Source organism: Monodelphis domestica, chromosome 1 (genome assembly GCF_027887165.1).
Source record: "Monodelphis domestica isolate mMonDom1 chromosome 1, mMonDom1.pri, whole genome shotgun sequence".
NCBI classification, from domain to species: domain Eukaryota; kingdom Metazoa; phylum Chordata; class Mammalia; order Didelphimorphia; family Didelphidae; genus Monodelphis; species Monodelphis domestica.
This window is the reverse complement of record NC_077227.1, coordinates 739,629,367-739,700,508: the sequence shown is the minus strand read 5'-3', so window position 1 is coordinate 739,700,508 and position 71,142 is coordinate 739,629,367. Positions and strand designations below refer to the sequence as shown.

The 71,142-nt window shown below is 46.5% G+C and overlaps 1 protein-coding gene across 2 annotated transcripts; it reads left to right on the top strand.

Moving 5' to 3' along the window:
* The first annotated feature begins 18,044 nt into the window (after positions 1–18,044).
* On the top strand, positions 18,045–48,696 carry LOC100021277 (ectonucleoside triphosphate diphosphohydrolase 4). Of its 2 annotated transcripts, none has more exons than XM_007477831.3 (13): positions 18,045–18,278; positions 26,553–26,685; positions 29,556–29,753; positions 30,232–30,437; positions 34,836–34,986; positions 35,737–35,840; positions 38,923–38,982; positions 39,186–39,340; positions 40,352–40,518; positions 43,037–43,361; positions 43,787–43,872; positions 44,375–44,536; positions 45,497–48,696. In XM_007477831.3, the coding sequence occupies exons 2-13, from the start codon at positions 26,678–26,680 to the stop codon at positions 45,723–45,725; spliced, it is 1,851 nt and encodes a 616-aa protein (XP_007477893.1). In that variant the 5' UTR covers positions 18,045–18,278; positions 26,553–26,677; the 3' UTR covers positions 45,726–48,696. The 2 variants fall into 2 exon arrangements, with proteins under 2 accessions (XP_007477893.1, XP_007477894.1); XM_007477832.3 differs by having other exon boundaries at positions 18,056–18,278; positions 39,186–39,316.
* Positions 48,697–71,142: the final 22,446 nt, after the last annotated feature.

Genomic DNA, 71,142 nt, shown 5'->3' with positions numbered 1-71,142 from the left:
CCAATTTTGGCAATGTGGGGCAGAGGTGAGAGTTTGACTTGGGGGTCAAAGTTCTAGATTCAGATTCTGTTTTGATGCTCCCTAGCTGGCATGACTTTAGTAGGGTCACTTCCCCTCTCTTGGTTCTGGGCTCCTCATGTGTCAAAGGAGGGTTCTAAAGTCCTGGGTTCTACAGTTTCTTCCCATGATTCTGCCTCAAGGGATGAATGGAGGATTTCTAAGCTTTGTTGCCATCTAGCGTGAAGTCCTGTGCTCTCAGGAAAAGAGGACCCAAAGCCAAGAATGAGAGAATTCTTGGAAAACGAAACTTAAGGATCATCAGGGCCTGAAACCCACTGCCGAAACCTAGAAATAGAAACTGTCCTGCCCCTGCGCCTGCCTCAAAGATCCACAAAATCTCTTGTCTTCCTTCCATTCTGCCTTTATTACAACCTGGATAAAAGGCTGGCATTGAAGGCAGAAAGGAGGAAGATCTGAGTTCAAGTACTGCCCCCTGGCGTATCTGGTGGCTGTGTGACCCTGAGCAGGCTCACATTTCAAGGCTGGAGAGGCCTTGGACTCTAAGTTACAGAGGAATTGGAGATACCAAGCCAGGAGAGAGCTTCCCCTCCAATTGTGAAATCACACAAGTCTGAGTCAAAAATCATTGTTCAGTCATCATGCCCGATCCTTCGTGACCCCATTTGGGGGGTCCTTGGCAAAGATACTGGAATCCTTTTCTAGTTCATTTATTGATGAAGAAACTGAGTCAGACAAGTCAAGGTGCCTTGCCTAGGGCCTAAAGTCAAATTTGAACTCAGGTCTTCCTGACTCCCAGCCTGGCACTCTAGCTATCCACTGTGCCATCTCGCTGCCCAGTCAAAAATTACTTTTTGTCAAATGAAGTCTAGACTCAGTTTCCTGACAAGTTCTAAGGTTCCTTCCAGTTTTGACATTTGTTGTTCCAAGGTCCCTCTAAGCTACTGATATTCCAAATCCGAAAGCCTTCCCAACAATGACATTCTCTCTTCTTAGTTGTGACATTCCATGTTCCAGATTGGTTCCCAGCTGGAACATTCTGTGTTCTAAGGTCTGTCCCAGGTCTGACACATTATATATTCACAGCCCTAGCACTTAGAGCATTCTATGTTCTCAAATCTATCCCAACTCCAGCATTCTGTGGAAAGATGGAACTCACCAAGGTGCTTCCTTAGGCCACCAACACACCTACCCTTAGGAACAAGTTAGCACACTCTGAGGACTGATCATTGGGCAACCCAGTCTAAACACTGGTTTAGATTCTTCCCAACTGCCTCAGCATCCTCTCACAGAGGCAGTATTGGGGAAAGCCTCAGTTTAAGAGAGGAGTTAAGAGAAGCCCCAAACTTCCCTTTGCCTCTTTTCTCCAGGTTCCCAGCACTGCCTCTGTCCCCCTACATGCTCATCCTCTAGCTTTATGTCCTCAGCCTAAAGTCAATAATGGACTGGGGCACTGCTGCTCCTGGACCCTCCAGGCCCTCTGCTCTGCCCCTCTTTCCCATTAAAAGTGTAGACACCCCTCCTGCTCAGCATGGCTTCTCAGAAGCAGTGCCCACCTGGCCTTGGTCTCCAGGACTCTGAGTCCTGACTGACATTCTCTAGTCATGTGACTTCAGGAAGGCCATTGACCTCAATGTGTTCTAGTTCTCTATGGCTCAAGGAGGAAAATACTTAGAGCCAAAAAACATGAGAATGAAGGCAGCATGAGAGGGGCTGAATCCAGAGTCAGAGATGTGGGGCTGGAATCTTGGCTCTATCAAGCCTCTGTGCCTTAGTTTCCTTATCTGTAAATGAGAGGATTGGGCTCTAAGGGAACCTCTAAGATTCCATCAAAAAATCTAGGATCCTCTGGCATGGATTCTTCTCTTTGTGCTTCTGGTCCCCTTTGGCATTCTGGGATCCTTCTCAGAAAAATGTTTTTAAGTGAATAAAACAAAATACAAAGGAAAGGAAACCGATGGCACTAAAATACAGCTATCAAGATATTTCAAAAAACAGACAAACAAGCTTACAGACCCTGGTTAAGAACCCCACCCTATAATCTCTGGCCTGGACATTTAGCAAAATGATGGTTTCCTCCTCATGATACCTCTGTGCTTCTTCCAGTGTGTTGGATAGAATGCACTTTGTAAATTATAAAGGGGATTAATAGTGTGGGCCATTATTATAGAGACCAGGTTAGAATTTTTCAAAAGGTGCTTTTGCTTAGAAACTATGGGGGAAACCAAACTAAATGGAAAGAGAGAGAGAGAGAGAGAGAGAGAGAGAGAGAGAGAGAGAGAGAGAGAGAGAGAGAGAGAGAGAGAGAGAGAGAAGGAGAGAGAGAGGAGAGGAGAGGAGAGGAGAGAGAGAGGAGAGAGAGATGAGAGAGAGAGAGAGAGAGAGAGAGAGAGAGGAGAGGAGAGAGGAGAGGAGAGAGAGAGAGAGGAGAGATGAGAGAGAGAGAGAGAGAGAGAGAGAGAGAGAGAGAGGAGAGAGTTTCCAAGCTTACATTAAAAAAAGACAGAGTACATACATTTCCTCCATGTTTCATTGACATCTCTCTCTATCCATGTTGTCTCCCCCAATAGAATGCAAGTGCCTTGAGGACAGGGACCATTTTTTGTTGTTGGTTTTTTTGTTTTGTTTGTTTGTTTTTTGTCTGTCTTTGTATCCTCAGAGTTTAGCTTCTGTGCCTGGCACAAAGGGGTTTAGAAAACATTTATTGAGTGACTCACTCTTAGCAAGACCCGCTATGTATCTCATCTATCTCTGTTTCCCCTTATACCAGCTCTCCAAGACACTCTCTGAGATCCTTTCCAGTTCTTTCTTTATTTTTAAGCCCTTACCTTCTGTCTTAGAATCAATACTGTATATTGGTTCCAAGGCAGAAGAGTGGTAAGGGCTGGGCAATAGGGGTTAAGTGACTTGCCAAGATCACACATCTAGGAAATGTCTGAGGTCAGATTTGAACCTAAGACCTCCCATTTCTAGCCTGTCTCTCAATCCACTGAGCTACCCAGCTGCTCTCCCTTTCCAGTTCTAGTGACTTCTAGACTCTATCTTTGATGTCTCTTCTTATATCCAAGTCATCACTGGACAGAGGCAGCAGCCAGTGTTCATCCGCCATATTTGTTTCCATCACCCTTTGGGCCTCAACTAGGTTGGCTTCTCCGAAGTTAGCTCTGTTTGATTTAGCATATAGCATTTCTGGAAGAAGCTGGAGTTAAGAGGAGGGCCTTCTTTTTTTAGGGGTTAGGTGGAAGCAAGATGGCGGCAGGCTTTGGTAAAATGATCACTGACTCTCAAGTCCAATGGCCTGAGTTCCAATTCCACTTCAGACCCAAAGGTCATTGTTGCTTTTTTACTACACCTCATTGTCCCAGCTCTTCTTGTCAGTCAACAAATATTTATTACCTTCTACCCACTTCTAACCTACTGAGGGGAGAAACCATTGTAGAAAGATGCAACAACTGCTGTGACCATTGTTGCCAACAAGCAGACGGGCATAGAAGCCCTGGGACTGGGCAGCCAAGAGCAGACAATATCTTGCCTCCAACCCAGTCTTTGGGGTCTTCATTCTCTGAAGCAACCCCTGTAACCTACATCCTTGGATGCTGGAGACCCAGAAAGGAAAGTCTTTGCCCCCAAAGTCCTTGGCACCATCAAACGGTTCATCATCAGAAACTGGTCAGATCTGTCATTAGCCATGCATTAAAGGAGAGCCAGCAGAACCTTTCCGAGGTGCTGTCTTCCCCCATTAGAATGGGAGCTCCTTGAGGGCAGGGGCCATGACTTACTTATGTGGACCCCCATTGCTTAGCATAGTGCTTTGGACATAGGGAGCTTTGAATAAATGCTTCATTCCTTCCTTCATGTTTGAGATACCATGCTGGATGCTGGCGATATGAATCAGAAGCGATGCAGTGTCTCCCCTCAGGGAGCCTACACTCCACAGTCCTGACTTGGAGCTTATCCTGACATCCACTTTCAGCTCAGTTCTTGAGAGTCAAAGTGGAAAGAGTTCTGGACTCGGAGTCAAAAAGACCAGGGTTCGAATCCTCCCTCAAATGGTTAGCTGTGTGACCTTGGGCACTTACTCTACCTTGACCTTATTTTCCTTACCTGGGAAAAGGGATGTACTTGAGGTTTCTAAGATCTTTTCCTATTCTAAGTTCTATGATTTAGACACTACTACGTACTGCAGAGGACTGACGTTAAAATGACTCCACAGAAAGTATTAAAGAAATAAATAGAAAGACCTCTGAATGTGGAGTCAGAATATATGGGCTCGGTGCCCTTCTCTAGCCACCAGAGCAGTGTGGCTGTCTAAACATGCCCTGCTAGGACACTGCCTGGCTTCAATAACCCAGCATCAGAGAACTGGGCCTTGGGTGCCATTTGTCCAGCCCATTCACTTTACAGATGAGGAAACTGAGTCCCATTCCTCATTTTTCTCCAGTGGAGAAAAATGAGGAATGGGACTCAGCCTAGATAGTTTCAAGAAGTAAAGGCTGGACAGTCCCTCGTTAGAGAGGAGAATCCTTTCTGGCTTGAGTTAGACTAGACTGGCCATCAAGTTCCCTTCTGTCTCTCGGATTCTGGAATTCTGAGGTACCCCAGCCTTAAAGGACGGAAGGGCATTAAGGCAACACCAATAAGGGCAGCGAGGTAGCTCAGTGTATAGAAAGCCAAACCAGGCCTGGAAATAAGAGGTCCTGGGTTCAAATGTGGCCTCAGATACTTCCTAGCTGTGTGACCTTGGCCAAGTCACTTCACCCTCACTATCTAACTTTTATCACTCTTCTGTCTTGGAACCAATACCTGGTATTGACTCTAAAATGTCAGGAAAGGATTTCAAAAGAAAAAGAATTCCAGGATGAGGAAATTCTTACCTGGAGGTCCACGAATTCCTTTTCTCAAAAATAGTTGGTGATTGTATTTGAATAATACGGCTGGGTTTTATTTTCTAGGATTCTGAGAAGCCTCCAGAGGTTTTGCCAGACTGCCAAAAGGGTCCATAAATAACGTGCACACACACCGCAAGGCTAAGAGCCCCTGCCTCAGAGGTGTCCTCAGCCCCAGGTGTCAGAGGTGGAGCTCCCAGGAGGCTCAGGGGCAGCTCCCACAATGCCTTGCTGCCTTGGTAGTAACAATGACCATTCCCATTTCTACACGCTCTGAGGTTTGCAGTCTCCTCCTCGCCCTAGCCCTACATAAGTGCCATGTTTGGGCTAAGTGAAGGAGCAGCTTGAGGGGAGGAGGAGAGGGCTGGCCCCCAATGTGATGTTTGGAGACACAACAAACACCCCCCTTCCCTGGGGCGCTTCTTCTGCCCCAGCAGGGAGGTCAGAAACCAGCTGTTTCCACAGATGCTCCTCCAGCAGGGCTGGGTCCTCCGAGGTCACACTGGAGCCCCAAGCTGACCTCCCACAGGATGGGGGGTGTTGGAAGACTTTCCTGGGGCCAAGGGTGCCCCTAGGGAGGATGACCACCTCCAGGGACTTCTGGGAGGACGTCCTCAAGCCAGCAATCTAAAATCCAAATCCAAGTCTGTGATGTCCAACAGTCGAGTCCACTTTTCCTCCCCCTAATGCAGATGGCAGCCCGTCTCCCTCTTAGCTGATGTGCAAAAAGTTCCTCTCTGTGTCCAACAGGAATCTAGCTAATCCCCCACTAAACTCCCCCTTTGATGCAATTGGGACCCTCCAGAGCTTGTTCCCCTGGCCTGGCCTTTGAGAGTCCAAGCAAGTTCCCCTCCATTCCACCAATGTCCAACCCCATGATTTCACCAACAAGGAAATGGCGGCATAGAAGTGAAGGGACTTGCTCAAGGTCACCAAGAGAGCCAGGACCAAAGATGATGATTTGAACTCAGGTCCTTTGACTCTAGAGCTAGATGATTTTTTTTTAAACCTACCTTCATTCTTAGAATCAAAACTGCATCTTAGCTCCAAGGCAGTAAGGGTTAGGCAATGGGTGTTAAGCAAGGCAGCTAGACAGTGTTGTAATGTGTCCTAGAGGGAGGTAAGACGCTGTAAGCCACCGAGGCACGCCACAGGGCCAGTGAAGCGCCCAACCCTTTGGTTATGAAACAAGGCTCAGGTTAACAGAAAGGGATAAGGGGACCTGGTAGGGATGACCCTGGCTGGCACTCTTCGAGCTACCTCCACCCGGCTCCTGAGTCTCCTGCTCGGGGAGGGTCTTCTGTTCTTCTTTAGGCCTTCCCTACACCTCCCTATGCAACCTAAAACCCTTTCCCAGGCTATCCGACGGACCCGATTCTATAATTAATTAGTTATTCTATTTATTAATTAATCTATAATTAATAAAGAAAGAGAGGGAACAACCTTTGGGTTGGCTGCTGTACTAAGTAACCCAAGTTAGAGGCGGAAAGCTTTGAGTGACCTTAGCCAGCAGGAATCCTGGTGGATGGACCACTGTTGGAGGATGACTGACTCGGGGGAATCGGGTTTCTCCACGTAAACCCTTGGAGTTTTTCTCCAAAGCTTTTCTCCATGAAAATCCTGACTGTCCGAGGAGAATCTCCTAGAGCAAAACTCTTAGGTTAGCTTGGAATGGGAGGCAGAGACAAAACCCACTCCCAGCTCGGGTAAAATCCAAGAAGGAAAACTTACTCAAATGGGAAAAAAAATCCAAGAAGGAAGTGAAGTTCAGTTGTTGTTCCATTTTGGACTCCCACAATGCCTTGTTACCCAGAATCCTTTGCCGGGGCTTATCTTAAAATTCCCTTCATTCCACTAACCCTAGAAAACCAGGCCATCCCTAACTATATTCCTACAGGGTCTGAGGCTGGATTTGAACCGAAGACCTTCAGTCTCTAGGCCTGGCTCTCAATCCACCGAGCCACCCAGGTGCCCTCCCAAGACAGACACTCTTTGTACTCTCCTCCTCCTTGGAGAAGGATACAGGAGCAGAGCATCGTGCCTCCTGGGCGGTCTCTCGTACTCGTGACTTCAGCCCTGACGTGGCTCTCTCAAGGTGTCTTTGCCCCGTTGTACCCAGCGAGCCTGAGGGGGTGGGTGCTTGCCTGGGTCAGGGCAGCCCATCTAAGTAGCACGTTCTCACCTCTTCGTGTCAGGCCTTCTCAAGCCTCCCTTGCCCAGGCCTCCTCCATCCGCCCATGGCCCGAAGCTCTCTCTTTGGCCAGAGCCACCTCCCGGACTTCTAGAAGCACAGAGGCTGCTTAGACATGGAGACACCACAGTATTCCAGACAGGATCCTTCCCCGCCCTAAAACCTGCGAATCTGTTCACATTTTACATCAGGTAGAAATGCATCGAGGCTTCCCATTTCTGGAAGCATCTCAGGTCAGCGGTGGGCTCTGAAGCGCGCCAGCAACCATCCCGGCCGAGATAAGGGCCGTCACTAAGGTAGGAAGTCTGCTGCAAACGCTCAAGAAAGGGTTTCCAGTGTGGACCAGCAGGGTTTACCTCCTGTATGCCGCCTAGGCAGCGAGAGCAGCGAGGTGCAGAACGCTTGGGATGGATCACGTAATATAGGACCAGGGAAGGACAAAGCTGGAAATCCCGGCCTCCTGGGTTCCTCCAGGGAAGGGCACGGCTGCTGCGGGGAGGGAGGACGGACCGGCTTGTCACTGAAGGGAATGAGACAAGCAGCGGCACTGACTCACGTATGAAGAGGAGAACTACCCGGAGGTAAACCGCATCGCAGTGTCCCAAAGGCAGCCCCAGAGTCGTTTTTCAATGATTCTCACAACAGTTTGTTCTATGACTGCAGATGCTTTTTTAAAAGTGATCTGATACGTTTGGGCTTCCCTAAATTAAGTCTACATATTGCTGAAGATGCCATCAATGGGGAAAAGATCAAATATACGCGCTAGCACCTGAAACAAGACTTCTCACAGCTACGGTTCATGTATGCCGAAATAAGGACCGGGAAATGCAGCCCAAGATCTCATGATCAGTCTGTTCAATAGGGCTGTAGTCGTGTTTGTGCCAATTTCTACAATACGGATACGTATTTGTGGCTTCCTGTTGGCAGATGGGACCTGCCAGAGTGTTGAGAAAAGCTTGATTCAGGGCTTTAAAAAACCATAAAGTTCGTTTTTCTAAAATGTTTTCATTAGATTGAGAAATGATAAACTAAAATAAGTTGTCATTTTTATTTATTTTTTATTTATTTTATTTTTTAATAAATTCTTACCTTCTGACTTGAATCAATCCTGTGTATTGGTTCCAAGGCAGAAGAGTGGTAAGGGCTAGGCAATAGAGGTTAAGTGACTTGCCCAGGGTCACACAGCTAGGAAGTATCTGAGGCCACATTTGAACCCAGGACCTCCTGTCTCTAGCCTGGCTCTCAATCCACTGAGCTATCCAGCTGCCCCCTAAGTTGTCATTTTTAACAGAATATTTATTTTTTAATCTGAATTAAACCTCTCTTTGCATTCCAAAGATGCTATTTATTCATTTGCTGTGAATGGATTGCACATATAAACTTTTTTTTTACTTTACTTGAAACTTTATATTTCTTAGAATAACTAATAAACATTTGAGAAGATAAATATTTTGATTCAAGGTGAAAAATGGAAATCAACAGAAGAGGAAAAGTTAAAAAAGAAAAGAAAAGGGGGCAGTTAGGTGGCTCAATGGATTGAGAGTCAGGCCTAGAGACAGGTGGTCATGGCATCAAATGTGGCCCCAGATACTTCCTAGCAATATGATCCTGGGGAAGTCATTTTACTCCCATTACCTAGCCATTATCTTCTTCTGCCTTGGAAATAATACACAATATTGATTCTAAGGTGAAAGGTAAGGGGAAAGGGAAGGGAAGGGAAGGGAAGGGAAGGGAAGGAAGGGAAGGGCAGGGAAGGGCAGGGAAGGGCAGGGAAGGAGAGAGAGAGGAGAGGAGAGGAGAGGAGAGGAGAGGAGAGGAGAGGAGAGGAGAGGAGAGGAGAGGAGAGGAGAGGAGAGGAGAGGAGAGGAGAGGAGAGGAGAGGAGAAGAGAGGAGAGGAAAGGAAAGGAAAGAAAGGAGAGGAAAGGAGAGGAGAGGAGAGGAGAGGAGAGGAGAGGAGAGGAAAGGAGAGGAAAGGAGAGGAAAGGAGAGGAAAGGAGAGGAAAGGAGAGGAAAGGAAGGAAAGGAAGGAAAGGAAAGGAAAGGAAAGGAAAGGAAAGGAAAGGAAAGGAAAGGAAAGGAAAGGAAAGGAAAGGAAAGGAAAGGAAGGAAAGGAAAGGAAAGGAAAGGAAAGGAAAGGAAAGGAAAGGAAAGGAGAAAGGAAAGGAAAGGAAAGGAAAGGAAAGGAAAGGAAAGGAAAGGAAAGGAAAGGAAAGGAAAGGAAAGGAAAGGAAAGGAAAGGAAAGGAAAGGAAAGGAAAGGTGCTTATGCTATCATTACCAGATGTGGCCCTCTTAGGTCCTTTTTTTCAAGAGAGAAAACGATATACCCTCTAGAAGAAGATTCTTAACCTTCCCCCCCCCTCTCCCCCTGCATCATGGATTTCCTGGGTAGTCGGTCTGGGAAAGCCTGGGGAGTCTTCAGAATTTGCAAGAAATAAAATACAGAGGATTACAAAGGGAACCAAATATGCTGAAATATAGGTATTAAAATATTTGAAAAGCAAATTCACAGAGCCCACATTCAGAACCCTTGCTCTAGTCTAACCCCCTTAAGGTCTAACTATGTCATTCTGCTGCTCAAGAACCTTCAATGGCTCCCTTTTGTCATTAGGATGAAATCCAAACTCCTCTGCTTCGAGTTTAAACGCCCTTCCCAATGTGGCTGCCTTGCCAGTTTCATGGTCACTTAGCTCTGCCTCATCTTCAGTGCCCCCAGACAGACTGGTCTACTCACTGTTCCCTGTCTCCAGGGTGTGCTGGAAGAGGTTTAAAACAACTTTGAGGGGAAATGTGCGCATGACGCACTTTTAATAATAATCTACATTATTAGCATTGCCCATCTCATTCTTATGGGCTAGAAACCAACACAAGGAGTAAGCAAGGCTTGATTTGTAGCACTTGCCAATTTGCAAGGAGAAAATGATCACACTGAAAATTTAACAATTGGCTCTTCCGAGCCAAGACAAAACTGGCTCCAGCCCTCTCCCTTCCCCCATGATGGACATTCTTTCTTCTTCCTCTTTGCCTTAATCCACAGAGAAAGAAGAGACTGCCCCTATGCCAGGCTGCTCTCCCTCTTCACCTCTGCCTCCTTTTCCCTTCCAGGTCCTGCTCAAGGATCAGGTCCCTCACAAGGGCTTTATTGCCACTCTGGGGTTATTAACCTCCTCTCTGTGAAGGATCAGGACCAGCTCCTCTGGCCCCAACCCTCTTGTTTTACATTTGAGGAAACTGAGACCCAGCCTTCATCCCTGGCCTTAGCCCTCCTTCTCACCCCTCTAAAATGGGCACACTTCTCTGGGAGTCCTCAGCAATGCTATGCCCCCAGTTGGGGCCAATTGTATGTAAAGTGTTAGGAGCTGCTTTACACAGACCCATAAGTTGGGTAAGCTTTGTTAGCAAAACAATCCCCGTCCCCACAAACTTGCACACCAAGACTGGGAAAGGTCATCGGGCAAACAGATTCCCCTTTTTGGGTGGTCAGGGTAGACCTCTGTTGTCCTGGCTCCTGATGCCTCCCAGGCAGCCCTCAGAGTCAGGACAGATGGTTCATGGTGCCCAGGTCCAGGGTTGACCAGTTTGGGCTTCCAGAACCCAGAAGTTCAAACCCTGAGAAAGCAAAATGAGCATTCCCAAGAACTATGGGAATGGGGTAGACATAGAAAGTTAGATGTGGAGGTCTGATACCTGCAGCCTCTCCTGATGGGACCACTTCGGTCCCTGTAGATGCTGTTCAGGCAAAGGAAATGAAAATGGTCCTGAAATCACTCCTAGAGTGTGAGATGGAAAACCATCACACCCCTGCAATGATCACTCCTTCAAATGTTTGCTTCCTGCAATTGATCAATGTCTATTGATCAGTTACTATGCGTCAGGCACTATGCCAAGTTAAAAAAAAAAAAGCAAAAGATATCCCTGCCCTCCAAAAGTTTGCAATCTAGTGGATTCAGAGTTCAGAGACATCTTCCTTGATTCCTCCAATTGCTAAGATCTTCCTGCTCTTCTTTATTTTCCCACCCCCACCCCATTACCTTCTGTATATATACTCACCACCAAGCCACCACACCTGCCTCTGCTTTTATCACAGAACTTTGCCATAATCGACAATGTTTGAATCACAAAACTATATGTACTACACATATAAATACTACAGAATCTGTATCCTTTTGATGTGAAACTGCATGTGAAACATATACATCAAATGAAAAAAGTATCTTAAAATTTATATATATATATATATATATATATATATATATATATATATATATATATATATATAGTATAGATTTGTATATGTACACACTGACTCCTCTAAGAGAAGCCTCGAGAAGGCAGGGACTGTTTCATGTTCATCTTTGTACCCCCAATATTAGGCACTCAATAAATGTTTGTGGACTGATTGAACAGCTCTGATAAGTTCTTATGCCCCCGTGAAAGGGGGACTCCTCCCCAAGATGACTCATTATATTTTTGGAAGACTCAGATGATTGGAAAGTGTTTAGCCTAGGGACTGGCACATAGTAGTGAAATACAAATCCTTCCTAGATGATTGGAAGATGATAACCACCCACCTAGGGACCTCTTCAGGGCCAGTAAAGCACAAATCCCTTGGACTCTAGAAACAAAGTTTATTTTTAATAATAAGAGTAAAGGGAAAATGATAGGTAGGTTCCTAAACTATAGATTTAATCTCCACCAGCCACCTACATCTTACCGTGAATTATTTCTTCTTCTTGAGAATTTACTCAAGCTACTCTAAACTCCTTATCTCTAAGACCCAGAAAACCCAGCTACCTGACTATAAACTAACCTAATTAGTATGGATTATCAAAAAAGATAAAGAGGAAGGACTCTTTATTTGTATTTGAGTCCTTACCTAAACCCTGGGGTTGTCCCTAGGTATTTCCAGAGTCCCAGATGATCAAACCCTGGAGTTTACTGTCACCAAGTGGATTTCTGACAGATGAATCTCAGGCAGATGGTCTCTGTACTTCAGAGAAAAAGCAGTCCACTCCAAGGCAAATTCTCAAGCCCAGGAATCACTAATCTTTCCACAAGATTAGGATTCCAAGAGAAAATTGCCAGAGCAAAGATCCTCCTTCCAGCTCAGTCAAAGCCAGATCCAGAGAGAGATTGACAATTAAAAACAGTCAAACCCCAAGATCCTCTTTTTCCTTCCAGAATCTTTCCCCTCAAGGCTTGTATCCAAATTCTCCTATTTTCCTCTTAAAGCTAATCCATGAAATTTACTCTATCCCTTACTTACTTCCTACAGTAGGTATTTAATAAATGTTTATTGATTAATTGATTCGAATGTCTTTCTTCCTCCATAGCTTCATGAACTCATCAATGTGGATTTGCCATCCAAAAATAGTGACAAAAATCCATCCACACCAGCCTATCCTGTGCAAGTCTTCTCTATGTCCTCACATGAGGATGTCACATGGGATCTGTCCACTAGCAGGAGACCTTTCCCAAGTTCTCTTGGCATTTCAAGGGAAGCAACGGAACAGTCGTAAGCCACCCCTGGCTCTTTCTGCGTGAATAGCCCATCTTCTTTGTTGATCATACATTTCTTAGATGACATTCTTTCCCCTGATTTTTCTTCTTTGTAGTTCCTTATTTTTTGTCTTGTAGCCTAGCTCTACCCATACCTTTAACACCAAGACCATCTTTCTCTCTGATACATCTGCCTGCTTCTTTTGAATTCTTCCCTCAAATGTCAAGTAGAACAAGTTTCCTCAGTCATCTATATGCCAGTCCTTCACATTCTTGAAGTCAGCCTTTACTTCTTCTTTTTTCAAGCCCCAATTCTGATGCATTTCTGCATGGCATGACCTCCAGACTCCAACACACACATAGCACCTTCCCTGACTAAGGAGACTTCTACAATTCTTTATTTTAAATGATGACTCGTTGATTATTGGCAAGCCATAGCTAGGAGCAATTCCAGTGCCCAGATCAAGCAGCATAAGGAACTCCTGGGCAGTATTATATGATCTTGGACAAACTGCCTAACCTTCCTGGGCCTCAGTTGCCTCATCTGTAAGTTAGGGGCAAAGGGGTGCACTTGATGGCCTTTGAGGTCATTTCCAGCTCCAGATCTATGATCTTGTGTTTCTATAACCTTATGATGCTATGATTCTATAAAATCAGGCTTTGGAATTTGGAACGCTTCTAGATGTCTTTCTAGGACACCACTTGGTAGGATGAGACAGATAGCCAGAGAAACCTGAAGGCTATTGTAGGGAAGGCTCCTCTTGGAGAAGGAAACGGGGTGGCCCTGGCTCGGAAGGAGCTCATTGAGGGCACAGCTGCCCAGAGGATCACAAGATACTATGAGCTAAAAGGGTCCTCCAAGACCATCTGGTTGAAGCCCTCTCCCACCCATTATGCAGATGAGGAAACTGAGGCCTTAGGGAAGTTTAGTGACTTGCTCAAAGTCACACTGGTAAAGTGTAAACTGCAAGATTTAACCATGCCTGGCATTAGTCATCTCCAGAGAGAGAACTTACGAATTTTAAGTGCAGACCAAAATGTACCTTTTTCACATTCTTTTTCCTGCTTTTTTTGTTTTTGCAATATGGCTAATATGAAACTGTTTTATGCATGACTTCACACATGTATAATTCATATCAGATTGCTTGCCTTCTCTATGGGTTGGGGAGGGTCTGGAGGAAGAAAATTTGAAACTCAAATTTCTTTTTTTGTCAGACTTTATTTTTTTCCAATTACATGTAAAAATGTTCATATTTGTCTTTTAAATTTTTGAGTTCTAAATTCTCTCCCTCCCTCTCTGCTCCCTCATTAGAAAGGCAAGCAATTTGATATCACTTATACATGCGCAATCATGCAAAATATATTTCCATATTAGTCATGTTGTGGAAGAAGACACAAACAAAAAGAATACCCAGAAAAAAGAAATAAAGTATTTTTTAAAAATGCTTCAATCTGCATTCAGGCTCCATCAGTTCTTTCTTTGGAAGTAGATAGCATTTTTCATCCTAAGACCTTTGAAATTGGCTTAGATGATTGTATTGCTGAGAATAGCTGTCATTCCCAGTTGATCATTATACTTATTATTATACTTTCTTATTGCATACAATGATCACCTGGTTCTGTTCATTTGATTTTGCTTCAGTTCTTGTAAGTCTTTCCAAGTTTTTCTGAAGCCATCATTTATAGCATAATGGTATTCTGTTATAATCATAGACCACCATTTTGCTCAGTCATTCTCCAATTGCTGGGTATCCCCTCAAATTCCATTTCTTTGCCACCACAAAAAGAACTGCTGTAAATCTTTTGGGACAAGTAGGTCCTTTTCCTTTTTTTTCCCCTTTAACTTTTGTGATATAGACCTAGTAGCAGTATTGCTAGGTCAGAGATTGTGTACAGTTTTTACAGTCCTTTGGGTATAGGTCCAAATTGCTTTTCAGAATGGTTGGATCGATTTACAATTCCATCAATAGTGCATTAGTGTCTCAATTTTCCCACATCCCCCCTAATATATGACATTATCCTTTTCTGACAAATTAGCCAATAGGACTTATTTTTTCATATGCCTATAGATACCTTTGGTTTCTTTGCCTGAAAACTGCCTGCTCATATCCTTTGACCATTTATCAGTTGGAGAATGACTTGTGTTTTTATAGATTTGACTTAGTTCTCTATACATTTGATAAAAGAGGCCTTTATCAGTGAACTTGCTTAAAGAATTTGTTTTTCCGGGTTCCTGCTTTCCTTCTAATCTTGGTTGCATTGATTTTGTTTGTGCAAAAAAACCTTTTTAACTTAATGTAGTTGATATTATCCATTTTATATCTCACAATACTCCCTATCTCTTGTCTGGTCATAAATTCCTCCCTTATCCATAGATGGGACAGGTGAACTTTCCATACCTCCCTAATTTGCTTTGTATTACCTTTTAATGTATATCTAAATCATGTAATTCACTCTGCTATCCACTTCTGTTTTCTGGGTGAAGAACTCAAATTTTCTAAAAAATGAATGCTAAAAATAAAGTCTAAAAAATAGCACTTTTAAGTTTTGCAAAGAATTTTGCAAACATCTCATTTGATCATCAGAAGAGACCAGTATAATGATTCTTCCCAATTTACAATTGAGGCAGAGATAGAGGCTAAATCACCTGCCCTGAGACACACAGCTAGTACCCTGTCTGAAGCAGAATTTGAACTCACGACTTTCTGAATCTGGGTCTAGGGCTCTATGCACTGAGATACTCCTACTCTAGAACCAGTACCTTGCCTCTGTCCTATGCTCAGGAACAACAGACTCCAGCTAAGTCCAGATTAGTGTGAACAATGACTCCTCAGAGGTGGTTCCAAGCATCTTAATTCACAGAGTTGAAGTTATAATTATGTGAAATCTAATCACTGGTTCCAGTCCAATGGAAACCTTCAGGGCATATTTGAATAATATTGGTACTTCCTGGGGATTCAGGAATTGTATTTAGTTACTTTCTATTTTAACTAATTATTCTTGCCCAGCAAGTCCTCAGCTCAGTTGTTTCTACTTGATGAAGAAGTCCAAGAGTTTTCCATCCTGGCCACCCTGCTCTCTGGTCATGTCCCTGGCAGGCTCCAGGTGACCCCTCCCCGATTATCCATCCATAAGTGGTACCGGTCTATTCTTTGCCCCTTGCCCTGCTCTCCAAAATCAGTACACACAAGAGTTTCCCTTTGGGTGGTTTTAAGTCTTACCCCCATGCTGAGGGATGGGGGACGGTAATATTAGTCTAGTCTGTGGGCTTTCCCAGCAGTGCCATAAGCTCTGGCAAGTTCTATCATGATGGAATTGCTTCCGGTTATGTGCCTGGCGACAGACTGTCTGGCTGTAGGCACAAAGGTCCAGCCCCAGAACCCCAACCTCTAAGATGAATTCCCAGTCTGGAGGTGACCCATGGCTGAGCAGTCCTCTGGGGAAGTCCACAGGGAAATTGTAATAACAAATAAGGAAACTGTTTTCAAATTTCAGAAAATCGGCTCATCTTAGTCTTGGTCTTTTAAAAAGTTTTATTGATTGATGCCTTCTGTTTTTTTAGGCAAACGCCCTGAAGTTAGAAGTAGGAGAACAGGTACCAAACTTATACTGCTCGGGGATGTTTCAGCACCCAGGAATGCCCTGATCCAATGAAATCCAGATCCAGTTCCTTTTTGTTCCACAGCCATTTCATCAAAGCAGCCAGAACCAACTCAAAACCAACCGTGCCTGGCAGCGTGTACAAAATTCTTCTCCCCTAGCTCCCAACCTAAGAAGAGAAGATGCTTCATTATTTGTTCTCTGTAACTGAGATGGGCCCATAAAATTCTTTGGAGTTTGTGAGCATCGCTTTCCTTTAAAGTTTGGAAGTCATTGTCCCTAGTGTTCTCCTGGTTCTACCACTTCGCTTTGCATTTGTTCATACAAGTCTTCCCAGGTTTCTCTGAGTTCTTCCTCCTCCTTTCTAATGGTGTGATATTTACGCACTTTCATGGGCTACAGTGGTTTAGCCATTCCCTTGTTGATGGGAACCCACAGCTTCTTGGAAGGAGAGTTGAATCCCTGACTCAAAGTTATTTGTCTAATGCTCTTCTTATTGGTGGAGTCGATGACGCGTCCACACCTGCGCGTGGGGCGGAGTCAAGGAGGTCTAGGGAGAAAAGAGGTCCCACCAGGTCTTCCCGTTTTCCGGAATCAGGAAAGAATGGTTCCAGACTCTCCTTAGGACCCCAGAGGGAAATATTCTGAGAAGCCATCATGTGGATCACCTCGATTCCATCTCTGTCCTCTTCTTGCTTCAATATTGACTTATGGACTTCAGTGAATTTCTTCATGGGTGAGATCTGAGCCTCTTGCTTGGTTGAACGAAGATATTTCACTCCCAATGGGAGATCGCCTTCATTCTCCGTATTGTCGGGTGTATTCTCATTTGTTTAACTTCTCTGGTTTCTGTTTACTATTGGAATGGACAAAAGGGTTTATTTGCTCATCTCTGTGAGGTCTTTGTGGACTTTGGTGAGGCAAGTTTTGGGTCTATAGCTTGGGATGCTCTGTCCCAGCTACACGAAGGATCGATGTCTGGATCTCCTTTTGAACAACCAGACTAACAATTTTAGGTGAGTTGGACTGATAGAATTCAATCTCTCTGGCCCCAACCTTCTGTTTGGGGAGGTTGCAGTCAGAGGCTGCGCAAACCAGCAGGAATCATTCTCCTTTTGGAGAAGGGTGGACAGATGAGAACGTGATGTACACACTTCTTACAGTATTCAGTTAAGTGCTGGGGGTCCACTTAAAGACCTTAGAGGATTTGGATTCAAATCCTGCCTCTAATGCTCTGACTTTGGGCAAGTGGACTTCCTTTAACCTCCCTCTTCAGTCAAACAAAGGGTTTAAAGAGCTCTATGTATTCCAGGCCATGCTGGGGGCTCTTATTTTTTTTTTTAGGCCATCAGTTCCTTGTCTTGTGTTGAAAAGTTCCAGGCAGGAGAGTTCCTCCTCTAATGCAGATCGAAGGTCCTCTGGTAACCGCCAGGTCTCTTCAAATCAGGACTCTTAATACCCTTTAATTTGAAAGGGACCAAGACTGTGGGGTTTGGGGATGGGGAACCCCCAGCAGGTGGACAGCTTTCTCTACTGAAGATTATATGCGGCTCCTCTGCTTAGGCACTAGTGACTAGCCCAAGGTCACCTTGCTAGCCTCGGTCCCCACCTGCCACGCTGGCTCTCCCGGGAGCCAGTCATTCTAGGACAAGGCTCGCCGCAGGGAAATTGGAGCTGAGTCCACGTAGCAGAAGGAGCCCGAGGCCCGCCCCTATCGCCCGTAGGCCCCGCCCACCAGAAAAGGTCACGCCCCCTCTGCGCAGGCCCCACCCCTACAGCGTCCCGAGTCGTTTCAGTCTCCTCCCAATCCCGCGGCTGTTCGCCGCCTTGCTCCCGCCTCCTTTCGTGCGTTCGTCGTTCGTGCGTGTGCTGCGCCGTGACGTGACGCTGATGCGGTTGCTGTGGGCCGCGGCTGTCTCTGAAGGAACTGAGGGTTGCTGCGCCGGCTCCGGAAGCGCGGCCGCTGGAAAGAGGCGGGTCCCGGGCGCTGCGTTCGGAACCGCCCGGGGCCGAGATGCGCCGGGCCCGCTGTGCCCTGTTCCCCGGGGCCCTGCCGCGGAGGCGGAGGCGGGGCGACCGTGCAGGTAAGACCAGGTGGGCGGGGGTTAACGTCCATCCACCTGTCGGGCGTCCTCGGGGCCTTCGGGGCGCTGGACTGCCCGGCCCGAGATATCTTGGTAGTTGTCACGCTTATCTCTCCCCCTAACCCGCCCTTCCCCTCCCCCCCCCCCCCCGCCTGGCTTTGGAGCCTCGGTTTTCCCTGCTCCCCGGCCCAGCGCCGCTGGATACCAAGGGCCTGAGAGGGGCGCAGGGTCTCCGGGAGCCGCAGAACTCGAACTCGGCTCTTCGACTCTGGGCTGGCACTCTCTGCACGGTGCTCCCGCTCTCTGACCCGTCTGCGCTTTTCCCCAACCACCCTGGGCAGGGGTTGTCACCTCCATCCTACGGATGAGGAAACTGAGGCCCAGCAAGGCCCTTGGCATTACCAGAGTCTGAGCTACAGATTAAGGATGGAAGGGACAGATCTGGGGGGGTGGGGGTGGGGGAGGTAGGGAACAGCTGACCAGCAGCTCTCCGGGACTAGGACCTGAACCTAGCCGGGCTGTGGCACAGGCACAATTCGAACTCAGGGCTTTGAAACTCCTAGGCTTCTGGACCTTACTGTTCCTCCAGAGGAACCCCTAGACAAGGAAAAACCCCAAGCGGTTGTAGAGGCGATTGAATCCTATGGCCTCATAGAGAGTGCAGATCAGGTCAAGTCACTGAGCATTCGGGCCCCCCCTCTCCCCCAGCCACGATATAAAATAAAGGGAGGGGGGCAGCTGTATGGTTCAGTGCATAGAGAGCCAGGTCAGGAGACGGGAGGTCCTGAGTTCAAATCAGACCTCAGACTTTCTAGCTGGGTGATCCTGGTTAAGTCAGTTAACCCTTCCTGTTCTTCTGCCTTGGAACTGATGGATTCTAGAGCAGAAGGTAAAGGCTTTGAAAATAAAACAAAGGGAAAGGTATATGCCTTAATGAAAGACTTCCTTTGCCAGAGGAAATTTCGTATCCAGCAGTGATTAAACAGAGATACACTGGAGAGGCATCACAATAGAGTAATAATAATAACTTCTATTTTTTGAACTCTTTAAGAGGGAAAAAGCATTCCCTCCCCAGCAGTCCATGGCCCAGTAGTGTAGGGATTTGTCTAGTTTTCAGCCTTGGCATAACTTGAAGGAATCCGTTTCACTTGGCTTTTCTAAATCCACTTGAAGAGCCCACATGTGTTGACTGGACCCTTCCTTCCAGCTTCCCAGTGGATAGCACCTAGGATCGCTGTTTCATAAAGGAAGACATGCCAACAGCAGTAGTAATCGTAGCAGTCCTGAGGCTCGGGGGTGGAATGACACCCAGGTAGGCACGCAGCCTCCGATCCAGATCTTTTGGTGACTCTTCCAGTGCCCAGGCTTCTATTTCAGAGACTTCATAAGTAGTAGAGAGGAAAATGAGAGCTGGGAACAGAATTAAAATTCCACTCCAGACCCCTCATGGTACCCCTGAGGAAGCGTCCGTGTGAGGCTGCCAAGTTAGTGGTGAAGCAGGGCTTAGACTACTCTCCCCAAGTGACCAACCGCATCTTACCAGTTTGGGCAGTCTGACACTGGTGACCACTCCTTCTTCCTGGTTTCTGTGTCCTCTTGGGACTTCTGTGACATGGCTCTGTCTTGGCCTCCCCCCCTCCTTGCTCAGTTAAGCTTGGCTCTCCCCCAAGACTGTTCCCCGGACTTTGATCCCTCTCTGTCCCATCTCTCTAGGTGGTCCCATCAGCCCCTGTGGATCTGATTATTATCTTTATGCAGATGCCTCCCTAATCTCCATCCCTAGCCCTGCTCTCCCTTGGGCACTCATCTCCTATTGCCACCTGCCCATTCATTATCCCCCACTTAAATGCCCCAAAATGTCAGAAACAGACCTCACGCTTCCCTGAAAAGCCTCCCCCGCTCTGCACTTCCCTGCCTCTGGGGCCGGCCCCCTCACCTTTCCAGTTGCCATGGCTGACAGCCTGGGCGCCATCTTTGACCCCCCCATTCCTCTGCCCTTCACATCCGTTTAGTCGCCCAGTCTGGTTGATGACAGTCTCTGGTATCCATCCCTTTTCTCTGTTGGCACAGCCTCTGGTCTATCTGGGCTTTTAATGGCCTCCCAGCAGGTTTCCTGACGCCCTGCTGCTCAGAAATCTTCCCTAGCTCCCAAGTGCTTCTGTTCTCAAGTTCCAGATCCTCAGTGTATTGTCTCAGCTGCTTCATAGGCTGCCTCCCACCTCTCTTTACAGTTATTCATTGATGCTACTTCATCGCATTGCCTCACTGTCGAAGATGCAATCTTCAGATCGAGTTTGGAAAGACAAGGATTTCATAGGCTTAGCATTCCCGCTAAACTGATTTAGAGTACCTGGCATTCCCTCTGCTATTTTCTTGCCTGGGTCCAGGCTGGTGGTGGTCATATGTAGAATGTAGCTCCCACCTTGCTGCCCCTCATTTTGCTTTCAAGGCCCAGCTCATTGGATGGCTCCTACTGGAAGCCCCTGGATCCCCTTCCTTGTCCTCCTGAGGTATTTTGTTTATGTGCTTTCTCTTGTCCCCAGGTTGCTCTAACTACACCAGTCCTGGCATCATTTTACAGTTATTCAGAGCTCCACGCAGATGGCTTTAAAAAGTGTGCCTCGTTGCCTCGTGGGCCAGCGCTTTTCCCATTACTCCACACTGCTTCTTCTGAAGGGAACCCCACAGTCATATCTTCCATGCCATCTTCATTTTCTGACTTAGGAAACTATTACCTAGAACAGGAGAGGGAGGTTGCCAAAGGCAGGTGAATTCAATGACAAAGCTGGAACTAGAACCCTGATCTCCTGACGTCCAGTCCAGGCCTCATCCTTATACCAGGATGACCTTGCTCTCTGCACTGCCACAAGCCAGACAATCCAGGCTGGCTCGCCAGACCAAGATCCTCATGGTAGGAAAAGCCTTTGACTCTTAGCCTTCCTTGGCTACTGGCTTTGTACCGGAGCCAGCCAGATGACGTCACCACAGCCTGGATGATTCCCCCCCTCTCTTACACGTTGGCATGCCTGCTGTAGGGAGAACCCACAGAGGGGAAAATGATGGCTGGAAATGTCCCCAGCACAGCTTAGCAGCCTGACGACTTTAGCCTAACAATGCCTGATCTTTTGCAGGAACTAAGGAGGTAGGATATTTGTTATAAATTCACATAAAAATCATTTTAAAAAAAGAAAACTATGCATAGAAATTGAGAATTTGAGGGATATTTTTGCTATGCTCAATGGCCAAAGTTTCCTTTTTGGCAAATTGAGACTGACTGAAATTGCAGGGTACAGAATATTGTCCAGTGAAAGTGTTTTAAAAGGGAAAGTTTTGTCATTAAGAAATGCCCATGTTAGCAGATAACCTGAAGGTTATTAACGTGGTCCTTTTTCAAGAATCTCAATTTTCATTTAATCTCACATTGCAGCCTTCGATTTTGCTCGGTTTCATGAAAGTAAAATTTTTTTCAGTCTTGGAAAACTTTCAAAGGATTATACCTCTTGTTCTCTCCTGAATTATTGTCATTTGGGCTATTTTCTGGTTGTTGAATTGCTGGAATTATAAAATGAAATGGGATTTTCTGAAGCGGCCTGATTTTATATTCATATGCCTATGTAGGTAGTTAACCACCTGCAGAGTAACGTATAGGAAATCATGTGCTGATATTTAATTTAGCCAGAAGTTATCAAGCACCTGTTCTAGAAAAGTGTAGCCCTGGGGGGCCCTGATGAGAGTTATAAAATGAATGAAATAATCCTGTCCTTCAAGTCAGGCCCAAGAGCTGGAATGGGACACTGGCCCCACCCTAAGCAGTTCCCAATAAGCTGTGGCTTTGGACAAGTCTTTATTTTTTACATAAAATATTCCCAGGTATCGCACCCCTTTCTCTCCTCCTCACACTGTAGAAGGCATCAAGTGTGTGTGAGTGTGTGTGTGTGTGTGTGTGTGTGTGTGTGTGTGAGAGATATTCTGTCTTTTATGTTTCTGTTTATCAGTTCTTTCTCTGGAGGTAGACATTCACAAGTTATCCTTCAAACATTAATTCTGTAGCTGTATATAATTTTCTATGGATTCTACTCATTTTGGTTTTTGTTATTTCACGTATGTAGGTCTTTCCAATTTTTTTAAATTCACTTATTTATCATTTCTTACAGTGCAGTAGTATTTCATCACAACTGTCTGGCACACCTTGTTAGCTGTTCCCCAATTGATGAGTATTGCTGGGTCTGAGGGTTTATACAGATTTATAATTTTCTGGGCACAATTCCAGATTGTTCTCAAAATGGTTGCATCCATTCACAGTTCCACCAAGAGCATATTAGTGTCTCCATTTTTCCACTTTCCTTCCAACATTTGTCATTTTGCCCATTTATCATTTTAGCCAATTTGATAGTTTTGAGATAATATCTGAGATGTTATGATTTGCATTTCTCTAATCAGTAGAGATTTAGAGCATTCTTTCACACGACTTTGGACAAGTCTTTAAATCTCTTTGAACCTCAGGCTTGAATCCCTAAAGTGCCTCATGATTGTGAATTAGTAGGAAAAGGCATGACATTGGCAGTATTGTTTAATTGGTAAAAGAATGTCACCAGACAACCTTTATAAGGGCCAGAGAGATTCAAGTATACGAACTTGCAGCATAAACAAAGCAAAAAGAGCGGAAAAATCCAAAATTATAAGACAGAATTGTTCAGAAATTATTTCTTGGGGGGAGATGTGTGTTGGCCTGGACCTTGAAGGAAGTGGGGGATTGGGGCTGGCAGAAGAAAAGGAGGAGGCAGAGGGATGGTGGCATTTTAGATTCCAGAGAATGGTGTTTACAAAAGAGAGAAGGACATGCACGGGAGGTGGCAAGGAATTTGGTCTCCTTACTAGCGGAGAAGGGTTTGGATACCAAGTGGATAAACTTGACTCTGCCTAATAAAGTGGATAAACTTGACTAAGCATTGGGGAGTCACTGTAGGTTCTCCAACTGGTGAATGGTGGGATGACGGCAGCATTTTAGGAAGATGCACTTAGCTGTGCTGATAGGAGATAGAGTGACCAGCAGCTAGGAAGCTCTTACTGTGACCTGGCACAAGATAATAATGTCCTGCACTTCTTTGGGGGCTGTAGAAATGGAGAATGTAAAGAGGAAGAAATGGCAATATTTGGTTAGTGATTGATTGTGAGGTTAGGAGAAGCGGAAAAACCACACCAAAATGGAACCCTCCTCTTTTGGGAGGTGGAGGAGTGGCCTACTTTCCTCATGGCATCTCATAGCAGAAGGTCCAAGAAGAGCTGGGTTTGGCTCTCCTGCCTTTGAAGTGAACTGGGCCTGTTTTTTGCATTTTACTCTGTATTGGTTCCCAGACAGAAGAGTGCTAAGGACTAGGCCATGGGGGTCTAGTGACTGGCCCAGGGTCACCCAGCTGGGAAGTGTCTGAGGTCACATTTGAACCCAGGACCTCCTGTCTCTAGGCCAACTCTCAATCCACTGAGTTACCCAGCTGCCCCTGGACCTGTTTTCTTAAGAGAAATGGGAGATGCAGGATTGACCTTGGGTATGGGTTAGTCCTGGAGCTGCCATACCTGGTTAGGAGTCACATGGATAGAAGAGACTGAGGAATTACAAGGCCACATGCTTTCTTCATAGGGATCTGACCCACCAGTGGTGGTTTTAGAGGTTTAGTCATTATGCCTGTGCTCTGCCTGTAGAGGCCACGGCACTATCCTACTAAACTCCCCGTCCAGCCTCAGCCTAGCTTTTCAGTCTCACTCTACATGGCACACTTTTCTACACACTATGGCCCAGCCAAATTGGCCTTCTCGAAGTTACTCCCCTACAGTCCTCCCATCTCTTTGCCTTGGGGGGAGTGACTCTCCCCAAGGACCACCTTCTCCAGGAAGCCGCGATTCTCCACAGCTGCTCTCTTTCCCTCTAGTGAGGAGCGGAGCTGTAATCTGTATGGATTGAGGCATCCACTCATCTCTGTCAATCCCTAATCGAGGGATCACACTGCCATCACACTGTCACCCAATGCCTAGCACTCGGTATGTGCTTGATAATTGCTTGGGTTTGGCCTTACATAGATCGCCCCCATGAGCATGGATCGACCCTAGTCTGGACTGAGCACACATAGACAATCCAAAGTGGCCTTTGCTTTCTCCAAGGAGTGATTTAATGGTGACTTTTTTTTTAACCCTTGCCTTCCATCTTGGAGTCAATACCATGTATTGGTTCCAAAGCAGAAGAGCGATAAGGGCTAGGCAACAGGGGTGAAGTGACTTGCCAAGGGTAACAAAGCTAGGAAGTGTCAGATCAGATTTGAACCCAAGACCTCCCATCTTTGGGCCTGGCTCTCCATCCACTGAGCCACCCAGCTGCCCCCTAATTGTGACTTTCATCTGTGCTTCCTCCCAAGCATGTGTTTTGTGGTTGGTGCAGTACAGCTCTTGCCCAGTAATCTTGAGTTGCTGATTGAGGAGTGCCACCTGCCTTGTTTGTGGCAGGGCTGTTAGGAGCAGTGCTCTCTTTGTAGTATTTTTACAGATCGCCTTTCTCTGCCATGCCTGAAGGACATGTTGGGCATCAGGGACTGGCATTGACATCACTCAGTCACATGTGGTTGTCATCAGAAGCACTCTCAGGTGCGGTTAAATAAGATAATCAGCAAACATTTTCTCTGAGCTGAGAACTGCCCCTGGATCCTAGACATCAAGTTTCATGGTATATCTCAGTCATTTGCTTACTAGAATGCAAAATTACCAGTCAATGAGAATGTTTTTTATCTGTCATGAGAGCCTAAGACCAAAATAATGACCCTTAATTTTTTGTTCTGAATTCCTTTAAAGTAAATAGTCTTCCTCCCTAAACTCTCCCTTTAGTAACATAAGATATTTTTATGCTTTGAATGATATCCTTGTCCAACTTTCTAAAAAACTTCTAATAATAATAATAAAATGAACATTTACATGACACTTATATACCAGCTTCTGTGGTAAAGTCCATTACAATTATTATCTCATTTGATCACAATAACTCTGTGTTAAATTTATTGGTTTTATGGTTGGATCAAATATTAAATTGGTAGTCGCCAGGGATTTAATTTCTAAATCCCAAATGAATTACTAAAGTAAATAGAATTTATGGTAGTTTATTTTTACAATAGAGGGAAGATATTAAGGAAGAGAGAAAAGGGAGAGATAGAGAGAAAAAAAAAGCACCAGCTTCCTCTGAACCAGTTAGGAATTCTAAGGCACTAGTCAATGGTAAGGAGTCTCAAGTTGATGGGCCTTTCGTGGAGGTTCATACCTCCAGAAAGGGCAAGAAAGGAAGTCAGCCTTTTCACTCACCACAGTGACGGTCTAAGAGGAAAGCAGTCTGAGATCTCCTGCACAAACTCCTCAAGGGGTCTGGTTCCACAGCCAAGTGTCTTCACTCCAAGTCTGAGTGTTTGTCTTCCAGTCTCTCCTCAAGTGACTGTCCACTCCAACTCCTAGTGCTCATGAAGATCTGTGTCTCTGTTTCCACTATTTAAAGACCTTTTTCTCTTGTGTCACCTCCCCTAAATTTTACATCAAAAAACAGCAGACCTCCTTTTCAGGCCTGCCCACTCTTTCACACAGGGGTCACAGACCTCCAACTCAATGTATGAAATGGATGTTCATACCTTTTGTGGTTAGTTCACACTTTTTGTAGTTAGTTCATACCTTTTTCATGGTTAAAATGGGTAGATCTACTTTAAGTACTGGTTTTACACTTTTGGGGATTAAAATCTAAAAATAGCAAGGGGATTATAATTTAATCTTCACAATAAAGGAAGAGCCAAGTACCTTCATTGTTACAATCAGGGAAGAGCTAGATCCAATCTTCACACCTGGGAGGTAGAGGCTATTATTATTCCCATTTTACAAATGAGGAAACTGAGGCAGTCAGTGGGTAAGTGATTTGCCCAGTGCCACACAGCCTCCAAGTGTGAGGCTGAGTCTTCCAACTCCAGACCCAGCCCTGTATGTACTGTGGGGCCCCCTTAATCATTTTCTGATTATCTGCCATCTTCACCAACGTTCTTTGGGCCAGGACACACTAAACTAGTGCCCAACAGCTTCCTTCTTCCAGTCCATCTCTGAAGGTTGCACCTCTGTTGGCCATACGATATAGTCAGCAGTGGGCTGCTCCAGACACAATCCCCTAGAGCTGGAGTGCATTTTCAGCAGTGGTAACCAGTACATGACAAGGAGTGTGTGTGGAAGATCACTTTAACTGCGTCATCTCTCTCTCATTTCCAGGAACAGGGAGATTTTGGCTCTGCGGGTGCCCAACTGATTTTGAACCCGTGCATTGAAACAACTGAGACCGAGAACCGTGGTTTGCTTTCAACTACTGATCATCCTCGGTTCCAAAGTATCTCAGCATGGGGAGGTAAGTGGCACCAGGCCAGTAGAACCAAAGGCTTTGGCATCACCTCCATTGGAGCAGGTCACAAGTCTGTAGCCTGAGATACCCCAGCGATGGGTAAAGAGAGGCGTGAGATTGCATGGGAATGGTCCTGCCTTTTGCCTTGTCCCCCAAGGGTGTGACAGAACAGGAATGAGAAAGCCGTCCGGGCAGGCCATAAGTTCTGACGTCTCCAGCTGTCTGAAGTTTGGCCAAGAGGAGAGACCCCGAAAGAAAGAGAAGGGAAGAAAGAAGGGGATGGCTCCTGCGTGGCCCAAGCCCTTCCCTTCCTGCAGCCCCTCCTGGTGCTTTGAATTATAAAAGCATTGGCCTGAGGTCCTAGAAAGTTGTCAGAACCACTTTCCTAATTAGGAAGGGTGACTCATGTTGATATCTTCGTTACTCTTGTATCCTCTGCCCCTAAATTCCAGTTACTGAAGTCCTGTGAAGTGTGCTTTTGTGCTTCACACGTGCCTGCTGTATTGTCAGCCTAAAAATGAAAACCTTGAACCTGTTGGACAGCCAGCTCCAGTCCAGTCCAGTCCAGCTCCGGCGTGGCCTCCTCAGGTTTATTCTGACGCCACTGCATGCTAAGTCCTGTGTTTGGTGTTGAGGGTGCCGAGTCAAAATGAAGAACGGACTCGCGGCGCTACTGTTTGACTTGATAGTAGTTATACGGTTACCATGTGTCTAGAGGAAGATACTTGTTGCCTCCAAAGTCACTCTAAGGGTGGGGCTGATGGATTGACTCAGTCAGAGCCAGCTCCCTTCTTCCCCATAGTACCCCCCTCCCCCACTTTGGGGGGGAGAGCGTGCCCAGACTTTGGGGCAGTGGTCGATATCAGATGTTCTCCCTTCGTGTCCTTCCCAGAGCTACTTACAGCTGCCTGTAAGTATCAATTGATTCTCAAGTGATAATATTGAGGAAAACCCATTAGGGAGGGCTTGAATTGCTTGTCTTAGAGGAACACGCCTGGGACTCCCAGGAGGAGATGGAGCCGTGCTCTGAGGCCTGAGACCTATCTGGGAGAATGACGTTGGGCAGTGGATCCATTGAGCAGTGCTTTTAGGCAGTGCCCAGTAGTAATCACACCCCCATCTCTCTAATGGTGCTCCTCAGCACACCCCTTCGGAGAGGTGCTGGGCCTAGACTTGGGAAGACCCAAGTTCAAATCTGGCCTTTAGGCACTAGCTGGGTGGCAACTGGGTGAGGGCCAGATGGCCTTACCTCTTCCTGTTTTCTCACCTATAAAATGGGACTAATGATAGCACCAGCCCAATGAGTTTGTTGTGAAAGCTCAAATGAGATATTTGTAAAGCATGTGGCCCCGTGCCCAGCACCCAAGTGGGTGCTTAATAAATTCTTATATCCTTCCTATATATGAGGTATGTATATGTAATAGGACACAGGTTCGTTATTGTACTGACAGTAATGGAGCTATCGGGATGTGGATGTTGATTTCTTAACTTTCAGGGATACTGGAAAATGGCTTTTTTAATTAAAAATGGCCTCCTTGCCTAAGTCAGTGTTCTCTCCTGAGCTAACTACTAACTAGAATTTATTCTATCTGTTCATTCGTGGTTTGGTCCTGAGTAATTATACTTTTTTCTTTGCCTCAACATCCTCATATAAGGATGGGACAGAAATGTTTAAATCGAAGGTTGTCTTAGTCTTTAAAAAAACAAATGGGAGCCCATGTGTGCAATAATATTCATGGCATCGTTTTTGTTGTCACCAAAAACTATAAACTAAGGGAAAAACCATCACTTGAGATAATTTAAGAAATTGTGATATTGAATATAATGAAATATTATTATGCTATGAGAAATGATAGATGATATGGATTCAGAGACTGGAGAAAATTTGTATAAACTGTTGCAGAGAAAGTGAGCAGAACCAAGGGAATAGTTTATACAATGGCTACACCATTATGCAGGAAAAAGAACTTTGAACATCTTAAGGTCCCTTATGAAAGCCATCAGCCACCATGATTCCAGAGGGCCAGGAATGAGACATCCTCCCCACCTCCCGGCAGAGAGGGGATGGCTTAGAGATGTGGTCAGAATGTTGTCATGTCTTCCTTGATGACGCTTCCTTTATACAGGGGAGGAGTTTTGGGTTATTTGGATTCTTTGGGGAGGGGAGGGTTGAGACTAAGGCAGAGAGGGTGGTTAGTGAGAATGATGACAACAAAAGAAGACAAGAAATAAGAATGTCCCAGGTGGATTTTTTTAAATGCACAAAAGACAACAGAAGGATTTTCATAGAGAAGCATAGACAGTCAGGACAACTTTGAAACGAATGTGTTGAATCTATTACATTCTTTTAAAAATTAAAACTATGGGGGGCAGCTGGGTAGCTCAGTGGATTGAGAGCCAGGCCTAGAGACAGGAGGTCCTAGGTTCAAATCTGGTCTCAGACCCTGGGCAGTTGTGTGACCCTGGGCAAGTCACTTGACCCCCATTGCCTAGCCCTTACCACTCTTCTGCCTTGGAGCCAATACACAGTATTGACTCCAAGATGGAAGGTGAGGGTTTAAAAAAAAAAATTAAAACTATGTGTGACAGAAATGAGCATTTTCAGAGACAGTCTTTTTGTTTCTTTTATGGGAATATTCTTGTTGGCTGGCATTTGTTAAATTTAGAATATCCTAAAACATCTGGTAAACATGATGTTGTCCTAGTGAAGTAGCTTTTAATACCAAGGGTATTACATTGAACAAAACGAATACTCCAGAAAATGCTTTTGCACAGACACATGGGTGGGAAATAGAAGCAGCTTAGAAAGAAACCTCACTGGGTCCCTCTGGGTACTAGGAGAGACTGCTTTGAATTGTGCACTCTCTGAATTTCAGGATCAGCGTCTCCTGCCTGTTTCCTGCTTCCTGGCATTTTAGCATCTCTCCAGTGGGATGCCCTCGAATTCTGAACACCAATCTGCGCCAAATTGTTGTTGTTGGCATCCTGGCTGCCACTGTTTCTTTGCTGTATTTCTCTGTCATCATAATACGACATAAGTATGGGCGTTTGTCCCGGGATAAGAAGTTTCACAGGTAAGAGCCTTTATGGTGGGATATAAAGATCTCACTTCATGGCCGAAAAGGGCTTTGGGTTCAGGATACGACATGACTTGGATTCCTTACTAAGACAGCTTGGCCCAGGAAAGTAGGATGACCCCAAGCAGCTTATTATGCTATCTGCATCCCCTAGTTATGCCCAAGAGATCATTTAAACCAGACTTCAGTTGTGGCCCACAGCTGTGTTTTTTATTGAAGTTGACATTTTACTGAATTTGAAAGCAGGTTTCATCCTGTGGAACTTCAAGTGGTCAAGACCAATTTTTTTTTTTTAGTAGTGACATGTCTGGTTTTCTGTTGACTCTTGAATTATTTGACTATGTAAGAATTTTGTAGTGATATTACTGCACAGCTTAGAAGTTCGTTGGGACTTTGCTATTTCTAGAACATTCTTTACGAGATTTAAGATACACCGTTTGAGATCCAAAGTATCGGGTGATTTTTCTCCTGCTAGGTACCTGGCCCGAGTGACTGACATTGAAGCTACTGACACCAACAACCCCCACATCAATTATGGCGTCGTCGTGGACTGTGGGAGCAGCGGATCCCGGATTTTTGTCTATTGCTGGCCTCGGCACAATGGCAATCCACACGATCTGTTAGATATCAGACAAATGAGGGACAAAAACCGAAAGCCAGTCGTCATGAAAATAAAACCAGGTATGTGGGTGGTAAACCGTCTCCTCACATCTTTTGGAAGGTCTTGGTCTTTCTTCATCTCCACTAATACCTCTCAGTGCCTCTGGTCCGGGCTTCTGTAATCTCATCCCAGCCGAGGGTTCTTGCTCACTGGTGTGAGCCTCGTCTTCCTCAAGCCCTTTTTTCATGAGACGTTTTTAAAATTACTTTATGTGAGGTACCAGACACTTCTTCCCACTGTAACTTTCCAGACTTAGCCCCTGCTTCTCCTCTGCGTAACCCCGGCCTTCCGAAAGGCTAGCCTGTCTTTTAAACCTGCTCTTCATGCCTGCATTTCCCTTGGATTTGGGGGTCCTGCTGCTGCTTCTCTCTGGGGGCGGACAAGGCCATCTTGCCAGACCCGTCTCCAGCTTCCCTCTTTGCCAAGGGGCCCTTCTGACCTCCCAGCTTTGCAATGCCTGGACATTCCTAAGCAGTAACAGCCACAAGGACAACCTCTTGGGCCTCTCGCAGCTCTCATCGAGGGTCTGCTCGTCCCACCTTAGCTCAGGTTCTCAGCCTTCCTCTCATGTCTGCCTCATTCCCAGCTGAATTAGAAGGTCACAGAGAACAAGGGCTCTGGCTTGTGCCGGCTTGTTTTCACACTGCCTCAGAACCTGGCACACAGGAGCTATCCAGTCACAGAGGATTTGGCTGTTTGTTATCCATCCCTCTATTGTTAAGGACAAACGGAAATTTCAAACACTTGAAAAAATCTGGTCTGATCCTAGGAAATGTAAGATTAAGATGAATGGCCAGTAACTCCCAAGTATTATATTTTGTAAGATTTATTAATAATCAATCACCTGAAGTAGAAAGAAAATAAACTAAAAAAAATAGAAGTTCAAAAAATGTGTGTGGTTCTCTTGCCTGGCATAAAGCCAGCTTTCCCAGTCGTGATCAGGGGAAAAGAGAACGAGAGGCGGGGCTACATCACAATGTATCCTTCCTGTGTTAGCACGTAGGTAAACACATAAAAAGTCCTGGGAAGCAAAACTGGAATTATACAGAAGCATTGGTCATTTCCCAGCTTGCTTCTGCTTTCAGTACTTCAAGAGGTGTCTTCGTGTTCAGTTAGATGGTTAATGATATGATAGGGTCGGCCGTCGAGCCTAGGAGAGGGACCTGCATGTTTCTGTTTTGCGAAAAAGTTGATCCTCTCCAAGCCGGATGGTCCATGAGAGTTAAAATGGGCTTCATCTACTGGATGGCGTAAAGTCATCATTTATTTTGTTTTGACTATAGGCTGGTTCTTGAAAGGGGAAAGCAATTTTATATTATCCTTCTGCGTCACAAACTTAAAACTGTCCAAGCAAGTTTAGCAGCCAGCATACTCCCTCCCCCACCCCCAATTTGCTATCTGCTATTGATTGCATAATAAGCTGGGCCCTGGACCTGTGATTTCATTACCCTAGGGAACTTCCATTGGAGAAACTCCCTCCAGCAACCACTGTGTGCCAGGGCCCAAGGGTACAGACAAAACCAAAGCCTGCCCTCAGTGTTTATAGTCTATCCGGTAGACAAAATGTCCCTATGTAGAGTAGACACAAAAGCAATAACAGATCGTTTTGTGCTGAGGCCCCAGCAGCAGGGCTTGTCTCAAGAAAGGTGACACAAAACTGAAGGAAGCCAGGGACCCTTCAGCGGAGAAGGAATGTTGTGTGGGAATGCGAAGAATGTATGATAAGGTTGAAAAGGTATGTTAAAAACCAGAATTTCTCCCCATTCCTCCCCCCTACTTTTAATTTCCTGGTATTGTGTTACAGTGTTCAAGGACTTCAGTTGAGGCAACAAATATTCTTTTCTTTAAAATTGTATTTATTTATTTAGAATATTTATCCATGGTTACATGATTTTACCCACCCCTCTTCCCTCCTGGAGCTGACAAGCAATTCCACTTGGCTGTATGTGACAAATATTCTTTACCCCATGTAACAGATGTGACCTGTGATGCTCAGTGCTTCTGGAGAAGGCCTGTCCAATGAGTCCAAGGTGGTAACAGACCTCCCCATTGCCTCCTGTTCCTGATGGAACATGGATTTCAAAGTTATTGTGTATGTGTGTGTGAAAATCACAGTAACAGTCTGTGTATTAAAGACAACAAGGCCTTTCCCTTATCTTGACTTTAAGAAAAAAACAGAAGAAATACTTAATACCTAAAATACTTAAATACTTGTACAAAATACCTAAAATACTTGTACAAAAATATTCATGGCTGCCTTCTTTGTGGTGGCAAAAAAATGGAAAATAAAGAGGTGCCTTTCGATTGGGGAATGGCTGAACACGTTGTGGAATCTGTTGGTGATGGAATACTATTGCATCCAAAGGAATAATGAACTGGAGGGATTCCATGTGAACTGAAACGACCTCCAGGAATTGATGCAGAGTGAAAGGAGCAGAACCAGGAGAACATTGTACACAGAGACGGATACACTGTGGTACAATTGAATGCAATAGACTTTTCTACTAGCAACAATGCAGTGATCTAGGACAATACTGGGGAACTTATGAGAAAGAACATTATCCACATCCAGAGAAAGAACTATGAGAGCAGAAACACAGAAGAAAAACATAAGATCGATCTCATGGTTGGATGGGGATATGATTGGGGTTTGGGCATTAAAAGATCACTATTGCAAATATGAATAATCTGGAAATGGGTTTTGAACAATGAAACATGTGTAACATAATGGAATTGCTTATCAGCCCCAGGAGGCAGAAGGGAAGAAGAGTGGGAAAAATCATGAATCATGTAACCATGGAAAATATTCTAATTGGGGGGAAAAAAAGAAAGAAAAGAAAAGGTTCCCCTGGCTTCTAAACATGTCTGAGTTTTCATCCCTTCTCCTCCTCTTTCTTCTCTTTTATTGCTCTTTGGTCCAGAGATCCAGATCTGCCTTAATTTTGCATCCTGGCTTGAATTAATCTTCAGATCTTTCATATCAGGATTCAAATGTTTTGAGAACCAAGTAGAATTTAATCGAATTGTCTTCACAAAGAATAGAGGAGGAGGAAATGTTAAAGCAGTAAAAACATTGGTAAAATGGCTGTGCCTTTAGATAGGCATCATTGTCAGGGTTTTTTTTTATTTTAATTTTTGATTTCAAACATTGTTCCTTGGTTACAAAAATCCTTTTCTTTTCCTCCCTCCCCTTGGCAGCTGTGGAAAATAGATTGGAAAGGGAGGGTGAGTGGAAATTGGTAGATTGATTAGAAGACTATTGCAATAATCCAGGCTAAAAGCAATGATAACTTATGTTAGTGGGGAGAAAGGGATGGATGGAAGAGATGTTGTTGAGTGAGAAATAACAAAGTTTGGCACCTGATGTGTTATATGAGACTCAGGGAGACACATGCACACACAAAGGCACTCAAGTTGGTGTATGGATCTCGGAATCCTATACATAGAGATTATAAGTGAGCCCGTGGGAGCTGGTGTGATCACTCCGTTAAGAGTGCAGAAAGAGCTTTGGGTTCCTTCCATAGTCAGGGTATGACAGAAATGAATGGTGAATCCAAAACAAGATCTCAAATGCCCTTCATCCAACTTGTGCTGAGAATCCATTCTACAAGATGCCCCTCAAGGGGACCTTCCAGCTTTGGTTAAAGACTTCAAGTATGGGGGAAGCCATGTGTTCCTAAGACGTCTTTTGTCTCGTTCCCTTTTGGAAGAGCTTAAGTTGTTGGGGAACTTTTTCCTAGCGGCATTTCACCTACAGCAGTGTCCTGGAGCCCGAGCCTCCACCCAGAGCATCCTGATGCGGTTTGGGGGTTCTTGGCTCTGACGGCACCTGCTGCCCGTGGAGGTAGTGTGGTCTTCTGGATAAGACAGCAGCCTACAAGTGGAGGCTGTGCTTGCAGTGCCCGTTCTGGATAACTAGCTGTGACCACGGGCAAGTCACATAAGCCCTCCTTGCTCGTCTGTGCATGAGGGCATTGGGAACAATGATGTCTCAGATCCCTTCTGGTTTGGACACCGTGATTCGATTGTGGTTGTCCAACTCTTAGTGATCCCATTTGGAGTTTCCTTGGCAGAGATATAGGGGTGGCTTAACATTTTCTGCTCCAGCTCATTTTCTAGATGAGGAAACTGAGACCAGCAGGGTGATCTAACTTGTCCAGGGGCCTGTAGCTAGGAGGTGTCTGAGGCCCAATTTGAACTCCAGAGTAGGAGTCTTCCTGACTCCAGGCCTAATAATATCCACTGTGCCATTGAGCTGCCCACTGTGATTTTAAGTGACTCTTGTAAAGAAATGGATTTTTGCAAGCAGACTGTTAGGAGATAAGCCTGTCTACTGGAAAGCTTGCAGAATGGCCATACCAAAAGAGAAGATCCTCTCAGCTGGGATTTCCGCTGCTCACTGTTTCCCGTTTTTCCAGGCATATCAGAGTTTGCTACCTCACCAGAAAAAGTCAGCGATTATATTTCTCCACTTCTGAGTTTTGCTGCAGAACACGTGCCTCGGGCAAAACACAAAGAGACCCCTCTCTATATCCTCTGTACAGCTGGGATGAGAATCCTGCCAGAAAGGTAACGCTTGGTGTCAGAGTGTGTGCTGGGGATGAGCAGAAGGGAGGGGAGGGGATGTAAAAATGTATTTTTTAAACATTCGTGGGAAATGTTTGCATTCTCATATAGAAAAAGAGGGACGGAAGTTTAATAAGGGATGGGGGCAGAAAGTTTGTTTTGGTTAATGGAAAGTGAAATTAAAAAAAATATGCCTCTTACCCTGTTTTGCTTTGGGAAATTTGGATACTGAACATCTGTCTGTCACTGTAGTACAATGAAGGTCTACCTAAAAATTCTAATCTCAAAGAGCATTCAATTGGATTATTTTTATCTATCAGTATTTACTTTTAGAACCTTTGGTCTAGATTGTTCTGTTCTGGATTTTAATTTAATAGAGAATCACCAGAACTGTTGAAAGTTCTGAATATATTTGTGTTGGCAGACTTGAGGGTGGTCTTGACAACCATCTCGAGGGGAAATGTTAGCAGTCTTCAGGTGTTTGAAGGGGGGGATGCATTGGAAGGGGTTTAGATTGGTTTTGTTGGGCCTCAGAACCGGCCCTAGGAGTCCCCGAGCAGCAATGTCAGAGTAAAGGACAAAGTTGGTAGTGACAGGAGCTGCCCTTCATCAGGTGGGCAGGGAACTCTTCCCTTGGGGCCTCGGATGAAGGCAGGGGCTGGCCTCAGTGGCCTTCCTGAGACATTGTGGGTGTCTGGTGTGGGCTGTGCCCTGAGCCTGACTCTTACCACATTTTCTGGGTTCTCTTTTCAGTCAGCAAAAAGCCATATTGGAAGATCTTCTGACAGACGTCCCACTACACTTTGACTTTCTGTTCTCCAGCTCTCACGCTGAGGTTATTTCAGGGAAGCAAGAAGGTCAGTGCTGGACCGCTTCATGATCTCTTTGTTCCTGTCTGAGCTCATTTACTGCTTCATTGTAGGCCCTGAATGTCGCCTGGGAGCCAGATTTACTTGGTGACTCTCAGTCATGGGAAATGTTTCATTTCTTTCCACACAGGAATCATTTAAGAAATAGATTTCAAGTTGATTTGAACAAAAGTATGAGCTGCAGCTTCCCAGACTGATGATGGACAATTATCCCAGGTTTTCTGGAGCCTCCCAGAATGGCAGCTTTTGAGGGAGAGGCTGGATCATTGGAACAGAAACAACCACTCTCAGCTTTTTGGAGAAATAGGAAAAATGTTATCTTAGAATGAAATGGAGTGGTGAACAGTGGGAATACGATATTTTATAGACCTCTTGACTGAACCCAGAGGGGATAGCAGATGGGTTGCTAGAAACTGAGGTTGAAGGGTTGGCTTGTGGCTGTCATAGATTATGTCTACAATTATAATTTGTTCTATTAATCCCTCTTAGTATGTCCCACATTGACATTTAGGCCCATCATTACTATATTTTCCTCTTAAGAACCAGAGTTCCCAAGTCCATGTTCCTGAATTGAACAAACACTAAAAAAACAGAATGTTCTTTTCCATGTAAAAAATTAGACTAGAAAAAGAATGATGGTAAAACTGCAGATCTCTATTTTGAACCTTTTGCTTTGAAGAAAACTTAATAGCTTTACCCCTTAATTTTTATAGCTATCTTGCTTGTCAATATTTCCTTTGATCTTCCTTCTCTTCTCTTCTATGCCCTTTCTTAGTAACAAATCTAAAACAGAAGGGCAAGGGCTAGGCAAATGCAATTAGGTGACTTGCTTAGGGTCACACAACTAGGAAGCATCTGAGGCCAGATTTGAACCCAAGTCATCCCAACTCCAGGCCTATCCCTCTATCCATTGTGTGACCTTGTTGTCCCTTAAAGATTTTTGGGGGGTGGTGAATTAGTCATGCTCAACTCTTTGCAACTCCATTTGGGGTTTTCTTGACAAAGATCTTGGCGTGGTTTGCCATTTCCTTCTCCAGCTCATTTTATAGATGAGGAAACTGAGGCATACAAGGTTAAGTTACCTCTCTAGGTCCACTTAGCTAGTAAATGTCTGAATCAGGATTTGAACTCAGGTCCTCCTAACTCCAGGACTCACTATCCACTGTGCCACCTTGCCTGGGCTTTCAATGCATTTTTTTTAAAGCTTCAATGACCCTTTTTTTCTTCTTTTAACAACACTGTGGCTAGTGCCTTCCCTCCCTTCCCCACTCATGTTACTTTTGAAGGGAAATATAATTTTTATCATAAAGAACTTCTTTTTCCAAATTCATATGTGAAGGAATTAATGCCCTTAAAAGGAAAGAATGTGATTAAAAACAGGAGCCTCTTAATATTAAAAAAAAAACCACAACTTAATTTTGGTTATTCTTAGTTCTCTTAATGTCATGCTACACCAATACTTCATGGTGGTGTGGAGGGAACCCTGCATTCACAAGGCTAGTCAAGGTCCTGAGAGGTTGGGGTCAGGCCCAGGGACAGATGACAACAGGAGCTGTTGGCCCCCGGCATGAGGGATGCCCATTCCCAGCCTGCATCTGAGGAGGAAGGGGGAAGCACACACTCCCCAAAGCCCCTGTCCTTTGAGTCCTGAGGTCATGGCACCCCATCAGGACTAAGCAGGCTTGCCTGAAATGGCTGAAATCCTCTCTTGAAGACTTGTGGGATAAGGGGGTTCTCAGGTATTTGATCACAGACTTCCAGGTCACTGCCACTCATCTGTCAATTAATCACAAACTACCACAAGGAGTGTTCGGTGCTATTTGCACATTTTGCTTTACTCTTCATTTGTTTAGTTCCTAACTCCTGACCAATAAGAGATGACTGGTGTTAAATTTTAATTGTGGTTGGACTCTGAATATTTATATAGGTGGTCGCCAGGGATTTAATTTCTAAATCCCAAAATGAATTACTAAAGAAAATGGAATTTATGGTAGTTTATTTACAATAGAGGGAAGATATTAAGGAATGAGAGAGAGAGAGAGACAACTCTGGCTTCCTCTAAGCCAAGTAGAAATTCTAAGGCCCTAATCAGGGAAAAAAAGTCTCAAGATGATTACTAAGTCAGCCTTTCACTCACTAAAGCAGTCTGAGGTCTCCTGCACGAGCTCCTCCAGGGTCAAGTTCTTTTCCAGTCTCTCCTCAAGTGTCTGTCCTCCAGTCCAACTCCGAGTCAGAGTTCTTCCATCTAACTCGAATCTTGATTCGAATATCTTCTTCTGGCCTCTGATCCTCTTTTTAAAGACCTTTTTCTCTTGTGTCACCTCCCCTACATTTCACGTTTACCAATCACAGCAGACACCCCTCTCCAGGACTGCCCACTCTTTAGTTCACACCTTTGGTTAGATTATACCTTTTTGTGTTACTTAATACCTTTTTGTAGTTAAAATGGGCAGATCTACATAAAATATTGAGTTATCACCTTTTGGAGATTAAAACCTAAAAATAGATTGTGGATTACAATTTTATCTTCACAATAAAGGAAGAGCTAAGTATCTTCATTGTTATAATCAGGAGATAGCTAAATCCAATCTTCACACTGGAATTTGCATGAGGCTTTAAAACTTGCAAAATATTCTTACTTACATTACCTTGTTTGAGCACTACTGCTGGAGAGGCTACCAGTATCATTGTCCCCATTTTATGGATGAGGAAACTGAGGCTTGAAGAACTTAAGAAATTTGCCCATGGTCACACTCTAGTAAGTGTTGGAGGCAGGTGTCCTTGGTCCCGAAGCCAGCAGTATCCCTTGTGCTGTGGAACTGCTCTAGCTTTTTTGGCCTCTTCCTGGAGGCCACCCAGATAACTTCATACATAACATACATCAGTAACTATTTGATCCATTAACAAAATCGAGTTTTCATCCTGAAAGTGCTTCTAAGATGATTATTCGTTCACATTAAGACAGGATAAAACATCAGCACTGCAAATAGAACTTGACCTTGATTTACATTTGCACATCAGATTTAAAATTTGGTCATTGTCTTTTTCTTGCTCTTTGAAATGTCCCTAGGCGTCTACGCTTGGATTGGCATCAACTTTGTGCTTGGGCGGTTTGAGCATATCGAAGATGGTAAGTGTGGTCGCGAAAACCCAAATCATAGGGCTGCTTGGGTGGAAATGAGAATGGTTTCTATTGAGTAAAAAGCTTTTTAAAAATTGGGAGTTGGTCCAAATCCACTCTGAATTAATCATGACTACAAAATGGGTCTCTTGAGAAGATCCCACCTCCAGGGGATAGTGTGTCCCCAGGAAGGTCTCCTGCATGTTTTCCAGATGACGAGGCAGTGGTGGAGGTGAACATTCCTGGTGCTGAAAGCCAAGCAGCCATTGTCCGCAAAAGGACAGCAGGCATTCTGGACATGGGCGGAGTGTCTACCCAGATAGCGTATGAAGTCCCCCAAAGTGTAAGCTTTGCCTCCTCACAGCAGGTTATTATCTGTACACATTTCCTTCTTTTTGGTTTGCTTTTTCATTTCATGTGTCTCCGTCCACTTTTGTTTTCTGAGTCTTAAAGCATCGTTCCTGGCATGATTGGGAGCGCGTGGCACAGCTCGGCTAAGTTGGGGGCTTTGGGTCAGTGAGGGAAGTTGCTGTTTTGTTAACATTTGTTAAAGTCTTTGTTTGGATATTTTGTTGTCGTAGCCTTCGATTAATTTTATTCAACGGGTACTTAAAGCTTTTTTCTTAAACGCCACAATAAAACAAGTCATGACGAATTTAATCCAATAACAGGAATAGGAAAAGATTAGTATTCGTTGTGCCGTAGACAACTTCTTGCTTCTCAGAAGAGGCTTAGGGTGTCCGTCAGGGCTCGAGAAGGTCTTAATGTTTGGTTTGCAGCCGCTTTCCACTCTGTTCCCATCTCTTGTGGCTCTCTGGGTCGCTGCTGGCTGCTTTCCCATCGAGCAGCAAAATAGCAGGGGGCTGAGCCCTGGCCAGGCAGGAGGAAACCTGCTTCTGTTTTCAGATGGGGACTGAAGAGCTGCCCAGTGTGGCAGCTGAACGTGTCTGACTATAAATGAGGAGGATAACATAGACGGTCTTTTCTTAGTGGTTAACCCGTCATACGTTTGAGCTTCTGAGTGAAAAATGCCAGAGAAATCCAGGTGGCATCGGGCGGCCCTTCCCTCCGTCCCTAGCCGAGCCTTCCTTGTTTTGAGACTGCAGATTTCTGAATGTGCGTGTGTACACGCGTGTGCCCACGGACCAGGCCACCGACTCTCCCAGCAGCGTTGGGCTGCGGTTCCCCAGATCCTGCTTCGTCCGTTGGATGCGGGGGGCTGCAATGTCGCCCCGGGAAGGCAGAAAGCCCAGGAGCCATTTGTTCTGACGGAGAGGCCTCTAGAGCCAGCCAACAACAAGACAAAGCGCTCTGTGCTGTTCGCTTGGCTTCGGCGGTGCCGTGGGGGTAAGACTTTCTCTAATCCTTGTGCTTCCAGGAAGAAGTGGCCAAAAATTTACTTGCTGAATTCAACCTGGGCTGTGACGTCCATCGGACTGAGCACGTGTACAGAGTGTACGTGGCCACGTTCCTTGGCTTTGGTGGCAATGCAGCTCGGCAGAGATATGAAGACAGTCTGTTTACCCACACCATGCAGAAGAACAGGTATGAGACCCCGGGCTCAGCAGTCACGTCAGACCCACGAACCCGGCCCTTTGGTCATTAAGAAATAGCAGCAGGGCTGCTCAGGGAATTAGGAGCCAGACCTAGAAACGGGAGGTCCTGGATTCAAATCCGGCCTCAGACACTTCCTACCTGTGTGGCCCTGGGCAAGTCACTTGACCCCCATTGCCTGGCCCTTACTGCTCTTTTGCCTTGGAACTAGCACAGAGTGTTGATTCTAAGAGGGAAGTTTAAGGATTTAAAAAATAAAATACCCGGCCAAAGAGGAAGCCTCACTGAACAGAATGGAGCACTGTGATCTCATTTCTAGGGACGCGCCATCCACCTGCATCCTTTCTTGTGGGCACGCTGAGAGCCTGAAGTAGTCCCCAGGATGAGGTTCTACTGAACTGTTTGTCTCCTGGTTGTCCGTGTGCTCCAGGCTCGGTCTGCCTCCCCCCCCCGGCCCCTCCCCCCCCCATATGGATCTGTAAGCCCAGAGCAGATGGGTGACTGCGCCCGCCCTGTAGGCACTGGTCCCTCGGGCACCCCAGAGTAGCACCCTCATGGATCCCCAGCTGTTCTCTGCCACGAACACGCTTTAGCCTCATTCTCTGGGAAAGCTCCATCGGAGCACGGAGGCGGCATTTGGTTCCGAGGCGGTGCCAGCTGGGCTGAAGGAGCTTCAAGGAAGGGTCTGAGGTCTTCCCTCTGCTTTCTCAGGGCCAGCCCAGCTAAGGCTGTTGGGGGCCTGGCCGTGAGGCAGCGAGCTCTTCGCCACCCTCAGCCACGTCGTGGGCCGCCCCCTTCTGAGCCTGTGCTGGTTCTGCGCCGGGATGGTAAAAAGGACCATTTCTATAAACGCTATAGCATCTGCCCCAACTTTGGCATTCTAAACCAGGTGGAATCCTGGCCAAAGAGCTGTCCGCCCTGCCCTTACCACTGACTAGAGGCCAAGAGGGGAGGGAGCTTGACCCGGTTCTGACTCTATTTATCTTGGTAAGATCAGTCCAGTTTGGCGATCAGAGGCCTCATCTGCTAGACTTGAACACGAGCCCTTTAAAGACGCCTCTTTTGCCTTGGAAGTGTGCTTGGTCTCTGTTCTGTGTCTTCTGAAGCAAACTGGGGGATCCAGGAGGCTTCTTTAGCGTCCTCGGTTTCTCCCGTGTGTGCCTGAGATGAACGTGAGCCCTCCCAGGCGTGTGGCAGCCGGGTTTGGTTTCCTCATTATTGACCAGCAGGCACGTTGGCTGGGGAAGTTGTAACGAGGGGCTTCTGGAAGCCCCTCAGCGACAGGGACTTTTTCCGAGTGTTTGGTGAGAGCTGAGCCCCTCGGTGCCCCCTGGCCTCCTTTTTGTAGATGTGACCCAGTGTAGACGCTCCAGCTGAGGTCCTCCGTGCCCCCAAGTGATGGGAGGAGGCCCCAGGGTGTCATTCGTGATAGAGGGGTCCTTCCCTTTTTCTTATCACCCCTTCTTCCAGCATCATTCTTAAATGCTCCAGGCGGTATGATAGAATCAGTGTTAGACTTGGAGTCAGGAAAACCTGAGTTCAAATCCCACTCAAACACTTTTGACAGTAAACATGTATGAAGCACCTACGACATGCCGAGCACTGAGAATGAGGCAAAAGACAGTTTCTACCGTCTAGCTTTGTGATCCTGGGAAAGTTACTTTACCTCTGAGTTTCCTCATCTGTAAATGGAGCATCAAGTGAGAGAGCCGACACGTAAAGCGCTTTCTGACCTGTTTACATGCCAGCTGTCCGGCTCTAAGAGGGTCACTCAGTAAGATTTTTGTAAACTTGATGTGCTTCCCCTCCCTCTCTGTTATGAGGTGGTGACGCTCAGAATCTCCCACCGTCCTCCGTAAGATTTCACAAATGAGTTTATACCCATAACCGGGGTTGCCAGCAGCTGCCTTATCTGTCTCTTGGGCAAAGAGATCCAGTATCTTGTGGCTGAGGCCCGTGGCAGGCCAGAGGGAGATGCAGGAGAGGGCGGGAATGGTGGCAGAGCGAGGTTCTAGATTTGGGAGGGAGACGGCTGGGGTCCGTGGCCCCAGGGGCCGGGCTGAGCAGGCCAAGAAGTGGAGCCCCCTCTTCCTCGGAGCCTAAGGGGGAAGGAGGAGAAGATGCCTTTTCTTTTTCCCTTTAGTGGGGTCTTTTCTGGATCTCCAGTTTGTCCTTGACGACACAGGTGTCCGAACCGTGTTAGTTGGACAGAGCTTGAAGTCTCGCAGAGATTTGATTGCTTGGCTATAGACCAGATGCTGCTGCTCCAGAAGGCGGTTTTCGCATCAGCTGGGGGGAGGGAAGCGCTGGGCTCTTGGATGGGAAGCGAGCACCCCTCTTTACTCGCTGGGGAGTGCCTGGCCCGTAGCCACTAGGAAGACATGCTGTTTTATTCATCTATTCCAGAATCATTTCTGGGACAGCTTGTAAAAGCAGCGCTGCGTCCATGTGAGTTTTCGTTCTTGGTCACAATTGTGCAGATTTCATCGTGCCGTGTTCCCTGTTACAGGCTCCTGAGTAAGCAGACGGGTCTCACTTCTGACACTCCATATCTGGACCCTTGCCTACCCTTAGACATTCAGGACGAAATTCAGCAGAATGGGCAAACCATGTACCTGCGCGGAACTGGAGACTTCACGCTGTGCCGGAAGACTCTCCAGCCTTTCATGAACAAGACAAACGAGACTCAGACTTCCCTCAATGGGGTCTATCAGCCTCCGGTTCATTTCCAGAACAGCGAATTCTATGGCTTTTCGGAATTCTACTATTGCACTGAGGACGTGTTAAGAATGGGGGGAGATTACAATGCTGCTAAGTTTATTAAAGCTGCCAAGGTAATGGATTTCAGAAGGGGCATGTTGTCTGGATTGGGGGGATGGCAGCCAGCTGGCACTGGGCTCCTGCTGCTGCCGCCTAGGTCTGTGGAGGTCAGCCAGGAGAGCAGGGGCAGAACAGCAGCTCAGTGGGCATTCCTGCCATTGAAAACGCCACCTGTGGTGCCCAGGAAGCCTCGGGGGAGACCTGGCAGAGGACGAGGGAGGGTGTGCTCCTGGGGCGACCTGAGAGAGTCAGAAACCAGCTGGAAGAGATGGCTCTTGAACATGCGGAGCAGTCAAGAGAACGTGGACTGGGTCTGCTGATTTAAGTGCCTGCCCTGCGTGCACAGCGAGGCCTCGGCTGCAGGGCCCAGAGCGGAGGCCTGGTCTAGCTTTGGCAGCCAGGTGTCAGTAACGGAGTCTTTCTTATGGCTTTCCTTTAGGATTATTGTGCAACCAGGTGGTCCATCTTGCGGGAACGCTTTGACCAAGGACTCTATGCCTCTCATGCCGACCTGCACAGGCTGAAGTGAGTCGAGGAAAGAGGAAGAAAAGGTGGGATGGGGTGGAGAAAAGCCCAAGCATAGACATGGGAAGGCTTTTTGGTGGAGCTTCCCTTCGGGGGACCTGCTTGGAATGAGGGCTGCCCATCCCGGCAGGGCCTGGCAGGGCCCTGCTTCTAGGGGCATTCTCCAGGCGGCTGGATGCCCCTCAGCGGGGCTGCTTCCATAGCCGGCCTCCACCACGACACAGGGTCCAGGCGCAAAGTCTGTGACGAGTTGTGCACTAACCTGGGGAGTATCTACACCTTCTGGGCAGATATAACCTGTGGACTCTCCAGATTACAACCATCCCTTAGGATAGTTTTGGGTTTCATGGTTTAGAAGCAGCCCCTTGAGGCCCGGCCAGAGGGCAGGCCCCGTAGAGCAGGCCCCCAGGCTTCTCCCTAGTTGTTTCTTTTTTTTCCTTGATAGTTGTTTCTTGTTGCTGAGAAACCCAACTTAATTTTTGTTTCCTCCTCTGACTTGTAGATATCAGTGCTTTAAATCTGCCTGGATGTATGAGGTGTTTCACAGGGGCTTCTCATTTCCAGTGAATTATAGCAATTTAAAGACGGCCCTGCAGGTCTATGACAAGGAAGTGCAGTGGACTCTGGGAGCCATCCTGTACAGAACCCGGTTCCTACCTTTGAGGTACGGAGGCTCCTTGGAACACGGGAGGGCTGGGCTTGACGGTGGGGCGCATGAGAGCCCATGCTGGCCTGTGGCTGGCTCTAGGCAGGGTTCAGCAATGATGGGCCTTTGATAGGGGCCTCCTGCTCTCCTGTCTGGGCACTTCGGACCCCTGCTTTGTTCCCCTTGTGTCCTCGAGGCCTCACCTGCTGGCTGGGGTTGGCTGATGAGCCACAGTCTCTGGCGTGGGGTCAGTAGGCTATTGCAGTGCCTGCCTCCAGGCCCCATGGAGTGAATTCAGGCAGACCAGTTGGATGGGCAACGCCAGGTTTCCTTGTTTTGGTTGGCTCAGACCTCCAAGATCACCATCCTTTGGGGGATGCAGGATCTCTCCCCCGGCTCCCTTCCTCCCCTGCTTCCCTGGGCTCTGGGCCTGCTCACCTTCACTCCTTCTGCCTGACCCCCTCAGTGTCAGATGGGCCACGGGGCTTGAGGAAGCCGGGCTGCCGTTGTCCCTCAGGGTGGCCCGAGGGAGCGCTGGGACTCCTGTGGTCGTGGCCTTCACTCCTCACAGCTGAGAGCTGATGACGGGGAAACGGGCCCAGCTGCTGCCTCTGACACGGCCTGCAAAGACGGGGGAGGCGTCTGCTCTGAGTCAAGTACTGTTCTGGGTGCTAGGCCCTCCTGGCTCCCACATCCCAGGGGAGGAAGCCTGCTCTTCCTTAAGGCTGCTTTTGATCCCAGCTAAGTGGTAGATGCCGTTCCTGCTGACCCCGGACATTGCCGGCTTCTGAGGATGAATTAAATCTTTCTGCTCTCCTCCTCCCTTCAGAGAGTGTTTCTTCATCTACTACTTCACTGCGGCTCCAGTGATGGTCACTGAGCTTTAAGATTTCCACAGAATGAGTTAGTCAAGTGAACGAGCCCCAATTTGGCCTCCTGACATTGATGATTATTCCTGTTTTCTCTCCACTTGGGCAGAGACATTCAGCAGGAGAACTTCCGGGCCAGCCACGCTCACTGGCGAGGCGTCTCCTTCGTCTACAACCACTACCTGTTCTCTGCCTGCTTCCTGGTCGTGCTCTTGTCCATCCTGCTGTATTTGCTGCGCCTGCGGCGAATTCACCGGCGGGTGCTGTGGGGCAGCTCTGCGGCCTCCCTCTGGATGGAGGAAGGCCTTCCACCCCAGAAGATGGCCGGAGCCTTGTGAGCCGGGGCCGCGGCGCCCCAGGACACTAGGAAAGAAAAAGCCATTTTTGCCTCAGGGGTTCTTCTCATTTCTCCCCCTTATTTTCCTCCCCATTCGGTCCCTTAAAATAACAACAAAACCATTTTTGAAAAGCCTGCTTTCCCAGCAGTACGGTGAGGCCACTTATTTTTGGAAACTGCTTAGGGAGGGGAAATACTCTTAGTTTGAATGAACACTGGGGCCAGCAGTTGTTGAGGTTTTCATTTTTAAACAGTTGTTAAAGTGAACACATTTCCCCATCTGGGGCAAGGGGAGGACCATGAGGAGCACCCAGGGACGCAGAGGATTCTGTCTGCTGCCCCCAAGGGGAGGCTCTGTGCTGAGACAAAAAGCCTATCGGCCAAGGTTCGGTTCTGCTTCCTTCTTAGCCTAGATTAGGGAAGTGGCTGTTGGGTTTGTATTTATTTTTATTTTTCAGGCCTGCTGCTCTAAGGTCTCATGGAAGAGAGTTTAAAGTCCTGAACCGCCCAAACAGACCAGACCAGGGTAGGGTTGACACTTCCCAAATGGGGAGGAAGAGACCCGTAACATGGGAAGTGTGGGTTGGCCTGCGTGTGCGTGTGTACAACATGGGGGCGGATTTGAGGGAGGCTGAGGGAGGCTCTTTCTTAAAACGAAGACAGACTTCAAGAATGAGCTCGCTTCATTCGCCTTGAGAAACCCCCCTTGAGTGAGACGTCCTTGTCCTGCCTCCCCTTTGTCTCCCCATCCCGTCTTTTGTCTCCTGGCTAGCCTTTCCGGGCCCGGCACGGTCTGGAGTGAGGCGTTAAGAACGCCTGCATTTGCTCGTCTGGGTTCTTGATTGAAAGGGGCGCCCACGAGCTTTCCTTTGTAGGTGGGAAACATCAGCGGGTGGGGACTCGCCTCTCGGTGATGAAGAGGCTGCCACAGCAGGGCTCTCGTGGATGCAGGCGGAGGAGAGTGCAGGCTTTGGCCCACGTTCAGACGCTTGAATATCCGAAAAACAGTGTCTATTCAGGAAAACCTAGTCAGAACCCAGGTGGTGGGCGGCCCCCGCCCTCCAAAGTCCTGGTTGGACAAGCTTGGGGTGTTTGAGACTCGTTGCTGCCTCCTTTTGGGGCTCTTCGCTCGGCTGGCCCTCGCTTCTCCCCGCCATGATTTTAAAGGGGGATGCAAGGTGGAATTGGCCAGCGGGGCCGGTTACCCAACCGTTTGAGAACCGTTTGGCTGTGAGTCGGATTTCCTTAAACACTCTGATAAATATAAATGCACCGTCTGGAAGCAGTGCAGAGGGCAAAGTCTGTGAATCCTCTAAAGACGGAAGTCCCCCAAATGCAGAAGTTGGTAGGGTGTCCTCTCCCCTCCCCCAAGTCAGAGGGTTGGAGAGAGCCTGCGGTGACTAGGCCGCGGCACTTTAGCGAGGGGCTTTGGAACTTGGAGCCCCGGACAGCAGTCTCTGTGGGGGGGGGGCATGGGGTGAGCGGGCCGGCTCGGAGGAGGTGCTCCCCAGACTGGAGCTGAGGCCAGGCATCCGCTCGCGCCAGCGAAGACACTAAAGGAGCCTGGGTCCGGGCCGTAGCCGAGTGCCTGCTTCCCTGCCATCCCCTGGGGCCTGCCCTGAGCTAGGTCTTCCCGGTGTCGGTTCCTAAACCCTGCTTGGGTAGGCTTCAGCCGGGCCTGCCTTTTATCGGGAGGCTGTTTCCCACAGATCCGTCTCATGGTGGGAACTGCTCCGGGCCCTCCCCCTTCAGAGCGCCCGAGAGGCCAGGCCGGGGCTTCACCAGAAAGCAAGTAGCCAAATGGACGAGTCGGTGATTGGGAATCGTGTCAACCATTCTCGGGCCAAGTAGGAAGCATGAGGACGTCCCCTTTGTGCCGAGCGCCGTCTTCCCCACGGGGCGAGCCGGCCAGTGCTGATCGGCGTGCCGCTGCGTGGGGTCATTGGCTGCGGACCGCCTCGAGTTCCTGCTCCGCAGAACTCAGATAGGCTGTCACTTGGGGAGTCGTTTTCTGGCGGAAATTTGCACCAACATTTACTCCCAGAAACCTTCAGGCCACAGTACTGGGCAGAGAGAGGGCGAGCCTTGAGGCCCTGTTTTAGACCCTAAAAGGCAGATCAAGCTGCGTAGGTGGGTGGTGGGCGGGCCTGCAACACCTCAAAGAACTAGGCCGTTGTGGAGACCCCTCGGGGAAGGCAGCTTTTTCTCCCCATGCAAGCTCTCGGATACTCTGAAATCTGTCCGTGCACCCGGGTTAAGAGCCAGAGTGACCGGAGAAGCGGATGCCTTAAAAAGGGAGACGGGGTCCTGGGTGCGAATGTGGCCTCGCCCTTCTTAGCAGTGTGACCTGGCCGGTCAGGGCCTGGGTTAGGAATTGTGAAGCGTTGTACAATTGGCTTAGCGTGGACACGGAAACGTGCCCACAGTTTAAAAGTGATGAGATGGCATTTCCCTGTGACCTGTGGCTGTTGTCTATTTACATTTCACAATCAAGCCCCATGAAGTAAATGTAGCTTACAAGCAGCATCTCTTAGAAGGTTAAGCCACCGAAATAGGGTTTGAAAGCATCCCAACCCCCCTCCCCCGTCTATGGCTTCACGTGATATTTAAGGCCTTGAAGGTCCGTTTGGGTTTGGCCATTTCTGCCCGTGGCTCGGGACAATCCGCCATTCCTACCCTGCTTTACAAGCGATGGGAGCAGTGCAGGAGAATTGGGAACCTGTTGCTGAAATGATGGAGTTTTACTGTTAGGAATTGCAGAAAAGATGGGGATGTGTTTAAATTAAACTTGTTCTTTATCAAATGGATGTTTCCTTTCAGAGTCGCTGATTCTTGTTTTGGGAAGCTCTGGGGTGGGATCTCGGCCCAGGCCCCGGAGCCTTTCCTTGTCCCTGCTGTAGCAGCCCCCGTTGGCACACCTAGCGGACACTGACGGATGCTGAGAATCAATAAAGTAGAAATTCATGACGTTGCTTGGAGTCTTGGTGTGGTCTGGAGAGACGTTGCTCGGTCGTTTGAGTGTCACCAAAACGGATCGTTTTCCCTGGCAGTTGATCCCCACATTTCCCGGTTAGCTAGATCTGCGATTCCATGCCTGTCTGTACCTGGCTTGGGAAGGGACACACCCACTACAAGCTCATTGAGTTCTGGCGGGGTCTTAGATCCTCTCCAGCCGGGGGATCGCGGGCTCATTGTAAGGGCTGGACTAAGCATAGGAGTGAGGTTGCCAGAAATGACCACGGTCAGAATGACTTTGTGGCAATTCGGTTATAAAATAGAGGGAAAGAGTGAAGGTATGGAAATGAGAGAGTAGATATTTACTCTGACCTGGTCCAAACCAGGCAGGGCTTCAGAGGCCCCAGCAAAGGGGCCCAGAGGTAAATTTAACAAGCGTTCTAGCCACGAGGCCTCCTCCAAGACAAGGAGCCTCTCAGGAGACCAGGACCTCCAGAAACCCCAGGAAAGGGAGTCGGCCTTTCTCACTCACCCACTTGGTAGCCCTAAGGGGAAACAAGAGCCGTCCAAGGTCCCAAAGCTGGAACTCTCCAAGCTGAAAGAGCTGGTCACAGGAAGTGCCTGCCACTCTTAAAGACCCTTCTGTCACTTCCTGTGCCTTCCTTCCACTTTATGTGGACAATTGCAGCCCTAGCTTGGCTTAGGACTGGCTTTTGATTCATCACTCACCATAGCACACGAGGTCACAGACGGGAGATGCTTAAGGGTAAGTGGCGTGAATATGCTTCTGGTGATTCAAAATGGGCAGGGGAGACGTAATCCCACCTTCACATCATCAAGGAGAAATCCCACAGCCTGCTATTCTGCTCTAGACTCCAGGGATAGCCCCACAGGCACATGCAGAGTCATTTGGAAGGATGGCAACTCAAGATCCACATTGGAACCCCAATGTTGAACCAGATCACACAAAACTAAACCAGGCCAGAGAAGCATTATTGACAGCCATGAGAGCTTGCTCTGATAGACCTGAAAAATGGTCAAAATTTGAAAAAACCCGACAACATATTGATGAAACACCCTCCCAGTTTATGGACAGACTTATTGACGTAGGGAATACATATATGGACCTCGATTTATCCGGAGAAAGAGACATTAGACAAATACGTAGACAATTTGTTAGGAATTGTTGTTCAGTGGTAAAAGACTACTTTAGAACTAGCTGTCCTAATTGGGACTCTATGGACCTCGATGAACTAAGGAGAGTAGCAGCCTATGTTTATAAAGGTCGTGTAAAAAGACCTGAGGAAGACGATACATCAACTGAAGATTTAAAGAAAGAAACTGAAATGTTAAAGAGACAATTGAAAAATAAGGGAGAGACTATAGCCCCTTTGCGGGAATTCACAAATAAATCAATAACTTGCCACTTCTGTGAGAAGAAGGGCCACAAAATGACAGAATGTAGAACCTTTCTTAAGATGATTGGAAGGAATACACAGTTTAATAATAGCTTTAGAAATAATAACTATAGAAATGATGATAATGGTCATAGAAACCAGAATTTTAGAAATTTTAGAAATTATAACAATTATGGAAATAACTATAATGAATATAGAAATAAGAACTTTAAAAACCAAAATTATAGAAATAGGAATTGGGAAAATAATGACAATGCTCCAAATGAAGAAAATGATAATACTCAACAACAAAATATAAGAAATGGAGCTCGTCCAAAACATACTCGAGGTGCTAATGACCCTCAGAGAGAGGTGCCCTTCAGGAGGGTGCCCAAGGAACTTCCCAAATATAAAGAAGATGATTCTTCTTAGATTGTATTGATTTTATTGATATTAATTAACCTTTTTCAGTTTTGTCTCTACTCCAAATAGTAGGAGAGGATGAACAAAGAACTTAAAACTATGATTGGAAAATTATGCACTGAGACCCATTTAAAATGGCCTGAAATTCTCCCTCTGGCCCTATTTTATGTTAGAAGCAGGCCTAGAGGAGACTTACACATCTCACCATTTGAGATGCTTTTTGGACATACAGGCTAAGCCTTTCTCCCCGGCATATACCTCACTATTAGAGGGAGATATTACTATTGCTTCCTATATACAGGAATTGCAGCACAAACTGTGTGAACTTCATGAATCTGGAGCTGCAGTACAAGCCGGACCATTAGATTTTTCTCTGCATAACATGAACCCAGGAGATAAAGTTTATATTAAGAATTTCAAGCGAACTGGAGCAACTCAACCTTCATGGGAAGGACCATTCCAAATATTGTTAACTACTCCAACATCCATAAAAATTGGAGAAAGAGACTCTTGGATTCACTGCTCACATGTGAAGAAAGCATCTTCTGCTGAGACTGATTGACTGTATCCTATCATATGCATTGGAGATAATAATCCATAGACAAATGGATGCTGTTTTTTGAGAACACATTGAATTACTGATTTTTTCCTTATTTTTTATTATTTCTTTTCTTTATTTTTGATCAAAATATTTTATTTTTCCTCATTTCTTGTACTAAAGGTACACATAATATTATTTTTTCTGCAGTAATACAAGTTAATATATATATATATTATATATATATATTCTTGCTATAATGTCAATGCAAAAGCTTTAAACTATGGGAACCTGCCATTTATTGATAAAATATTATAGGACTGTGATTAATGTTTGTATATGATTCCAGAAAAAGGGATAAAAAACAAGGAGCACAGACAACCTGAAAAGTGCCAAAAAAGAGCACACAGGAAATACTAATGTGAGCCTCGAGGTTGCGACACTTGACATACATTGTCGTAGGACTTCCTTGTATCTACACTCTCTGCGAAGTACTCATACAAGTACAAAGTTTGACTGTCATGCTGGCTCCCTATATCCCTGAGAATGACAAAAAAGTCAGACGAGGGAATAATGCTTCCCTATCAAAATAGAATTCTAGATTTTTCCTTCTTATATTATGGCAACTTCCTGTAGTCTTGGATACAAATGGCTAAGTGAAATATTACTGCATTCTGTCCTACAGACTTGTGGGATAGAAACTACTTTAAATTGGACCTATACAAGGGCCTATTTTGAAATTTTTTTTCCTTATGTTTTTGATTATTTTTTCTATTCTTTTGATAATTGACTCATACACCCCCATAACATAACATTGCATCCTGAACTGAACTGGATGGTTTTTAACACCTACTTCAGGGGGGGTTGTATATTTTAATTCAAAATCTAAGAATTTTGATTATTTTTTTGAGATTGTATTTTTATGAAAATCCAAGAATTTTGAATTTTGTTCGAGAAAGATCTTCAAGAAAGAAGCTTGAAACGTCTAGATCCAGAGAATGAATTGTTGCAGAAAGATGCTGGAAAAACCTACACTTCATCAAAAAGATCAAGAATGAACTTTGGATATGATTGATTGAACTGAACTTTGATTGAACATTTATTGTAAATGTACACATTTATGCCAAAAGGGACTGCCCCTAATTTGGCTTTCTGTCAATGCGCCTAGCAAAACATTGGTTTTGCTTTCTTTTCTTTTCTATTTCCTCCCTCACTATTCTAATTCCTCTTAGAAAATTGAATATTGTGTATATCTATAGTTAGAAGTGCATTTAGGATTACAAAATGATTATGTTAAATGATCAATGGGGAGACTAGTCTCCCAATGATCATCAGGGGGGATTGTAAATCTTGAAATTTCTCAGACTTGTGAATGTTTAAAATTTCCACATCGGGAAATTCTCAATTGGAACAATTCTCTACTGGGAACATTCCCCATTTTGACAGTGAGAACTCTACTTGGATCAGAAATGGGAGGACCTCTTCTCCACCATACTTAGGACTGCTTTGAGGGAGAGAACTCCTTGCTAAACAATGAAAGTACTTAAACCCATACTTATAATGAGGCAAAAAGTCCTTTAAGCCATGCCTATTTTTAGAAGTAATACAAAGGGGTGCTAAGTACCTATTAAAGGTCAGGCAACTTGTAAACTTGCCAGGAGCAAAGATGTGAAAACTTATTCAGAAGTTTTCTGATTCAAACTTACTAAAGGGATTAGTCGACCCAGCAGTGAATTCAGAATGGGCTGTCCCTTGGAAAATGTCTACTGTGATTGGTAGATGTAAGGACTTAGGGGAGGTGACATAGGAGAAAACCCCCTATATAAGAAAAAACAGAATCTTCTTATGAAGCAATCCTTTTGGAAAAATCCTTTTGGAGAAAAGCTCTTGGGAGAAGCTCTGAAGAAGGGAAGCTCTTGGAGGACAATCTCTAAGGTCTCGCTGGAGCTCCTCTGAGGGGACTCTGTCCCTCTGGAGGCTCTTGGGAGAGGCCCTTTGAAACAGTCTCTGACTGGAAGGCTCTTTGAGGAGGACTCCGGCTGGAACTCTCTCTGAGGAGACTCTGTCACTAGAATCCTTGCTTAGACAGACCTTGTGGTGAGTGATAAAAGACTGACTGACTGATCTCTCTCTCTCTTAAGACTCAGGTCTAGGCCATGTTGGCTTAAGGCCCTTCATACTTATTTCCTTTTTCTCTCTTTCTCTCTTTTCTTTAATTCCTCGTTGTATTATTAATTAAATTCTCTACAAAACCCAGTTGACTTGGGTATATTCATAATTGGGAATATTTCCCTGGCGACCATCTCATATATTGATTTAAAAACAAGACACTGTAGTGTTATATTTTAAATAGTTGTCTGCCATAAACTGTGGCAGTTAAAACAGTTGGGGTCATAAACTGTAAGAATTAAAATGGTTGAGGTTGTAAACTGTAGTGAGTAAAATAGTTGAAGATATAAATTGTGATAGATATAAGAGTGGGTGAGTAAATTTGTGACCGCAGAAAATGTTTCACTACAGTGTCTTGGTTTTAAATCAAATATAAGGTGGTCGCCAGGGAAATATTCCCAATTATGAATATACCCAAGTCAACTGGGTTTTGTAGAGAATTTAATTAATAATACAATGAGGAATTAAAGAAAGAGAGAAAGAGAGAAAAAGGAAATAAGTATGAAGGGCCTTAAGCCAACATGGCCTAGACCTGAGTCTTAAGAAAGAGAGATCAGTCAGTCAGTCTTTTATCACTCACCACAAGGTCTGTCTAGGCAAGGATTCTACTGACAGAGTCTCCTCAGAGAGAGTTCCAGCCAGAGACTGTTTCAAAGGGCCTCTCCCAAGAGCCTCCAGAGGGACAGAGTCCCCTCAGAGGAGCTCCAGCGAGACCTCCTTAGAGATTGTCCTCCAAGAGCTTCCCTTCTCCAGAGATCTTCAAAAGATTCTCCAAAAGGATCTTTTTCAAGCGATCCCTTTCAAGCGATTCTGCTTTTTCTTATATAGGGGGTTTTCTCCTATGTCACCTCCCCTAAGTTCTTCCATCTACCAATCACAGTAGATGTTTTCCAAAGGACAGCCCTATTCTAAAAACACTGCTGGGTCGACTAATCCCTTTAGTAAGTTTGAACCAGAAAAAACTTCTGAATAAGTTTTCACATCTTTGCTCCTGGCAAGTTTACAAGTTGCCTGACCTTTAATAGGTACTTAGCACCCCTTTGTATTACTTCTAAAAATAGGCATGGCTTAAAGGACTTTTTGCCTCATTATAAGTATGGGTTTAAGTACTTTCATTGTTTAGCAAGGAGTTCTCTCCCCCAAAGCAGCCCCAAGTACGGGTGGAGCAGAGGTCCTCCCATTTCTGATCCAAGTAGAGTTCTCACTGTCAAAATGGGGAATGTTCCCAGTAGGGAATTGTTCCAATGGAGAATTCCCCGATGTGGAAATTTTAAACATTCACAAGTCTGAGAAATGTCAAGATTTACATTCATTACCTACTGTTGCACACGTGGGTCACAGACCTCCCACTTCACAATTAAGTGGGATATTTACACTTTGGGTGATGAGATCGAAATGGACAGATCTTCACTCTTAACTTTTAAGTATCCTGTTTGCACTTTCTGTGATTGACTCTAAACACAGGCAGGTCTCCATACTCAACTTTTAAGTAGGGTGTTTACACTTATGGGGATTAAAATCTAAAAATCGACATGAGTTACAATTTAAATCTTCACCATCAGGGAAGCGCGAAGTACCTTCATTGTTACAATCAGGGGAGAGCCCAATCCAATCTTCACAAAGACTTCTTGCAGACCAGCCTTTTCTGATCCTTTATTATAAAAGATGAAGAAGGGGCAGCTAGGTGACTCCTGCATTCAAATCTGGCCTCAGACACTTCCCAGCTGGGTGACCCTGGACAAGTCACTTCACCCCCATTGCCTAGCCCTTGCTGCTCTTATGCCTTGGAACCAATACTCACTAGTGATTCTAAGACAGAAGATAAGGGTTAAAAAAAAAATTCTATTAAGGCAAGCCTTCTGTAGAGAGACTGATTCAATCACCTGCCCTGCCCAGGAAGAACCCAGAGACTCAACCCCATTGTGCCCAGGTTAGGAGCTGCAGTTGAGGGCGTGGTCTTCAGCTTAGAATCAATACTGTGTATTGGCTCCGAGGCAGAAGAACGGTAAGGGCCAGGCAATGGGGGTGAAAGGACTTGCCCAGGGTCACCCAGCTGGGAAGTGTCTGAGGCCAGATTGGACGCCGGGCCTGCTTCTACAGTCTGTAGCCCAGGGGCTCGTTGGCTCTAACCCTGTGGGTCTGTCTGCCTTTGCTCAGACGGAAAACATTCCCTTCACTGTGGGGCCTTCGGAGTCCCAGCCCGGCTCCCTGCTGGCTCAGCCGGGTCTCCGGGTCTAGGCCGGCGCCCTCCCTCTGCCCTGTCCTGGCACCGAATCCGTCCGCAGACACGAGAAAGCACGGAGGGCGCGGCTGTGAGCGCGGACGTACAAACGCCGGTGGGCCGAGGAATCCCCCTGGCGCCTGCGCTCTGGCCCTGGGGACGCTGAGGCAGGGAGGGAAAGGGGATGGGGCGCGGGGACAACAGCGGGGCGCTGGGCCCCAGAAAGCGGGGGATGGGGCGGGGCCGAGACCGTGAGGGCGCCGGGATTCGCTGTGGTTCAGCTTTGGTTCCGCCGGGCTCCGCGGGGTCCTCAAGGCTGCCTTTGGCGCGTACGGAGCGGAATGCGCCGGTTGGGCCGAGGCTGGGCTGGGGCCGTCCTGCCCCGGCCATCATCATCACGGCAGAAGCCAGGCACCTGCCCCACGGGGGCTTCGGGGCTCCCAGCTCTCGCGGAGCTCTCCCACCACGGCGTCTCGGGCCACATGGATGGCGCCACCTAGCGGCCGTGCCTTTGCGCCTCCCGGGCTGCCCTCGCTTCCCGACTGGAACAGTCTTCCTCGCGTCCCGGTTTCGGAGGGACCCGCCCAACCCGCGAGGAAGGCGAGGTCCGGAGAGGAAAGCTTTGCCCCCGGTTACAGTCTGAGAGCAGGAAGCAGGGCTGACAGCTATACGTACGTAGTGCTGGAGCGCCGCACTGGGAGTGTGAAAGACCCGAGTTCAAATGTTACCTCAGCCTCTTCTGAGCTGTGTGACCCTAGGTAAGTCATGGGTCAAGTGACGTAACGCGGACGGCTCCTTGAGAGCGGCAAATGGCGCCGGCAGTGCTCACTATTCCTTGCCGGGAACCTTAACCGGTCTTGTTTCACGCAGCCCTTTGGCGGGCCCCTGACGCCTTTGTCCCCCCTCTCAGGACAAATGTCAGACGGCAGATTGCCGAGGAAACAGAGAGGGGCCTGAAAACGAAGCGGATGTTTCCCAACCAAGCTCGCTGATGCGCTGCAATCCATCCAGGAGCGCGGGGGGGGGGGGGGGGGGGGGGGGGGGGGGGGGGGGGAAGCTGATGCCTAAAGAAAGGAGCCGAGGGGCCGCTAGGTGGTGGTAGAGATCCGGGCCTGGAGACAAGAGGTCCTGGGTTCAAATAGGGCCTCGGAGACTTAGTAGCTGTGTGACCCTGGGCAAGTCACTTGACCCCCATTGGCCAGCCTTCATATTCTTCCGCTTTGGAATGGATTCTTAATACTGATTCTAAGACAGAAGATAAGGTTTTAGAAGGAAAGAAAGAGAGCGTGAGGGAAAGGAGGGAGGAAGGAGGAAGGAGAGAAAGGTGGAGGAAGAAGGGAGTGTAAGGAAGAACAGGGGTTATTTTTAAAAGGGTTGGACTTGATTATTGAAGAGTGTGATAGCCAGGAATTTAATTTATTCCCAAGAGACTGTATTTACAATTTATCTATAAAATGTAGAAAAAGTGAAGCATGGGGTCTCTCTGCCCTCGGTGGGCCCCCCTGCAGCCATCGCCCACTCTCAGCAGAGACTCTGCCTGCCTTCTATTGTACACAACCTGGGCCTCACCCGGGATTCCTCACGTCTCTCACCCCTGGCCAATCTCTCGTCAAAGTCTAGTCATTTCCATCTCGATGACATCATTCCAACCCGTCTTCCCCCTCTCTCAGGCGCTCCCGGCATCCCTGGACTATGGCAATGGCTTCTGGGGCTCTGTCTGCCCCAGCCTCTCCCCACTCCCATCTGTCCTCCCTTCAGACACCAAAGGGACTTCCCTGAAGCCCAAGACCCCCAGCAACTCCTCAGGGCCTCCAGGATCAAACAGAAACCCCCCAGTTTGGCATTCCTCCCCAGCCCCCTCCCACTCCCCAGCTACTTCAGGATCCAGGACCCGGGACTGACCTCTCCTAAAATTCTGCCTCCTACAGGAAGCCCTCCCAAGCCCTCTTCATTCCAGTGCCTTTCCTCTCTTCATTATTTTCTATTCCTCTTGGAGAGAGTTTGCTTTGCATGTTGTCTCCCCCTTAGATGATGAACTCCTGGAGGGCAGGCCTTTCTGTCTAGATCCCTAGCACACAAAGAAGGACATAGAAAAAGTAATTTAATATTAATTATTAAGAATATAAATTAATAATTATTATAAAATAAATTCATATATAACAATTAAAACCCTTCTATCCATCCTCGAATCAGTACTGAGTATCAGTTCCAAGGCAGAAGAGTGGTAATGGCTAGGCAATGGGGGTCGAGTGACTTGCTCAGGGTCATACAGCTGGAAGTATCAGAGGTCAGATTTGAACCCAGGACTTCCTGGTTTCTCAATCCACTGAGACACCTACCAGCCCTCCATAAGTATATATTTTTAAAAATATTTTTTGCCTCATCCTGCTAAAATAGAGGACTCCTCCCAAGGCAGATCAATGCCTTCTGTGTAGCTTGGGCTCCTAGAGAATTGCCTGGGGACCTTCTGCTCTGAGGCCAGCTCTCTGCAAATGGGCACAAAATCACCCAGGTTAACTCTGAGGGAGAAAGGCATGCCAGCAGGGACTGTTCCACTTTGTATCTGCCTTCCTAGCACCTCGGAGCCTAGACGATAGACATGGAATTGCACTATGAGAGGGAATTCCCCTAGCCCTACAGGTCAGCATCAGAGAGATCCCGAGAGCATTCAAAAAGGAAGTGACTTACCCAGGGTTACGCAGTCAATGTGTGTCAAAGGTAGAACTTGAATCCAGATCATCTGAGTTCTGAGGATAGCTTTCTATCTGTTAGTGCCTCTCGTCTTTCACAAAGAAAACCCTCATGGGGGTAGCTAGGTGTGTGGAGGTGGAATTTTGTACCCCAGGACTACGTTCTCCAGAATTCCTTTCCTTTGATTCCTCTCCTACATTTTTACATTGGGTGGTTAAAAGTTCCTGTAACCACACCTTGGGAGGGGGGGGGGATGGGGACACTACTGCTAACTATGGCTAGAAAAATGCTCTTTCTCTCATTTTCCTTTCCTTTGAGTTATTATTATTAATAAATCTAATAAAAATAATACTTAGAGTATTTAGATATTTAACTTTAATCTTACAGATGTCTCAATAGATAGAGAGCTAGAACTGGAGATAGGAGGTCCTGGGTTCAAATCCAACCTCAGACACTTCCTGGCTGTATGACCCTAGACAAGTCACTTAACCCCCATTGCCTAGCTCTTACCACTCTTCTGCCTTGGAATCAATACATAGTATTGCTTCTAAGACAGAAGGTGAGGGTCTCAAAAACACATGCTTGGCAAAATCCCAGCTTCAATCCAGTTCACTTGCCTCCTTTTCCATTCTGGTTCAGCTTATATCCATCTTCATAGACATCTGTGAGACCCATCCATTGGGTGGCCCATCCAAGAGCACCTTATGATGTGGGCACTCTTCATCCACCTGACTTGTCCCCCATGGATTCCTGACCCAATCTCTAGGGTGACTCTATTGATTTCATTGGAGAAGACTGGGAGGGTCTCCACACCACGTCATCTTCAGGCAAGAGCACCCCAACTTCTCTAGGGAACCTCACTTCCTTTTGGACACTTGGGGATAAGGGAGGGAGGCAGAACTAAGATGGCTGCAGAGTAGCAGGAACTGGTGGACTCTCCTCACAACCAGTCACTACAAAGTGTCTCAAAAGGACAAAAATCAAAATCAGGAGTAAAGGGGCTCTACCACAGGGCACAGCCTTAAAGGTAGGCAGTGTTGGGACATTTCCATGCTAGAAGGAGGTAAAACTATACCTCCCAAAGCTCGAGCTGATCACGCCTCCCCACACTACCTTCCACGCTAGAGTCAGAGGGAGGGCTGGGCAATCTCTACATTCTCTGATGCTGGCTGGGGGTACCACAGACTTATCCCTGAGGGCAGTGTAAGGCCTTGGCAGCAAGACTTGGAACCCAAGGCTGAAGAGCTCGGAGCCTGGGCATGGAGATAGGGCAGAAGCAGGCTGGCCACAACAGGGAGACTGGAAAATAACCTCAGGGCAAAACACTTTTAAAGCTCATTCCACAAAGAACTGCCTGCCCTCCACACTCAGACTTCTGGCTGGGAAGGGAAGATAACACAGAGATAGAAACTAAGGCAGCAATGGCCACCAACACGCAGGAACCACAATCCACAAATACCAAAAGAAATAAGCTACAGCAGAAAAAGCTTGTGACCCTGGATAATGTCTATGGCGAAAAAGAGCAAAATACAGAAGTGACAGCAGAGAGTGACAAACAAGCAAACACATCCAAACTCCCCCCCCCCCCCAGTGGAAATTGGTCACAAGCTCTAAAGAAACTCAAAAAGGAGTTCAAGAACCAAGTAAGAAGGAAGGAAAATGAGAAGAAAATGAGGAAGGAAAATGAGAAGAAAAGTGGGAAAAAGAAATGGAAGTAATTCAAAAAGAAAATAATAGTTTAAAAGACAAAATTTCCCACTTGGAAAAAGAAGCACAGAAATCAAATGAAGTAATAAGCAAATTGGAGACCAGAATTGACCAGCTGGAAGTCATGAAAAGCAGGATAGATCAAACCAAAAAGGAAAATCAAAAGATTGTAGCTGAAAACCAATCTTTAAAGACTAGAATTGGACAAGTAGAAGCTAATAATCTCATAGGACAGCAAAAATTAATAAAGCAAAATCAAAAGAATGACAAAATAGAAGGAAACATTGAAAAGAAAACTGACCTAGAAAACAGATCGAGGAGAAACAATTTGAGAATCATTGGTTTACCGGGAAGCCTGGAAAAAAAATAGAAGCCTTAATATTATATTACAAGAAATTATCCAGGAAAACTGCCCAGATACTCATTTTTTTTAAACCCTTGCCTTCCAATACTGTGTATTGATTCCAAGGCAGAAGTGTGGTAAGGGGTAGGCAATTAGGGTTAAGTGACTGGTCCAGGGCCACACAGCTGGGAAATGTCTGAGGTTAGATTTGAACCTAGGACCTCCCATCTCTAGACCTGGCTCTCAATCCACTGAGCTACCCAGATGCCCCCTCCCCTGATAATCTTGAACAAGAGGGCAAAATAGATATTGAAAGAGTCCATAGATCACCCTCTACATTAAATCCTCAAAAGACAACCCTCAGGAATGTAATGGCCAAATTCAAGAGCTTCTAAGCCAAGGAGAAAATATTGTAAGCAGCCAGAAAGAGACAATTCAAATATCAAGGAGTCCCAGTCAGGATTATACAGGATCTGGAAGCCTCTACATTAAAGGACCACAAGGCTTGGAATATGATATTCAGGAAGGCAAGAGAATGGGATCTACAACCAAGAATCACCTACCCATCAAAACTGAGTATATACTTCCATATACTTAAGTATGAGCACTTAACAAAATAGATGATTTCCGAGTATTTGTAAAGAAAAGACCAGAATTAAAAGGAAAAGTTGATTTCTGAATACAAAATTCAAGAGAAACATGAAAAGGTAAACAAAAAAGAGGGAAAAAAATTTAAGGGCTTCAGTAAGGTCAAATTGTTTACATTCCTATATGGGGAAATGATATTTGTAACTCTCAAAAATTGTTTTCATTATTATAGTAGATAGAAGAATTATTCATAGGCAGAGGTTGGGGTACCAACCTCTTTAAGATGATATGTAAGAAAAGTGTGTGGGGGGGGCAGAAATAGAAGATGGCACCAAGAGAAACTTGAAGGAAGAAGAAAAATAGGATAAATTATACCCTTTGTGCTTGGTACAGGACATTCTCCATGACAATGGGAAATTTTTCTACCCCAGCCATCCGTACCTCCCTGATACCTTCCAACTGGGAAACCATATTCCAATGGCTACTGCCATAACCAGAAGGAAAAGGCGCCTCAGTCTCCCCTCCTGGGACTTTCCAAACCAAAATACTGCTTTTCTAACGCCACCTCTCATGATGTGGTAGATTAGACTGTGAACTCTCTGAGGGCAGGGACTGGGGAGTTTTGCATTTGTGACTCCAGGAAAGAAGGAAGGGCTTAGCAAAGGCCTAGTCAACTGTTCACTCTCTGGATGGTGTTGTTGGCAATTTCCTTCCTCCTTGTCCAAAAGATCAAGTTCTTTGGTGGCTGGCACACAGCAGGGATTTAATAAATGCTGATTGATGAAGGCAGTTTGGGGGCTCTTGTACTGACTCTTTGACATTGGTTAAACTTCACAGGAATGGTGATTAGTAACTAGAAAAGTCCATTTTCTTGGCTCAGTGCCCCAATATGGAGAGCCAAAGGCTGGTTCCGTAGGTTGCAGTTGTTCCCACCTCTGACTAGTCAGGGACTTGACAAGACATAGATGACCAGGTCCTAGATGGCTCATCTCCTCTCAGTTAGTCATTTCCTGCCCAAGATACAGTAATACGCTTTTTGAGCTGGGATGTTGGTTGATGTTAACTTTGGCATACATTGCTCTCCTTCACACACTCTTCATCTAGCCAAAATGGCCTTTCCAGCACTCTTCACTTTCATGCTAGACGATGGAAGTTAAGTGACTTGTCCAGGGTCACCCTACTAGGAAGTGTCTGAATTCAGATTTGAACCTAGGACCTCCCGTCTCTAGGCCTGGCTCTGGCTCTCACTGAACCCCCTTGCCAAGTATTTTTAGTGACCCCAAGCTACCCTTGGTGGTACAGCACCTTTTTAATTCCAGTATTTTCTGATTAAGTCCCTTTGGTTGGGAATCATGGAATCCCCAATCTTCAACGAGTCCAAATCTGGTGGCATAAATGACTGTGGCAAAGACATTCAGTGGGCATAAGCGAGGGGCAGGCAGCACGTTAGTGGTGAAAGGAGGAGCGAAGACGTCCTAGAAGACGAGGGAGGAAACCGAGCCAGCGATGAAGCCATGGCACAGCACAGAGCAGCCTGAGCCCTGGCAAGAACAAGACTCAGAGCAGCATTCCCACGGCACAGAAAGGGCCTAGAAAGGGATGGGAATCGTCCAGTCTCCCAGCTGGTGAATGACAGAGCCGAGGCTTGGCTCCAGCTCCTTCCACTCTTTTCTCAACCAAATTCAGGCTCATGAAAAGGGATAAAAAGAGTAACTCACCTGGTGTAATTTGGACTGGGGCGAGGAGAGGGGAAGGGGCACTGGACATCCAGAGACGGGGGCCACTTAGCCTTGGCGAAATAACTGTGCCTTAAGGGGGAAAGGGTGGCACAGTGGATAGAGCACTGGGGCTGGAGTTAGGAAAACCCGAGTTCAAATCTTGCCTCAGACACTCTATAACCCTCGGCAAGTCATTTCACCCTGCTTGCCTCAGTTTCTTCATCTGTCAAATGAGCTGGAGAAAGAAATGGCAAACCACTCCAGGATCTTTGTCAAGAAAACCCTAAATGAAATCACAAAATCTGACTTCAGATACTAGATAGCTGTAGGACCCTGGACAAGTCACTTCACCCTATAGGTATCAGTTTCCTCATCGGTAAAATGAGCTGGAGAAGGAAATGGCAAACTGCTTCAGTGTCTCTACCCAAATGGTCACAGCCAGTGAGCCGTGACTGAAACGACTGAATCACAACAGCAACGATAAACAGGAGGGCCTTGGGATAGCTTGAGGCTCGGAGGTTTATTGCTGAGAGAGCCTGATGGTCCTGTCCGTGCCCTTGGACACGTCGCCATCCTGTGAGTCAGACAGTGACCCTAAGTAACCCTGCTCTACCTGGGTTCATGGGCAAGCAACATTCCTTCCAGAGGATTGTCATTGCTTTCACTGGGCCAATGGCTGGCTGGGCTTGCGGATCCAGCCACATACCAGCCCGTGGTTGGTCTTCCGTCTGCCTCTGAGAAAATGCTTCCTTGTTGTCTGCTTCAGACTCCTCACCTCCAGCCCTCCCTCTCCCTCTCTTCCCTCTCTCTCTCTCTCTCTCTCTCTCTCTCTCTCTCTCTCTCTCTCTCTCTCTCTCTCTCCCTCCCTCTCTCTCTCTCTCTCTCTGTCTCTCTCTGTCTCTCTCTGTCTCTGTCTCTCTCTCTCTTTCTCTCTCTCCCTGCCTCCCTTCCTCTCTCCCTCCCTTTCTCCCTCCCTTTCTCCCTGCCTCCCTCCCTCTCTCTCTCTCTCTCTCTCTCTCTCTCTCTCTCTCTCTCTCTCTCTCTCTCTCTCTCTCTCTCTCTCTCTGCCTCTCTCTGTCTCTCTCTGTCTCTCTCCCCCTCTCTCCCTCTCTCTCTCTCCGTCTCTGTCTCTCTCTCTGTCTCTCTTTCTGTCCCTTCTCTGTCTTCCCTCCTTCTCTTTCTCCATCTCCCTCCTCTCTGCAGCCTCCCCCCAACATGTACACCCTCTGATGAATTACAGCTGGAGCAGGCCTTTCTTTCAAGAGAAGGTAGCCAGACCTGGCAGGATCAAGGTGTCTGGGGCCGAAGTTGCAACCAAAGCCTGCTTTTCTAATTTTCCTTCTCCTTCCTTCCTGTAGCTGTTAGCTGAAAGTCTCTGCCCTCCCCTCCCAAAGATTTAGGGGCACAGCTGCCTACTATAGGGAGCCAGGGCTGGCCCTTGGCACAACTATGAAGTTGGCATAACATCCCTTTTCTCTGTACCACTTTTCCAGGTCTCCACCAGTCCCTACTAATTCCTTGAGGTTCTCATTCTAGTGGGGGGAGTCTCTTTTTTTGTTCATGCCATGCTAGCCTCCCCGGCATGATGGAGAAGATAGAAGGCTTCATTTGGACTTGGAGGCCCTGGGTTTGAATCCCTCTCCTGACATTCACGTGTTCCCCATGCGTCCTGGAGAAGATCACTCTAATTTCCTTGCTGGCAGTCTGGAGGGGTGCCAGGCAGAGGTGGGGGAAGAGAGGGCTAGAGAGTGCTTGCTCTCTTCCTCTAAAGAGGCCCCTAGCTCTGCCCCCATGTTCTGAGATAGGACTTAGCCTTCCTTGGCCTCTGTAGAGAGGGGCAGTTACTTCTTGCCCTCCCTGACTCTTTACACCCCAGCACTGGAGCTCTGGGTAGAATCACTTCCAGCTCAGGTTTGCCTCCTATCTGAGGTTTCTCTCAAAAGGGAGCACCAGGGGATTTAAGGTATTATGTAGGTCAGGTATAGGACAGCTGTTTATTCCCTTCACACAAAAGACTCTCAAGCCCATGTTGGCAGCAATGACTTAACAAGAAGCACCACGCTACTGTCCAGGAAGGACGAACATGAGACGTGCTGTTTGAGCCGAGGTCAGAATGCTGAAGTGGCCTTTCCCCTTCATCCAAGCGGCACGTCTCCTGGCAAACCAAGCCAGGAAGGAAGCTTGTCTTCCTTCACTGGGTCATCTCTGAGAAGAGGACAGGAGCTCCCATGGTGGCCTCTCCTCCAAAGTCCGTCCCTTAGAGTGGTTCTTGGAGAATCTACACCCAGAAAAGAGGCCGAGCCAGAGGGAGACTCCCTACGTTCTCCTAGGAAGTGCATGTCTCCAAAGCCCCCATAGGTGCAGAGATCGAAGGAATGGGAACTTCCAGAAAGAGGACACATGCTACGGGTTCCAGACAGAGAACTAGAGGGGAGGAAGGGAGAGGACCAGAGGGCACAGTCACTCTTCTGAAGGTCTCCTTAGTGGAAAGTTTAATCCTCTTTGCAGCATTACCCTCCCCATCTCTTTCTCCCTCCCTCTTCCCCACGTGGGAAGCCAAGGAGCTATTGCATCAGCCAGCAGGCATGGAACATCAGAAAGTCAGGGCAAACGTGGCATTGAAAGTGGCCGGGCTGCAGGCACGCTCTGTGGGGTGTGCTCTAAGTAGAGGTATTGGGAGGGGTTGTCCTGATTAAACTCACTTCCTGTGAAAAGAGGAAGGCACCAGATGACTTGTGAGGTTGCTTCTCATTCTAAATCTATCTTCTTCTCCTCCACCTATCCAAATTATGCCCATCTTCAAGACCCAGTTGCAGAGCCACCTCCTCTAACAAGCCTTCCACCACCACCCCAGCCAACTCAGTAAATCTATAATAAGCAAACACCCACTATGTGCTGACACACAGTGGGCACTTACAATGTTGACTGACTGACTTCTAGATCACATTGTATGTGATCATGTGAGAAAGAAGGAGAGAGCATTATTCACTTAAAGAGATCAGACAAAGTTTGTTTTAGGCCAGGGGTTCCCAACCTGGGGTCATGAGAAACTTGTCAAGGGGGCATGGGGAATAATAGATCATCAGTAATCTAATTAGATGATGCTATATTCCAAAATGAACAGTTTTGGTGGGAAAGAATGTAATGTGCCCACATTTTCTACATGAACACTCTTTTTCAGACATTTTTCTCTTTGTGACCCATTTGGGGTTTTCTTGACAATGACACTGGAGTGGTACCATTTCTTCCTCCAGCTCATTTATGAGAAAGCCAAGGCAAACAGGATTAAATGACTTGCCCAAGGTCACACAGCTAGTTAGTGTCTAAGGTCCAATTTGGACTCTCAAATGTCTTCCTAACTTCAGATCTGGCACTTCATCCACTGTGCCACCTAGCTGCCCATAATAAAATTAGTCACCTTATTTGATTTGTACTTCTTACATGCATTTGTTTGGTTAACTCTAGAATTCATTTAATTTTATTTTGAATAGGGAGTATAGGAAGGCTAATGAGAAGCCAAAGGGGTACAGAGACCTAAAAAGGTTGGGAGCCCCCACTTTAAAAGGCAGTTCCTTCTTAGCTGAGACATGAAGGAATCTAGGGATTCTAGGATATACAGATGAGGAGGGAGGGCATTCCAGCCATGGGAGACAACCTATGCAAAGGTAGGAAAGAAGGGGATGGAATGCCTAATCCATACAAACTCAAGTGGGCCAGTTGGGCAAGAATATTGCATGTTTGAAGGGTAATGATATGCAAGCATCCTGGAGAGGCCAGAAAGGGAATCCTTTATTCTCTTTGCCTAGTAAGAGTTGACACTTTGGTTAACATTAACTTAAGTACCCCTACTTAGTACCTCACTAGACTGAAGACAAGATTAACTCTCCTTTGTCTACCTTTTAAATTGAATCAACAAAATATTCAACACCCTACTTAGTGCTAGGTGAGAAGCCAGCAAGTTACTTGGAGAGCTCTACCATTTAATGAAAAAAAAACTCAGTCAGAAATTTGTGAATTCTTTTAAGAAGTTCACACAAGAGTTCACACCCGAAGGATGCCCTTCAATTGGGGAATAGCTGAACACATTGTGGTATCTGTTGGTGATGGAATACTATTGTGCTGAAAGGAATAGTGAACTGGAGGGATTCCATGTAAACTAGAACGAACTCCAGGAAGTGATGCAGAGCGAGAGGAGCAGAACCAGGAGAACATTGTACACAGAGACTAATACACTGTGGTATAATCGAACGTAATGGACTTCTCCATTAATGGCTTTACAATGTCCCTGAACAATCTGCAGGAATCTATGAGAAAAACCACTATTCGAATTCAGAGGAGAAACTGTGGGAGTAGAAACACAGAAGAATAATGACTGCTTGACTACAGGGGTTGAGGGGATATGACTGGGGAGGTAGACTCTAAATGAACATCCTAATACAAATACCAACAACATGGAAATAGGTTTTGTTCAAGGACACATGTAATACCCAGTGAAATTGGGCATTGGCTGTGGGAAGGTGGGGGGGGGGAGGGAGGGAAATAATATAATTCTTGTAACCAAGGAATAATGTTCTAAATTAACTAAATAAATTAACTTTAAAAAAAGAGTTCACACTCTCAGAAAATGTTCAGTCAGGAAACTATGAACCTTTTTGATAAGAAATTGACCTTTAGAATGTGAGGTCACTCCCACAGACACTGCCCCCTGGGCAGTGTGAGACAATTTGGAAACTGATTGGCCCCTGTGAAGAGGGGAAGGGACAAGGAGCCACCATAAAAGCAAGCCCCAAACTCCCTCAGAGCAGATTGTCTTTGAGAAGATAGTCTGAAGAGATTGTCTTCTGGAGACTGGGGAGAGTCTTCGAGGGGGCTTCACTGGAGACTGTGTCTTGGATTGTGGGCTTAGAGCTCGACTTCAAATTAGACTCGGACTCCTGGACTACTTCATTGGTTGAGTGAAAGGCTGACTCCTTTCCTAGTTTCTGGAGAGACTAGCTTCCATCTTGGAGGAGGCCATGTGATTACTCACCACCAGCCTTCCTGATTGAGAGCTAATTAATCTCTGCCTGCATTAAGCAGACCTGGGGCAAAACATTTAGGCTGATAGCATAGATAACTTCTCTATCTCCCTCACATTTCTCTTCTTATTGTTTCCTCTCTATTTATAAATACTTGTAAATAAATTTCTGACTCGAGATATAATAAATATTGGCAACCACATAATTTCATAAAATTATTCTTCAACCATTAATTTTAATCTTTACACAGGCTAACACCACATTATGGTGTTCGGCTTTGAATGCCAGGCTGGGCCACTTGCATTTAGCGTAGATACCTAAAGAGTCTTGAGTCAGAGAAGGAGGTCATCAGATCTGCCCTCTAGGAAGATCATTTTTTGGTGGCTAATGGGGAAAGGATTAGAGAGGGGAGAGTCTAAGAGATGGTTGCCGAGAAGGTCCAAGGAAAAGGTGACTAGAGCCTGAACTGAGGTGATGGCTATCTATGTGAACCGAGAGATGGGGCAGTGTATAGATGAGGCTAGGTGAATGACTGAGCATGTGGACATGAGGGCTGAGAGAGAGTCAAGAATGATGCTAAGGCTGTGACCCTAGCTGACTAGAAGAATGATTCTGTCCCCCCCCAAAAAACAAAGATGTTTGTAAAAGGGTCTAGGACAATGATGGCGAACCTATGGCATGGGTACCAAAGATGGCACACAGAGCGCTCTCTTTGGGCATGAGACCACCCTCTTCCCTAGTCCCAGAGTTTGTTACTAGTAAGATGGAGGGACTCAAGTGGAACTGCTCCCTTCCCCCTCTCCACCGTACCTGATTACATTTTTTCACATCACCCATCCCTCTGCCCAGCAGCCCAGTGGGAGTGCTTCCTCTCTCCCTTGTTTGGGATAAGGGGTGATGGGGTACTGCACAGCACTCAGTCTCTGTTGAGAGACTGGCACAGTACTAGATCTAGGGGGTCAGGTGGGGGTGGATCCTGGCATTCTGTCTCTAAAAGGTTCACCATCACTGGTCTAGGGGGGGTCTAGGAGAAGTGATACTGAATTTCATTTTGGACATGATGAGTTTGAGATGCCTTGAATGAAAGGTGTCTACTGGAGAGAAACCTGGGAGGGCATGTGTCTAGAGAAGTCCTCTCTGCTCTCATCAGACCTCATCTGTACAATGGGTTCAGGTCAGGATGTCACAGTCTAGGAAGAACTTTGATAAGCTGGAGGAAAGCTAGGATGGAGGGCATCTAGGATGGCAAGAGACCTCAGCTTCATGCCATAGAAAGATCAATGGCGGAGTCAGGGTTGTTTAGCCTTGAGGAGACTCAGCATGAGTTGATAAGAGGGAGAGAGAGGAACAGCCCATATTCATTTAGTGATTCCTGGAGGATCATGGAGAAGAGACTTGTTTTTCTTGGCCCCTGATGCCAAAAACAATCGCTACCAAGAGGCCAGTTTAGGCTAGAAATAAAGAAAAACTTTCTATCAATTAGAGCTGTTCTCAAATGGAATGGACTACCTTAGGACTACCTCAATGGAGGTAACCAAGCTGATCACTCGTCTGGTATACCATAGTGGAAGGCTGAAGTTTACACTCCTCCATTTGCACTCTGGGTATGGGAATCTTTGTCTCTCTCCACAGAGAATCACAGAATTTTCAACATTGACAGCGAACTCGGTGGCTCTCAAATCCCATCTCAAACACTTTCTAGCCTAGTGCTCCTGAGCTGTAAAATAAAGATATTGGACTCGAAGGACTCCAAGATCCCTTCCAGCTCTAAATCGATGACTGATCCCATGATCATCCTGGTAGGATGGGGAGGGGGAAGGAGAGCAAACCACTAAGAAGCAGAGAAAGGAGAACAAGTGTGAAGCATGAAAGAATAGAGCTGAGTTGTAGAAAGGAGTTCTGAATCAGAAAAGAACATCTATGTTTTGAATTCAAATTTCTCCATGTTTGGGTCTCATTTCCCTGGAGGAGTATCAAGCTAGTGCTAACAACCCTTATGATACAAATACAAGGGCTTAGAGGCAAAGTACCTCTATTATATCCCTAGAGGGTCAAAGCAGTTTAGAGGGGGGCCAAGGACCAAGAGCCATAGGATTGGAGGGCTGGAAGGAACCTCAGACCTTTCATTTTGCAGATGAGGAAAGTGAATCCAAATGAGTTCAGTTGACTTACCCAAGGTCACGTAGATGTTCAGTAGGGGAGCCAGGTCAGAAGATCAAAGCCTAAAGACCAGAAAGGACCTCACAGGCATGAAGTCCAATCCTCCATTTTTGCTGATGAAGAAACCAAGGCAAAATAGGACTTGAGTCCCAGCTTTGACACATCTGTGTGACGTTGTGCAGGTGGACTTCCCTCCCCAATTGTCTTACCTGTAAAACGTGGCAGACAGATGATTCCTGAGGTCTCTTGCAGCCCTCCTAACATTCTCCCCTTCCATGTAGGATCTGTCCCAAACAAGGTATGGGGACAGCCATGCAATTGTGGGTCCCGGCCACTAGGTGGCGGCAGGACCAAAGCTGACTCTCCAGGATCTTCTCAGCGTTAGATTGGGCTGGCTCCCCCTTCTTGCCCCAAAGTCCCCGCTGACCTGAGAAGATGGCTCCTGACCACCATCAGCAATAACAGCAGACTTCAAAATGGTGCTTCAAGGTTTACAAAGCACTTTATACTAATGGTGGAAAGAGCCCCGGTCTTAAAAGTCCAAGTGAGGCTCGGATTCGAATTCCAGCAGCCACATGGAGGTCTGGACACGTCACATCTCCTGAAGCCTCCGTTTTACCATCTGTAAAATGGAGATAATCATCATGCCTGTCTTCCTGGGTGGATCAAGGAGGGCTTCATGGAGCCAGAAACATTTAAAGTGGACTTTAACAGTAGGAATTTTGCAGAAAGACATCCCTGGCATTGGAACAGAGGAGTGGAAGCTGGAAACTGCAGTGTGTTGTGTATGACAGACAACAGAGTCTAGAAGTAGTCTCGGGCCTCCCTCAGTAAATGTTTCTTCACTGACTGACTGACTGACTTGGGAGGAAAGGAAGGGAGACTGGATTGGAATGATGCTCAGAAATGAGTAGATGAATCTGAAAACAAGGTGGGTGGTGTCCTCTGGTGGAGAGCCCTAAAGGCTAGGCAAAGGAATTTAAATCTTAAGTGGTAGGCAATAGGGAGCCACCAGGGACTGTTGAGCAGAAGAATAGTATGAGCCAAAGCACAGAAACTTGATGTTGAAAGGAACCTTGGAGACCATCTCATCCACTCTGCTAGTATGCTGTGACAATGTTCCTGATGAGTGAAGGTCCAGCCTTTTTCCCACACCCCCAGGGAGGAGGAATCCATTAATAATAATAATGACTCCAATTTCTATAGTGCCTAAGGTTTGCAAAACACCAAACATATGTCATAAGATCATAAACATGATCTTCACAAAGCCCTGGGAAAGAGGTGCCATGATCACCCACATTTTAGAGATGAAGAAACAGAGGCACATAGCAGTTAGATGACTGACTAGCTACTTGCCATGGAGCTTCCTTCCTTCCTTCCTTCCTTCCTTCCTTCCTTCCTTCCTTCCTTCCTTCCTTCCTTCCTTCCCTCCTTCCCTCCTTCCCTCTTCCCTCCTTCCCTCCTTCCTTCCTTCCTTCCTTCCTTCCTTC

Coding starts and splice junctions, on each gene's coding strand:
- LOC100021277 (XM_007477831.3), top strand. Junction 30,438..34,835: donor CGTCATGAAAATAAAACCAG/GTATGTGGGTGG, acceptor CCGTTTTTCCAG/GCATATCAGAGTTTGCTACC. Junction 38,983..39,185: donor GTTTGAGCATATCGAAGATG/GTAAGTGTGGTC, acceptor CATGTTTTCCAG/ATGACGAGGCAGTGGTGGAG.